Source organism: Nicotiana tomentosiformis, chromosome 6 (assembly GCF_000390325.3).
Source record: "Nicotiana tomentosiformis chromosome 6, ASM39032v3, whole genome shotgun sequence".
Taxonomy (NCBI): Eukaryota; Viridiplantae; Streptophyta; class Magnoliopsida; order Solanales; family Solanaceae; genus Nicotiana; species Nicotiana tomentosiformis.
Genome location: NC_090817.1, coordinates 132,073,069 through 132,145,157, shown reverse-complemented (window position 1 = coordinate 132,145,157; position 72,089 = coordinate 132,073,069). Strand labels below are relative to the sequence as shown.

The 72,089-nt window shown below is 39.3% G+C and overlaps 4 protein-coding genes and 1 long non-coding RNA gene across 6 annotated transcripts; 3 read left to right on the top strand and 2 right to left on the bottom strand.

The window, feature by feature from the left end:
- Window positions 1-1,999: 1,999 nt before the first annotated feature.
- Window positions 2,000-7,952, bottom strand: LOC104119252 (uncharacterized). Of its 2 annotated transcripts, XM_009630700.4 has the most exons (9): window positions 7,689-7,952; window positions 6,834-7,010; window positions 6,051-6,145; window positions 3,841-3,900; window positions 3,456-3,689; window positions 3,265-3,327; window positions 2,533-2,601; window positions 2,343-2,388; window positions 2,000-2,251 (listed from the first exon to the last, which is right to left on the bottom strand). In XM_009630700.4, exons 1-9 carry the CDS (start codon window positions 7,696-7,698, stop codon window positions 2,181-2,183), a joined length of 825 nt encoding a protein of 274 aa, XP_009628995.1. In that variant the 5' UTR covers window positions 7,699-7,952; the 3' UTR covers window positions 2,000-2,180. The 2 variants fall into 2 exon arrangements, with proteins under 2 accessions (XP_009628995.1, XP_009628996.1); XM_009630701.4 differs by lacking the exon at window positions 3,841-3,900 and having other exon boundaries at window positions 7,689-7,827.
- A 15,831-nt stretch (window positions 7,953-23,783) lies between these two features.
- Window positions 23,784-33,184, top strand: LOC104119253 (uncharacterized). Its single transcript, XM_070177826.1, has 10 exons — window positions 23,784-24,059; window positions 25,712-25,838; window positions 26,605-26,691; window positions 28,203-28,288; window positions 28,417-28,629; window positions 29,505-29,671; window positions 31,152-31,310; window positions 31,407-31,487; window positions 31,586-31,640; window positions 32,756-33,184. The coding sequence occupies exons 1-10, from the start codon at window positions 23,949-23,951 to the stop codon at window positions 32,933-32,935; spliced, it is 1,266 nt and encodes a 421-aa protein (XP_070033927.1). The 5' UTR covers window positions 23,784-23,948; the 3' UTR covers window positions 32,936-33,184.
- Window positions 33,185-33,999: 815 nt separating this feature from the next.
- On the bottom strand, window positions 34,000-35,942 carry LOC104119254 (uncharacterized). The gene is made up of 3 exons (XM_009630703.4): window positions 35,782-35,942; window positions 35,645-35,704; window positions 34,000-34,469 (listed from the first exon to the last, which is right to left on the bottom strand). Exons 1-3 carry the CDS (start codon window positions 35,842-35,844, stop codon window positions 34,224-34,226), a joined length of 369 nt encoding a protein of 122 aa, XP_009628998.1. The 5' UTR covers window positions 35,845-35,942; the 3' UTR covers window positions 34,000-34,223.
- A 4,552-nt stretch (window positions 35,943-40,494) lies between these two features.
- On the top strand, window positions 40,495-42,474 carry LOC138894786 (uncharacterized). The gene is made up of 2 exons (XM_070179516.1): window positions 40,495-40,960; window positions 42,269-42,474. Exons 1-2 carry the CDS (start codon window positions 40,495-40,497, stop codon window positions 42,472-42,474), a joined length of 672 nt encoding a protein of 223 aa, XP_070035617.1.
- A 19,545-nt stretch (window positions 42,475-62,019) lies between these two features.
- LOC138895010 (uncharacterized) lies at window positions 62,020-63,727 on the top strand. The gene is made up of 3 exons (XR_011409201.1): window positions 62,020-62,130; window positions 62,726-63,263; window positions 63,413-63,727. It is a non-coding gene; the product is annotated as an uncharacterized lncRNA (long non-coding RNA).
- The last annotated feature ends 8,362 nt before the right edge of the window (window positions 63,728-72,089 follow it).

Here is a 72,089-nt window from a genome sequence, read left to right as displayed (position 1 = left end):
CGAGATGAAGAAGCGCTCTCTTTTTGTGGAACGATTTTAGATGTTTTTGCCATTTAAAATTTTGTAAACAAAGAACGGAAGTTTTTGGTGTTCTAAGGGAAGAGTTTGCAGTAAAACTCACAGGCTTACAGGCAGAAAACTCAGAAAAGACGAAAAGGAACTTGAAAAATTTGGAAGATTGAAGACGTAAAAATGATGAATAGTGGAAGGAAAGGCTATTTATAGATTGAAGCAGTGACGGTTCAATATCAAAGGTGGTCGACCACCGTCTGACACATCAAATGCCTCGGTAAAACCGAACCGATGAGACAGCTATCATATACGTCATGGTCGGGATCGATAAAAACGTCAGTATATATCTGATCGAGCTGTTGGGAAATCATATCGTTTCTCGCCACATCCTTTTCCGAGAAACGAGGGGACTATCTATGTACGGCCAAAACCGATTTGAGTCAGTCATACGGACTGGTCGAGACGATAATGTTTCGATCAAAATATATTCGCATGACAAGCTCGGTCAAGGTCCGAAGTAGGGGCGGCGAGCTTCGAGCTCTAAGACCGACCAATGACAAGCTCGATATCATTATCGAGCTCATATCCAAATCGAACTACGAGGCCAAGCGGAGATTATCGAAGAAGCATGGACCGACCAACACTCACCCCGAATACCGAGACCCCAAGTCAGAATCGAGCTCGGACCAAGACCGATGGCTCGATCCAATACCGAGCTCGAGCCAGTATCGAGCTCGCAGACTAGGGTCGTTGCAACCGCACTATGGGAGAGAATCTTGGCGGAAATCGAGGAAAAGACAATACATCATTGGCTCTCCACTGCGTATTTTTTATTGTATATAAAGTAGGGTCCCTCTACTATAAGAGGGACATGGATTGTAAGCAAGCGGAGGACACTGGGACAAAAGATCACTTCTCACATTGAAAGATATCCCCTTGTGCTTGTTTTACTTTATCTTATTCATTCATTTTACTCACTATTCTCATTCTCATAGTCAAGAATATACATATTCTATTTCTCTACATGATTTATATCAAATTGTATCGCATATCCTTAGAACCATACACAAATCTAACGTTATCCGATTTTTCGGGTAAACAAATACGTATACTCACAATTATTTGCAGTTCAAGTTCCTTAGTACGTAGCATGCGTTGGAATACCAGAAAGGTATTCTATATGTTTTGCATCTTATTCTGATGGTAACCATCGGGCAGTGAGGATTATGAATTGTGTGGGTTTTATTTTAACACATTCTGATTTTTATGGGAGGGAACATGAAAAGTTGAAATAATAATTGTTGAGACGTTTTTTACAGTTAGGAATAGGAAAGATGTTGAGACGTTTTTTTACAATAGGGAATAGGAAAGAGAGGGAAGTAGTAATAATTGAGACAATTATTTTATAAATAAAAAGTAAGGAAAAAGTCAAAAAAAAAGGGGAAAAAAGATAAATAGAATTCTTGGCCAAAGAGACTACCTCACTTTTCTATTGCTTTATTTTATATATATATATATATATATATATATATATATATATATATACACACACACGATAACCTTATGGTCCTTTTGGTTAGATAAAAATAACCTGTACAGCAGACTATAGGATTTGGGATGTTCAGAATATCGTCACTAATTATTCCTCTGGCATGCCAATAAGCCAATTAGCCAACTCACAAAGCATCCTCATGCACATTTTAAAGCGTACACAGCATACTACTACATAAATATTCTACGCATTAGAATACAATGAACCAGAACAGAGTATAGCATATACTATAAATTATTTTTTTGGGGTACAATATGGAGTATAAAATATACATATAACTAACCCCAACTAGTTTGAAATTGAAAGTTATGTGATCGGTCAGCTGACTAATAGTCTAATACCAAATGATGGCCTCAAAACATCAAGAGACTAATAACCCTCGGACTCATATTGTAAAAGAAAGCACGTGTAGTTGGGAAGAACAAGGATGAGAAATGCAAAAACATAAACATCTCATTTCTTCATAATTGTTGGTGCAAATTCCAGATAAATATTTAAAACAAATAAACAAGGTTAATAAAAATCCGCAGATTCGACATGCCAATCAACAATTTTCAACTAGAATTTTCTCGAAAAAAATGAACTCGGGCCAGAAGGCATATGCTACAAGAACCATCTATTGAAGCTTCTTTATACCAGGGAAAGAAGGAAGGATTGAGATTAGAGGGTCACCATATCCAACAGGTTCTGTTCCATAAACAGGTAAAGTGAGATATTGAAGTAGTCACAGTTAGGATGTTCAAAATTATTTTTAACACATAAGAATTAAGAAGCATACCTCCGTCTTTTTGGAGTATCTTGATAACCTCTCCAGATACATCAGACTAAAAGAGAATAGAAAAGAAAACACAAAAGGAGAATCAGCAAACATGCATGAGAATTTACTGAAATAAGTAAGAACAAACAGAAGCAGCTTGTATAATCAACAAGAAATTTATGCAAGTATGCATCTATATCAGGGCCCGAACCTCAACAGGGAGCTCGCCACCAAGCTGCTCAATGAAGCAAACTACTTGTCCCTCCTTCACTTGCTGCTTCTACAGAGTAGAATTAACAAAAAACTGGTCACATGCTAAGCATAGCTAGAGTGTATTACTGAAACACAGATGACACTGCCACTCGTGCACTGAGAGAGACATGACAAAGAAAAAAGAAGAGACGAGGAGACTAGGAGAGGAAGGTTGGAGGAGGAGGGTTTCAGGAATAGAGTAACATTGGACTCGGTTCATCAAGTTACATGACAGTTCCAAAAGGATCTAGCAGACAGTTTAGATAGGGCTTTTCTCTAGATAAAAGAATTACAGGGGGCCAGGGGGGCCCTTAAATTTAGTACGCTACTGAAAACAAATTCTAAGCAAATTAAAATGAAGGCCCAGCTTAAAAGGTAAAAATTGACGCAGAAAGAACTGTATTTACAAAACTACGTGTGGACTCGCAAACAAAGCAACAGATATTCTTTTTTTGAGAACAAAGAAACAGATATTTAGACATGTTCTTGAATTTTGCTTAGACATCCACTTTAAACAGAGAACTCCTTTTGAAGGGGAAGGAGCTAATATCAAAATGAGATTAATAGTAAACTTTCCTGAAGTTGAATAACAATCAGTTATCACAAAGATTAAAGAGTCGAAAATCTTTTTGTTTGACAAACAGAAACATCTCATCTTGATTTAAAGGACAAAAGATAATAAAACACCTACTTCTTTACAAGATGGAGGTGCACGCTTTCCCTTTATGGTTCGAGATCTTCTGAAATAGCCAACCTGCATGACGTAGAGAATGTCATTTTCAGGGAGAGTATATGTATGTGTGTGTATATTATACATACACACACACATAAAGAGAGAGAGAGAGAGAGAGAGAGAGAGAGAGAGAGAGAGGCGAATCTCACCCTAGGAGATTGAATTATCACCAAGCCCTCATCTGCAGCTTTATCAATCATTGTCTGAATTCCATCTGAGGGAGGTGAAGACTTGGTGATGGCTAATGATGATGACGAGGCTGAGCCATTTGAATCAGCCACTTCAACAGATGAGTGAATATTGACAGGATTCGATATCGCAGGCAATGAAGTTGTACTTGGCCCCGTCAAGTCTCTCTTCACATATAAATGAAACCCACCAAGCTAACAATAAAATGAAAAGGCATCGGAGAAGCAGAAGGATTAAGAAAGAGATTTGAAGAAGATGAAAGAATGCATGAGTGGCAGATCATAAATAGCTTCTGTGAAGGACTTAAGAAATAAAATAAGCACAAATATTACAAAACCAGCTTACTTTTAGTTCAACTTCTGCAATGGAGGTTGTATCACATATTTCTGTAAGGAGAGATTCCACCTGTTAAATGAAGTAGCTATGTTTCACGTATTAATACAAATTGTCATCGCATGTTGTCATCGCATGTAGGCACTAACATTTTTGTTAATAGGAAGATAATATTTATTCCACTCTTCAACATTAACCGGCCTCTTATTAAGCCAATAATTTTAGCAGATCCAACAGATCTTCCACATGAATGCAATGAAGCTACAAAGGTAGCATGAATAATATGAATAAGACCTTTTTAACTGAAGAAAAACAAATTCTTATCAAAAAGTTGGAAATAACAACTGGTTATTTAATTTCCTTTGCAGAATCAGATTTCTGTTAAAACGAGGTGATGTAGCATTGGAGGTATTAAGTCATATGCACATTATTCTGTACTTGCTTGCACTTGCACTTTCAAAAATAGATGAACTACGGTGATAGTAATACTATACAGGGTTGGGCAGAAACACAGCCAAAACCCCAGTTTTATGCAATTCTCAGCTGGCTGAAAAGCTTGAAAAAGACAATGCAAGTATAGGGATGATGCTCTATGCATCACCACCAAAGGAAACTAAGCAATATAGAGTTATTAAAATAGATACAAGCCCGTTTTGTGAACGTGACATTGGCCACCCTTCAATCACTGCACCATGTAGAACTTAGAGTAGCCCTTCCCAAATTATATTTCTTTTCCCCCAACTATAAGAGAAGATACCACTAGGAGCTTCTGAGTTAACACATTAGGAAGAAGGTGACGAAGCTAAATGCAACTAAAGTATTGCATCAGCCAACTTAAATGTTTAATCCTAGAAGGTTACAAAATTGGAGTTGGAAAAAAGGGAGGGGCATGAATTTTTATTTATTTTTTATAAGGAGGAAGGGACATGAAATCTTCAAGTACCAATCTTGCAACCTGCCTATGGAAACACGTGGTTCAATACTGCATCACGGTTAAATTGTTAATTATGAGGCCACTCCATCTATTGCCATATAACACCCACTTGTTCAACCAAATATAAGGTTTCATAACGTCACCTGCTTTACAAGTTTCTCCCACCTGCCACTAAATCTTTCCATAAAAGAACACTACCAAGATATAAATCTTTTTGTCAAATGGTAGCTGGAAGCTTCAAGTCAAATTTGCATTGCAGCCTTCACTGCGACCTCATTATTTTCCTTACAGAATCTACAAAACTACTGTACAATAATACGATGTTTACTACTAGCAGCCTCCCAATATTCAGAGAGGAAGTAAGCGAGGAGGTGAAGGTTAATGAGGCCGTATGGACTATACAAAAGTCAATTAGGAACACATAAAAGAAAAATGTGTGTTAGCGCGGAGTCATGTCAACTGCATCCGTAAATGAGGCAGTAACGAACAGATACTTAAACTATGTACAGCACAGGTGAAACAGTCAGACCTGACAGAAATCGGAGGAAAGAAAGGAATCTGGCTGACATTCTCCTCAACTCCATAGATATTTTTATTGTAATTTGAAGTTAGCTTTCCTCCCTTGGTAGACAATTCTTATCCATCTTGCAGATTTTTTTGATATACAAGGTAATTTTATTAATGAACAGTATCAAGGAGGTAATGCACTAATCATCCATCTTACGTCTCATCTAAAATTTAGACTACGAGAATCTAAATATTCATAATTTTCTAGGAAGATCCAGCAAGAAAGGAAGGCTAAATACTTGTAGCGTAGCAGCTTGTAGGCTAAATACTTGAGCTGCTTCTTGCTGGATCTTCCTTTCCTTATTAAAAAAGGAAGATCCAGCAAGAAGCAGCTCAAGTATTTAGCCTACAAGCTGCTACGCTACAACTAACCAGACCTCAGAGGAAGTTGATTCGAGCAACTTCACACAAGGGATAAGCTCGTTTTCAACATTCACCTTTAACCCCAACACGGCTGGAAACCGAAAGAAAGATGAGTACGTACCACTTCAAGTTTTATCTTGGTACAACTCTAGTTATGCTGTGTTATTTAATGGTCCCTAGTCGTTCCCCAAGTTCCTGAAAGTTCTATATGTTTTGGAACTACATAGTGGATGAAAACATACTCCATAAAGCAATGATATTTTGCTACTCTATATCACCAATTAGGCGAATACCAGCAATATAATCATCACATTACAGTCTTTTGACAGAGTACATAATGCAAACAGGAAGTGCTAACCTCATATGAGTTTGGAATCAATGGACTTGCTGCTTCTGAAGAAATAATCTTTCTCAAACTATCATCTGAATTATCACTAACTACAGCTGCTGCAGCTACAAGATGAAAGACAAAATAAAAATGCACAATTATTTAAACATAACACAAATCATGTTCAAGCTGTAGGATGGAGTCATAGAGCGAGAAGTTATGCTAATTGGAAAAAGGGAACATTGACGTCAGAAACGAAGAGCTCATTATTTATCAACCTAGTAGAATGGAAAAAACAGTAACCTCTCAGAAAATGTAATTCAATTAGCAACTGAAAAACTTCCTGAATAAGAATGTAATAGGTATTCCCTCAAAAGGTGAGCAAGAGAAAATATCTGATCATCTTTGATCTAGTCTAAAGTTGAAAGTCAAACAGGAGAACCAACAAAATACAACGGAAACTCCAAAAGCAGGAGAGGTACAAGAACAATCTTCGAAATGACTAATAGATTTTCCAACTCTTGGAAAGTAAAAAAGATAATCAAGGAAAACAAGCCATTCTTCATATCACATAAAAACATGGCAACTTAGCATTTCAAATGATATAAACTAAGTATAAAACACTAGCATTGTCGCCATGATAGGCAAATTAATAAGCAAGTGAATTGCAGACACTGAGTGGGCAAATTGCACTTGTTTACGGATGAAAACACAAAATTCCAGAAAGGAAAAAAAAAGGTGCATTAGACAAGCATTTGATTGCTCATTAGTTGGATGGAGGAAAACACAGAGTCAGTGAGGAAAATCACTCACATTCAGCTTCAACAGTCGAACACCGGCAACCAAACAACGTCTTCCTTGATTTCTTGGTTAATAGCAACCCATCATTCTGAATCAATTTCTTAGTTCTCAGATTGTGCAATAAAAATTTGGGCTTAGTGGAGCCCAAATTCAAATTTGTTAACTTAAAGCCAGCAGCCCCAAAACTACCTGGATCAAACAAACACATTCCAATCAAACAAATATAAAAAATAATGGTAACTCACTTTGGATATATTTTTATTAAGTAATTCCAATCCCAACCGAAATAGAGAGCAATTAACAATACCAACAATGTAAAAGAGTCCAGAAGTAAGAAAAGCTCGCATTTTTATTAAATTAACAGGGTCAATCAGTAAGAAAAAACTCGATTTTAACTAAATTAGAAACCATTGATTAGTTTCCAATTGATATGAATACCAGTGATGCAAAAATAGTCGAGCCGTAAGAAAAACTCGTATTTTAATTAAATAAACATTTTGAATAAGCAAGAAAAACGCCCATTCTATTAAACTAGCCGACTCCAATTAGTTTGGGATTGAGGCATATTAAATATTTAATTCAATCAACCATTGCCAACAACGGAAAAAAGAGTCAATGAAGTAAGAAAAGTTCGCATTTGTTTCAAATTAACGTAGGCAATAAGAAAGAAAAAAAACAGTTCATTTTATTAAATTAGCCACCCTAACTAGTCTAGGACTGATATAATTGCAGCTCCAACCCTGTTTAATTGAATTTAAGTAAATTAAGAAATTAAAGAATAAGCAATCTAATAGTTGAACAAAAAGTGCGTGCATGTATCCACTAACACAATAGATATGAGAGAGAAGGGGAAATTCGGTACTTAACATGCAGCCATAAGAAGGGATAAAACCCTACGGGAAGAACAGAGCAGAGCAGAGAGTTTTGCTGGTAAAAGCTTGAAGTTTTGCTCCTTGGCGATGCGAACGAAGAAGTTAGAAAGCAAAAAAGAGAACGACACTCTGATTTAGTTATAATTTATTATTAGTTTTATTTAATTTAACATGGCCCATTAATCAAAGGCCCGTTTTCTATATAGGCCCGTAATTGTGGATAAGCTCCGCCATATATCTTGGCAACTGCCTGGTGTGCAAGTACACTGGTTCTCTGTAAATCAATTTTATTGCCTACTTCCTCCATCCCTCTTAATTTACGACACTTTTTGCTTTTTAAGCAGTTAAAAAATTATTACTTTTTTATTTTAAAATAATTTATTTTTATAAATTTTACTTTATTTTTAATAAATTGATTTGTAACCATATAAATATTTATAATTTATTTTAAACTACTGCTTACCCTATAAACGTATAACAATTGAATTTATATGTGGTTTTAAAGACACGTGATTTTACTTGGCACAAATCGAGAAAATATGCAAATTGATATTGAAATTGACTGTAAAGAAAAATAAAAGCAAACCAAATGAGTTGTGCAGCTTTGGCCCTCGAACCAAATGGAATAGCAAATGAAATATGAGCAGAGTAACAGATAATTGAGAACCTAAAGAAAAGAGTAGTCTATTGCTTTTTATTGCCTCAGTCCCCTTTTACAAATGATCAGACCCCCTTTATATAGTAGGGTAATCCTACTCTTGATACAATTCTAAGTACAGTAAAGACTCTCATGATAGGCTAATTAATCGGCCTCTTCTTGATACGTGCCGTGATTTTCGTCGAGATTCTCCCCCTAATTGCGGCTATAACGGCTTTTTGTTTCTTGACTCGGTCTTGATTCTGGCCGATCTCGATCTTGATTGGTCTCTGGGTCTTCGAGCTCGATCTTGGCCTACCTCAATCTTGATCCTGGTAGATCTCGATCTTGATCCTAGCCGATCTCGATCTTGATCGGTCTTTGGGTATCGAGCTCGACAACATGTACTTCGCACCACGGCTCGATATTACAATGATGAACCTTGAACTATCATGTTCCAATCTCGATTAATCATACGAAGGGCAAAACTCGTTTTTGACTGTATATAGATAGTCCCCTCGTTTCTCAGAAAGAAGATGATGAGAAACGATATGAATTTCCGGACTCCGACTTGGTGGATGATGATGATGTCAGCGATGAGCCCGCTTATGACGTATGTAACAAACGTCATGTCAGTCCAGTTACCAAGCCATTAAATGCCTGTCAGTCGTTGGTTGGCCACTACTGGTTCTGAACCGTCATCACCAGGCTATAAATATTCACACTTTCATCCTCATCCAAACTTTTCACTCAAAAGCTTTGTCTCTACTCTTGCATCTTCTTCAAAAGATCCCTTTGCTTCATACATTTTACATCGCATACAACCCTAATTCTCACTCCCTTTGTTCATCAATGGCAAAAACCTCCAAAACGGTACCGCAAAAAGAGGCCGCTTCTTCATCATGACTAGTCGGCGGTGAGGATGCGGCGGAGCCTCACCCTGAGGAATTCGTTCCGGTAGGGTGCTCAACTATCATCGATTTTAAGGTTGAAAAACCTTCTTCGATACCGGGTCGATGTGAGTTGATCTCGAGGTACCAATGTTCAATCACCGAGAAAATTCTCGATAAAGTAAAACAGGAATGCAACTGGGGCGACAAGCACGTGGTAGTCCCATCACCTGAAGAATCAATTACTACCCACATAGAAGGGTTCTTAAGTGTTTATACTTATCCCCATTTTTCCCTTTGTAGGACTTGGGAAGGATGTTGCCATGAGGCCCCCATCTAGTGATGAAGAAATCCCTGCCTCGAAGCAGGTTAAAGAGAAGAAGAGAAAAGATGCACCGATTTCCCCGGTCTCAAAAAAGAAATAACCGGCGAAAAAAATCTCGCAAGCCCAAGGGGGGCTCCGGTATCATGCCTCCGGACTCGATCCGCCGATTAAGGGATGAGCCCGAAGAAGGAGAAGAGGAATTAGCCTGTGTACGGGCTAATGTTGTGATACAATAATCCTCCGAATTGGCGGAGGTAGATAAGGGAACCCTGGCCATAATTTATGAAGAAGGAAAAGTCGAGATTATCTCATCTCGAGTTGAGATGGTTGAAGGGGAGACCGAGGGCAAGACTTCTCGGGAACAGAAGATATCTCGAGAGACGAGCTTGGGGTAATAGACATTAGCGGATCCCCTCAGATTTCGGATGCAATTATTCGTGAGGCCAACATGTTGGAAGGTCAATCTTATGAGGGTATTCAGTAGTCGACTGACATCCACGGCTTTCTGGATGGTCTCGATTCAGCTGCCTCGGGGGAGATTATCGGGTTCGGTGGATTACCGGTGCCGAAGAAAGCATCATGGTCGGGCTCTACCGGGTCTTCATCAGTTCCAAAACTGGTGGACCGATTCCTGGCCCCGAGTGTTAATCCCGATCGTAAGCGGAAGATAGTGCTCTCCTTTCCGGAGGATGCCTGAATTTTCTCTCCCCTTGTGTAGATTTCTAGCTACCTTCGGTCCTTAATGACCGAAGAGGATCCAACCGTGATGAATGCGGTAGGACCCGCTTGCCTTTTCAACGAGGCTCAACATGCTCTGAATCGGGTAACTTCGATGGTATCTCTGCTGTTTCTTTTACACTTTGAGTTATAGATAATTCTAACATCTTTTTCCATGTTTGTATGCTTCGATATTACATCATGAGGCTTTCCTCCGAATCCGGGAGGAGCATGGGGACTAAGTTCGGAACCTCACTAAGAAGAGTGACTCCTACAAACTTCTTAGTGAGAAACTTCGGGCAGATTTGGCAACAGCTCGAGATGAGCACGAGGAAATGGCTGAGCAGGTATTCCGAATTCTTCACGATAGTGAAGATGCATTGGAGATAACCACTAATGATCTGATTCTGCAGGTTCGGTAGAGGTTCGAACAGATTGGACGGCTCAATTCGCAGGTAGATGAGCTACTGGCCGAGGCGGAAAAATTCAAAGAAAATATAGACGTCCTTGCCTCGAAAAAGGAGGTCGTCCAAGCACAATTGGAGTTGGCTGAGACCCAGCTTCTGGCTGCATAAGAAAATGCCTTGGTGCAGATCGAGAAGCTTAAGGATCTTCAGCATCGATTGGTTTTGGCCACTTCTATTAAGGCAGGCTTGGCCGATGAACTCGAAGTGGCCAGATCTGAGGTGGCCGAGTCCAATAAAAGAGCTGATGCTAAAGTGGCCCAGTTCAAGATCGATGTTGAGGTCAACCAGGCCAAGGCTAAGAGCATGGTCGAACATGCTAAATGGCAGGCTCAGAGGGAAGCTCTCGAGGAGGTCAGTGCTCAGGGCTTCGATGTTGCGGTCGAAATTGAAAATTCCAAGGTGGAGGAAACCAGAGCCCGAAGGCTGGCCTTCCCTGAGGAAGACTCCGAGAGCTCGAGCAAATTTGAGGACGGAGAAAATCCAAAGGACGCAGCCTCCGATGAAGACCAAGCCACTAAGGATATTAGGTTTCTTGTATTTTCTTTTGTATCTTTTCTAGGGCCGATTCGGCCTTTTGTAAAAACTTTTGAATATATATATATATATATATATATATATATATATATGGCTTTTATTGCTTTTTTGATTCTTGTGTTTTTTCTTTGTTTTTCTGTATTTTACGAAGGTCAAAAATGCCTTAGCATAAAATTGTGTCCGAGGTTTAGACAATTTGATTGGAACTGAACTAGTATAGTCCTTAGGTTTTTCGATCGAGTGAGTGCTTGCTCGAACTCGAAGTAATGTAGCCCTTAGGCTTTGGTAAGAAAGGCTGTCTATGGCTTTCTGTCCTTTTCGGCTTGAAAAAGTTTTTTATCATTTGTAGTTACAAAAAAATCGTAATGCCTTGGCTCGAAATAAGGAATCGTTCAAGAGTTCGAACAATTTTGTACTTATTAGAGTTTTCGAGGCTTAATATTGTCGAAGCCTTTTATGAATTTGTTGGGGGTAGCCTTTTTTAATCGGTTTATGAAAGAATTCGAAGGCCTGTTTTGTCACGGAATTCGGACGTCTCTGAACCGTGTTAATTCGGTCGTAGCCTCTTTAGTTTAGGATTTGCCCCTTGGGCTTATTTTACCGTTTTACTTCGAGCTTGCCCGAAGAGTCAGTCCCCGAGTGGATTGGCCGTAGCTTATAAAAATCGAGGGTTGCCTAAAAGGTCTTATGATCTCGGAGTTTTAATAATTCGATCTCGTTTATTTTTCGGACGGCAGTCCCCAAGCGTGGGGGTAATTATCCGAACTTTGGTTATAGTCGGCCCTTAAGCCTATTTACATAATAGGTCGAGAGTATGGAATTGTAAAGAAAAATACTTCTCTTTATAAATGATTGTACATGTGTACATGTTCTGTGCCAAGGGTCGAGCAAACTATGCAGGCACGGTTCGTTTGACAGTTTGGCCCTTACAAATTTTTCCTATCAAGACCCTGCTGCCATGAAGTAACTTCCTCGCATCAAAGTTAACATTCGAGGGCAATGCCCCCCCAGTGTTTCGAGGTTGATTGTAAAGAAACCTCATATACTGTTGAATTGTTCTAAGTTAGCACGATCAATGGTTGCCTTATTAAAAACCTCACCGGAAAACCTATTTGGGACAAAACCGGTCTAAGAAAAAAAGAATGCAACGCGTGCTTTCAGACCTAAAGACTTCGTGTCGAAGAATCCCTCGTTGTTTATGGTCGAACACCTGCAAGGATTAGTTTAAAATATAAATGAAAACGAAAAGGGTCGTACCTTAGCAGTAGTATTGTTTTAGGTGCGATACGTTCCAATTGATCGGCAGTCAGTTGTTCGCCATTTATCGTGCCAAGCTTGTAGGATCCTTTTCCGATGATTTCGAGAACCTGGTATGGTCCGTCCCAGTTCGGACCTAGTTTCCCTTCATTCAGATTTTGGGTGTTAAGGGTGACTTTTCTTAGCACCAAGTCTCCGATGTTAAAATGTTGAAGATTGGCTCTTCGATTGTAGTATCTTTCGATCCGCTATTTTTGGGCAGCCAATCGTACGAGAGTGGCTTCGAGTCTTTCATCCAACAATTCTAGGCTCGTATTCATGGCCTCGTTATCTGACTCCTCCGTTGCATATCGAAACCTGATGCTAGGTTCTCCGACCTCGACCGGGATCAGAGTTTCGGCGCCATAAACTAACGAGAATGGTGTTGCTACGGTGCTGGATTTTCGATGTTGTGTGGTATGCCCATAGAACCTCGGGTAGTATTTCTCTCCATTTTCCTTTGGCATCGGTCAATCTCTTCTTAAGATTTTGGATGATGGTTTTGTTGGTCGATTCGGCTTGTCCGTTCCCGCTGGGATGATAAGGTGTTGATAGGATCCTTTTGATTTTGTGATCCTCGAGAAATTTAGTTACTTTGCTGCTGATGAATTGTTTTCCATTATCACATACAATCTAGGAGTGCATCCTGAATCGACATATGATGTGGTTTCAAATGAAGTCTATGACTTCTTTTTCTCTGACTTTCTCAAAAGCATGTGCTTCAACCCATTTAGAGAAATAATCAGTCATAAAAAAAATAAACTAAACTTTACCTGAGGCCTACGGGAGAGGGCCAACGATGTCCATTCCCCATTTCATGAAGGGCCATGGGGAGAGGGCCGAGTGAAGCAGTTCCCCGGGTTGATGAATCACGGGCGCATGCCTTTGGCATTTGTCGCATTTTCGAATGAACTACATCGCATCTTTCCCTATAGCGGTCTAATAGTACCCTGCTCTGATTACTTTGTGGACCAGGGATTCGGCACCAGAATGATTTCCACAAGTGCCCTCGTGAACTTCTCATAGGATGTAGTTGGTATCTCCCGGTCCCAAACATATTGCCAACGGTCCATCTAACGTCCTTCTAAACAGCGTTTTATCTTCGGACAAAGTGAATTGTGCTGCCTTTGTGCACAGAGTTCTCGACTCCTTTGGATCCGATGGAAGCTTCCCGTTCTTTAAGTACTTTATGTACTTGTTTCTCCAATCCCAGGTTAAACTTGTGGAGTTTATCTCGGCGTGACCTTTTTCGATTACCGATCTCATGAGTTGTACGACAGTCCCCGAGTTGAGTTCGTCGTCCTCAACCGACGAACCTAAGTTTGTTAGAGCGTCGGCCTCGCTGTTTTGTTCCCGAGGTACATGTTGCAAGGTCCATTCCTTAAATCGATGTAGAGTCACCTGTAGTTTATCCAAGTACCTCTGCATTCTGTTTTCTCGAACTTCAAAAGTCCCGTTAACTTGGTTTACCACGAGGAGGGAATCACACGTAGCCTCTATGACCTCCGCTCCCAATCTTTTATCTAGTTCGAGACCTGCAATCATGGCCTCATACTTGGCCTCATTGTTAGTCAATTTTGTAGTTCTGATAGACTGTCTTACTACATTACCTGTGGGTGCTTTTAGTACGATGCCTAGTCCGGACTTCTTCTCGTTCGAAGCACCATCCGTAAAGAGGGTCCAGACCCTCGAAGATGTACCCGATCTTATCAGTAGTTCTTTTTCAACCTCGGGTACGAGGGCCGGCGTAAAATCAGCCACGAAGTCTGCCAAGATTTGAGACTTGATGGCTGTTCGGGGTCGATACTCAATATCGTACCCATTGATTTCTACGGCCCATTTGGCCAATCGACCCGAAAGCTCGGGTTTATGCAAAATATTTCGAAGAGGATAAGTTGTTATAACACATATTAGATGACATTGGAAATACGGTTTTAGTTTTCTAGAGGTGCTTATTAAAGCAAGCGCTAATTTTTCTAAGTGTGGATATCTAGTTTCGGCCTCACCTAAGGTTCGTCTAACATAATAGACAGGGAATTACATACCTTGTTCTTCTCGGATCAAGACTCCACTTACCGCTATCTCCGAGACTGCCAAGTACAGGTAAAGTTGTTCGACTACTTTCAGGGTGTGAAGAAGTGGCGGGCTCGATACATACCGCTTTAGTTCCTCTAAGGCATGCTGGCATTCCGGAGTCCATGCAAAATTGCTCTTCTTCTTAAGTATCGAGAAGAATCGATGGCTCCTATCTGAGGAACTCGAAATGAATCGTCCTAGGGCGGCTATCTACCCCGTTAGCCTCTGCACGACCTTTATATTATCCACTACCGTGATATCATCGATATCTTTGATTTTATCGGGGTTGATCTCGATTCCCCGATTGGACACCATGAAACCAAGAAACTTGCCCGAGCCAACTATAAATGCACACTTTTCGGGGGTGAGCTTCATATTGTACTTCCTTAATATATTGAAAGTCTCCTGTAAATGCTTTAAATGGTCCTATGCTCGCAGGGAATTAATTAACATGTCATCAATATAAACTTCCATTGATTTTCCTATTTGTTCTTCGAACATTTGGTTTACTAGGCGTTGATAAGTTGCACCAGAATTTTTTAGACCGAATGTCCTTATATTATAATAGTAGGTGCCGTACTTAGTGATAAACGAGGTCTTTTCCTGATCCTCCGGGTTCATCTGTATCTGGTTGTACTGGTAGTAGGCATCGAGAAAACTGAGAGTCTCCTGGCCGGACGTGGCATCGATCATACGATCGATATTAGGCAAAGGAAAAAAATCCTTGGGGCATGCTTTATTCAGGTCTTTATAATCTATACACATTCTAGGTTGTTTCCCTTCTTAGGGACTACCACTACATTTGTTAACCATTCGGGGTACTTTACTTCCCGAATGAATCCTATTTTGAGAAGTTTGGTTACCTCGTCCTTGATGAAAGCATGTTTGACCTAGGACTGGGGCCTTCTTTTTTGCTTTGCCGGGCGGAATTTAGGGTCCACACTTAGTTTCTGAGTGGTAATTTCTGGTGGAATCCCTGTCATACCGAGATGGGACCAAGCAAATCAATCCGTGCTAGCTTTAAGGAAATGAATAAGTTTTTTCCTGAGCTCGGGGGGTTAGCCCCGTGCCCAGGTATACCTTTCGTTCGGGCTGATGCTTGGCCAGTGTGACTTGTTCCAGCTCTTCGACCGTTGAGTTGGTGGTGTCGGAGTCATCAGGATCTATGAAGGATCGAGGGATCCAGTAGTCGTCATCCTCACCAATCCCTTGCTTTTGCAATCGGGTTGAGGCCGGTATCTGTGGTTGCTATTTGGCTTCATGTTTTCCCTTCGATCCCTTCGTTGATGAGAGTGCCGATATTGGTATCACTTCATCGACTGAAAATATTTCCTTGGCGGCGGGTTGCACCCCGTACTGTTTTGATTCCCTCCGACGTCGGGAACTTTAGAACTTGGTGAAGGGTCGAGGGTACTGCCCTCATGTTATGGATCCAAGGCCTTCCGAGCAGGGCGTTGTACCTCATGTCACAATCGATCACATGGAACTTTATTTCTTGGATGGTCCCAGCCATGTTCATTGGCAAAGTAATTTCACATTTGGTGGTTTCGCTTGCCATGTTGAAGCCGTTAAGTACTCGGGTTGCAGGCACAATTTGATCTTGTAGGCCGAGTTGTTCTACAACCCTCAATCGAATAATGTTGGCCGAGCTACCTGGATCAATCAAAACACATTTAACTTGAATTTTATTCATAAGGACAGATATTACCAGTGCGTAGTTGTGGGGTTGTAAGATTCCCTATGCATCCTCGTCATTGAAAGACAAGGTTCCCTCCGGTGCGTAGTCTAGAGTCCGCTTTTCCCTCATGATCGACACCTTGTGCATTTGAATACAGGCCCCTGAAGAATATCGACCTCTCCAACAATCATGTGGATCACGTGCTGCAGCTCTTCTTGCTCATTCTGTCTGTTTGAATCTCTGTTCTTGAAATGGTTTTTATCCCGATCACTTAAGAATTCTCGAAGATGCCCTTCGTCGAACAAACGGGCTACCTCCTCCCTCAACTGTCTGCAATCTTCTGTTCTATGACCATGGGTGTCATGATATTTGCACATTTGATTAGGATTTCTCTGGGTTGGATCACTCTATAGAGATCGAGGCCACCTGGTGTCTTTGATGCGCCCAATGGCCGATACAATAGCTGATGCATCAATGTTGAAGTTGTATTCCGATAGTCGTGGTGCTTCTTTGGGTTCAACATTTCTCTTAAAACCACTCTTACTCATGAGCCCTCGAGAGCTCTGTCCTCTATCATTTCTTCGATCAGTTCGAACGGGGTTGCGTCCAGGCCCGTTGTTTCTCCGATCTCCAACGTATGGCTGATATCAATCTCTATTTGACCGTGGTTCCTGGTCAATATCCCTTTTAACTATGTCGATGGTCCCGTTTGGATAAACGGATCCGGAAGGAGTCCCCAACTAGTCATCCTCGACCCTAATCTTTGATTGGTACCGATTATGCATGTCGGCCCAGGTTACAACTAGATATTCGATGAAGTTATGCTTCAACTGTTGTGAGGCTACCGAACTTCGTATGTTTAGGCCCTGAGTGAAAGCCTGAACGGCCCAATCGTCGGTGACCGGGGGCAGATCTGTAACGACCCGACCGGTCGTTTCGAGTATTACGGCCCCGTTCCCTAATTTACTGCTCAATTTATATCTTACAATTTATTTATGACTTATCGGGTTAGTTGGTTCGAGTCCAAAAAGAATTCGGAATGAAATGAGACACTTAGTCTCATTATTGAAAATTTAAGTTAGAAAAGTGGACCGGATGTCAAATTATGTGTAAACGACCTCGGAATGGAGTTTTGATAATTCCAATAGCTCTGTATGGTGATTTTGGACTTATGAGCGTGTCCGTAAAACTATTTGGAGGTACGTAGTGGAATTTGACTTGAAATGCCGAAAGTTAAATTTTTGGGAAGTTTGACCGGAGGTTGACTTTTTGATATCGGGGTCGGAATCCGATTCTGGAAATTGGGATAGGTCCGTAATGTGAAATGTGACTTGTGTGCAAAATTTGAAGTCATTCCGGATTGATTTGTTGTGTTTCGGCACAAGATATAGAATTTAAAAGTTCAAAGTTCATAGATTTGATTTGAGGTGCGATTCTACGTTTTGATGTTATTTGATGTGATTTGAGGCCTCGAGTAGGTCCATGTTATGTTATGAAATGTGTTGGTATATTTGGTTGAGGTCCCGAGGGGCTTGAGGTATATTTTTGGATCATTGGTTGAGAGATTAATAAAGTTAAGAAATTTGGGAGTTTGGCCATGGTTAATATCGGGTCAAGACGACCTCTTTTCAGTGTAGTGAGTGCGCGAGCATGTCCGTAGCGTGTTTTATGATTGAAATTCATATATGGTTTGTGTCCGGGAGGTTCTGGATGAGTTTCAGGGTGAGTTTTGAGCGAGCCCGAGCATTTTGGCACTCTTATATTGTTCTGGCATTTTTGGGGGCGCGGACTGCACATAAGAACGCGGACAGCAGCGGAATTTCGCGGCCGCGCTCAAAATTTCGTGGACCGCTCAATTCTGTCCGCGGCCGTGCTCCAGGGAGTTCTGCAGATTCGCCGGTCCGACTTCAGAAGCCTATATCTTTTGATCTACAAGGAATTTTGAGATGATTCAAAAACGAAAGTTGTAGCCCTTCGTGTCTAGTCTCCAGAAAGATAAAGAAGTAATCATTTAGACATCTGTAGAGAAAGTTATAGCTAAAATACTAAAGTCTGGTAGTGCAGCCACCAAACTTTCGTGGACCGCAGCAGAACTTCGCGGCCGCGCTCAAAATTTCGCTGACCGCGAAGTGGGAGATTAGAGGTGCACTATATAAAAGAGGTGCACTATATAAATGGGGTTTAGGGTATTATTTCGTATTTTAGACCTAGAGAGCTCGGTTTGTGGCGATATTTCGTGGATTTTTCAAGAAATTTATCGGGATAAGTGATTCTAACTCGAATTTGGTTAATATACATGAATATATCAATGATTTCATCACTTGATTAGTACTTTGAGGTGAAAATTTGGGGAAGATTGTAGAAACTTCATAAAATAAATTTTTGAGATTTGAACAGTGATTCAGAGTCGGATTTGAATGAAATTAGTATGGTTGAACTCGTAATTGGATGGGTTGTCGGATTTTGTGAGTTTCGTTGGATTCCGAGATGTGCCCCCCGGGTGATTTTTGGGGCGTAATATCAGATTTTTTTTGGAAAATATTAGTATTTTGATATGGAATTGATTTCTATAATTTTGTGAGCTGAATCAAATTAATTGTGAATAGATTCGAGCCGTTTGGAAGTTGATACGTGCGGAATGGAAATTTCTGGAGCATTGCTTAGCTTGCTCGACATTGAATTTGGCTTGTTTGAGGTAAGTAACTCTTTTAATCTTGGAGCTGAGGGAAGGGTACAATGACAAACACCTCAGATTTTGTATACTCAAAATTCAGATTCAGATCAGATCAAGGCAATTGTCCCTTCTTCCTATAGTTCAACATATGTCTACTCACAGTTGAACAGCTGAACTTCCCCCACTGGCTTGAAAGGCGGTTATGAACCTTGAATATATGTATTATGTGGAATTTTTGGGAGGTGACGCACATGCTAGGTGACGGACGTGTGGGCGTGCACTATAGAAACTGTGACGTAATTGTTTCCATGAAATTTTGTAGTCAATTAATCTTGAAATTTTCTATGTAGTTTTATGTGTTAAAGAAATTAAGCTGAAAATCATATTAAAAATCATGTTGAGGCTATGTGCTAGTATTGTTGGGACCCACAGAGATCGTATTGTTATAAATTAATTATTTTAAATTAAAAATTTACACTCAATCATATTCATGTAATTACATATCATATCTCAGTCTCTGTTGTTATTTGTCGATACATCATATCATCATTTTTGGGCTATTTTATATTTTCATGACATTGTGAGCCCATGAGAGAGAGACCGATGGCCTGATTGTGAGATATGATGGATCGGGTTGTGCGCCGCAGTAAATGTTGGATCGGGTTGCACGCCGCAACAAGCCTTCGGGCCACGATATTGGATCGGGTTGCACGCCGCAGTAATATATGGATCGGGATGCACTCCACAAACAGTGTTGGGTCGGGCTGCACACCGCATCAATATATCGCTTGGGCTGTAGGAGCCCCTCATGAGTCTGTACACACCCCCAGTGAGCGCAGCCGACTATAAATAGGGATCGGGCTGCACGACACAGCAGGTATTGTATAGCACTGAGTGATTGAGTGTGCTGAGCATAGTGAGAGAGAATGCGAGATAATGAGATTGAGTACTCTGAGAGTGTGGGTACATGAGTACAATCTCTGAGATACATTGCATTGATATGCACACATGACATACATGCATCGAGATGTATTTCCCTCATGTTGTACGGGTTTACATCACTCGTGATTTATCACACATGTTGACAGATGGGCATAGTTATGCATTTGTTTTACACTGGTTATCTGGAAAGAAAATGAAACATCTTATTTATTATTATTGAAAGGATTTTTAAGAAAAATTATTATTTTCAAACTTATTCATATTTTTGATAACTTCGGTAAACGATTTGGTTTTCACTGATGTACTTAAAAAGGCAGAACTATTTTCGAAAATCATGATTTTACTGAGCATCTTATCTCTGAGTTACTTCTTGTATTATTTGCTTTACGTTGTTATGAATTGTTGTTGGTATTTGGTGGTGGACCCGACCTTGGTAGAAGCTCGTCACAACTTTCAACCCAAGGCTAGGTTTGTTACTTACTCAGTACATGGAGTCTGTTGTACTGATACTACACTTCTGCACATTGCGTGCAAATGTTGGCTGTTGTTGTTGCTGTGCTCGATGGTTGCGGGATTTGAAGATGTACCTGCATTCCTATTGTAGCTGCCTCTTGTTCATGGTAGCCTTAGATTTATAAAAGCTCTGTTTATATATTATTCAAACAGACTATGTATTTATTTTATTTCCGCTTTGTATACTCTATTTTTAGAAGCTCATGATTTATACTACTAGTTCTTGGGGGATGTATAAGATTAAGATCTTTATTCGCTTAAATTGCTTTAATAAATATTATTGGAATTTGATAATTGAAAGTTGACTTACCTAGCAGGTTGGGTTAGGTGTCATCACGACTAGTTAGATTTTGGGTCGTGACAAGATCCATGCGCTCCATTTGGAATCGAGATACGAACTATCTGAGCATCTCATTGTCTTTCTGTTTTACTTTGAAGAGGTTCGATTTTCTAGTCTCGACCTTTATCTCTCCGGCGTGTGCTTTGACGAAGAAATCTGCGAGCATGGCAAAAGAATCAATGTAGTTAGGTGGTAAATTGTGGTACCATATCATCGCCCCCTTTGATAAAGTCTCTCCGAATTTATTCAGTAGTACATACTCAATCTCACCGTCCTCTAGATCGTTCCCATTTATTGCGCATGTGTAAGAAGTGACATGCTCGTTGGGGTCGGTAGTTCCATTATACTTGGGAATTTTCTGACATACGAAATTTCTTTGGAATGGTGCTTAGGAGCCGCGCTAGAGGGGAAAGGCTTTTGTACGAACCTTTTTGAATCCAAACCCTTCAAAATCGGTGGTGCTCCCGGAATTTGATCAACTCGGGAGTTATATGTTTCTACTTTTTTGTCATTCGCTTCAATCTTCTTCTCCCCCGATTCAATTCACTTTGTCAGTTCCTCGAACATTTCCAAGATAGCGGGGTCAGTTCTTGACTCATTCACATTTGACCTCCCTAGCACTGGTTTGGCCCTGTGAACAATTTCCTGTGATGGCTCGGGTTCGATCCTACTCGGTGCGTGGTTCTGATTTTGAAGTTGTGCTATTGCAGCTTGTTGAACCTGCAATATTTCGAATATTATTCGAAGGCTGATCCCGCCCTCTTCGCCGCCCTGTGAGTTCTGACCGGCTGATCGAACGTCTCTGCAGACGCTATTTTCGGGGTCGATGCCCAACTTTGCATTCAAGGCAACATGGGAACTGACATCGATGGGGTCTGCAACTAGTACTCCCTCGAGGTCAATTGGAAGCAATTCGTTTCCTGGGGCGGCTACGTTGTCGTTTTCGCCATGAAAACCAAGGCCGTTGTCGATGTGTGTGGGTACTGCTTGAGAGTTCGACATGCTGATCGTGGAATAAAAAACGCTTACAAGAGCAATTGGTTATGAAAATTAGCATCGAGCAATCACTATTATCCTTAGCCCCATGGTGGGCACCAAATTATTTACCCTAAAAACGGATAACAATTGAATTTATATGTGATTTTAAGGACACATAATTTTACTTGGCACAAACTGAGAAAATATGCAAATTGATATTGAAATTGACTGTAAAGAAAAATAAAAGCAAACCAAATGAGATGTGCAACTTTGGCCCTCGAACCAAATGGAATAGCAAATGAAATATGAGCAGAGTAACAAAGTATCGAGAACCTAAAGAAAAGATTAGTCTATTGCTTTTTACTGCCTCAGTCCCCTTTTACAAATGATCAGACCTCATTTATATAGTAGGGGAGTTATACTCTTGATACAATTCTAAATACAGTAAGGACTCTCATGATAGGCTAATTAATCGGCCTCTTCTTGATACGTGCCGTGATTTTCGCCGAGATTCTCCCCTAATTACGGCTATAGCGGTTTTTTTTCTTGGCTCGGTCTTGATCCTGGTTGATCTCGATCTTGATCGGTTTCTGGGTCTTTGAGCTCGATCTTGATCCTGGCCGATCTCGATCTTGGCCGATCTCGATCTTGATCGGTCTCTGGGTCTCGAGCTTGACAACATATACTTCGCACCACGTCTCGATATTACAATGATGAACATTGGACTATCATGTTCCAATCTCGATTAATTATATAAAGGGCAAAACTCGATTTTGACCGTCTACAACTACATATTTCAAAAGTTCTTTTTCTTTCTTAAACTTCGTAAAGTACTTGTTAACTCATTGCGTCAATCAATCAATTTCATTTGTTTTTTTGAGCTCCTCTAGGCCCTTGTAGCATTAGATAATCATACAATCAATCTTTATTTGTCTTTTGAAATGTAAAGAAAAATAATAACCATTTATTGTAAAGGTCTTCATATTCATTTTTAAATATCTTCCTATCCAATTATGTCTACATTAAATGTCAAGATAGAATTGTGCAAACCAAATAAGAGCGATTACCTTTTCCTCAATTTAAAAAATGTGAAATATTTTTTTTGGATTCGTTTATACTTTTAACTTTCAAATATTATAAATAAAATTAACAGTTTACTGATTATGACTCACAACAATATTTAGTAGCCTACTAGTCAAGATCCACGCCTCACAAACCTCTAAGTCCTAAAATCCATTCCTTCAGCAAAGTTTTGATTGCCTGTGATACGATTAATTATGGTGGATTTTTTGTTGTTAGGAACTTGCTGCTGTGCTTTGTTAGGACATGAACTAACAGACTCCAATACAAAAATTAATCGTAACAGATCTTCATAAAATCTAGAGACACTTTAAATATATAATTACAGTTAAAGGCAATCCTTCTACTTGACATGTAATAAAAGTTATTTTTTTTAAGTTGTGTCAATATGCAAAAAAGTATATAGTAATTGAAAACTTTATCATTTAATTATAAAAAATATTATGGCTTAAGGTATATATTAGTCAAACATGAGTAGATTAAGATTCCTCATAGTCTCGTATTTGATCATTTTTTTAATTTATCCTTTATTATTTTTACTTCAAAGTTTATTCTAATCCGTTTTGCTCTATATTTTATCCTACTAACTTTTTTGTTTGTTGTCATTCTAAGTATCATGTCAAAGTTATTTTTAACACAAATGACATAACTACTCGATAGTTAGTAATTAATTGCTTTAGCTGCACATGTGATAAAAATAAGTACTCCATATGTTTAAAAATTAATCACATGAAAGCCATGTAAATCGAAAATAGAGAAAATTTAACCTAATTATACGGATATATATAAAAACCACTTTAAAAGATCGAGGACCGTTCTTAAACACATAAAAACAACATGGACAAATCTGAACATAAACAAAACTCCAAGGACGAAAAACACAATTTACTCTCCACACAGTGACACTCCGATCTGTACTTTCATCTGTCTCTTTTTCTTCCGATGTTCAGTTTCTTATTTCACACACGTAGCAGACTTGGAAGCCACTCCCCTCTTTGTCCAAAACAAAAAGGAAAAATATAAAAAAGTTCAAAACGTGACAATTCATTTGCATATACAAATTACAATACACTGATACAGATTTAGAAAGAGAGAGAAAAGAAGAATAATGTCGCTAACGAGTGTGAAGATGACAGAGGAAGTGTGGTTAACATGCCTTAGTCATGCATTGTCTACTGAAACTGAAGAAATTATGGGCCTTCTCCTCGGTGACACTCAGGTTTTTATTTATTTTTATTTTTTAATTGATCTATTTGAAGGAAAGTTGTTTTTTTAGGGTTTTGGATTGTAAAAACCCCCATCTTTCTTCCAACTAAACAACTATTGTTGCATAAAGTCAGTAACTTTATGTCAAATATTGGATATTAAAGTTTGTTACATTCCTATGTTTGTTGGTATTATTTTGTGTTTATTTTTGCTGAAAGTTATCGAATTTTTGTATAATTGGATGCAATTTTTGCAAATGGTGGTCAAACACCTCTATTTCTACCTGAGAAATTAATGTTATTGCTAAAGTCAGTAACTTTATGTCAATATTGGATATTAAAGGTTGCTAATATTGGATGCTGCTTTTGCAAATGTTGGTCAAAAATCTCTGTTTTCGCCTGAGAAATTGATGTTATTGCATAAAGTCAGCAACTTTAGTCAATGTTGGATGGAAAGTTAGTATTACTTTTTTTATTTGATGTTTGCTAAATGGGTTTTGTATATTTTGTTGAATTTTTCTCCAAAATTCTTGATTTATTGGATGCCGTGTTTGCAAATGGTAAAAGAGCTCCTCAAGAAAGTATCTTTTTCCAGAGAAATTGGTATTATTGCTTAAAGACAGTAACTTTATTGTCATTGTTGGATTTAAAGCTCGTTAATTTTCTGCTATTATTTATGTTTGCTAAATGAGTTTTGTATTTTTCTTACTGAAATTTTCTCAAAAGTTCTTGAATTATTGGATGCCGTGTTTCAATGGTAAAAGAGTTCCTCAAAAGCTCTTTTCCCGGGGGAAATTGATATTATAGCTTAAAGGCAGTAACTTTATGCCATTGTTGGATTAGAGTTCGTTAATTTCTTCTTTTAATGTTTGCATGGTTCTTTTTTATGTTTTGTTAAAATTTTGTCTAAAATTCTTGAATTATTGGATTCCGTGTTTGCAAATTGTAAAAGAGTTACTCAAAAAACTCTCTTTTACCGGAGAAATTTAATAAGTATTATTATTGCTTAAAGGCATTAACTTTATGTCGTTGTTGGATTTAAAGTAAGTCAATTTCCAGCTATTATTGATAATGGGTTTTGGATTTTTTGTTATATTTTATGGAATTCTTGAATTATTGGATGCTGTGTCTGCAAATGGTAAAAGAATTTTTGAAAATTTCCTGTCTTTCTCCTGGAGAAATTAATATTGTTGCATTCAGGTAGCAACTTTGTCTTTCCGCGACCTTCCCCAGTAGCGTGTAGACTCTGAATTTAGTTTGTCATGTTTAGACATGTACTTGCAAAACATTCAGTATGTATTTTGCTTTTCCTTACTAATCAGGAGAGATAAAAATCTTAGTAAGTCAAAGTCATATTTAAATTTAATATCTATTTTTGTAGATAGCTGGTCCATCTTCGATGGTCCATGTTTAACCTCGTCCTTGCATGACCTTTCCCAGTAGTTAATAGACTCTGATTTTGGTTTGTCATGAACTCATGTTGTAGTTTAGACATTTGCTCGCTAAACGTTCGCTATGCAGTTATCTTATGATTTCGTTCCTTGATTTACATGCTATTTGATACTCCATTGATTATGATTTTCCTACTAAGCCATATTTTCCACATGCAAAAGTAATGTTTGTTAATTACCAAAAAAAGTAATATTTGTTCTGTCGCAATTTGCAGCACTCAAAAGATGGTAGTGTTACTGCACTTATATGGGCAGCGCTGCCGCAGCCACGTTGCGACAGGCGGAAGGACCGCGTTGAGACCAATCCTGAGCAGCTGACTGCTGCATCAGCCAAGGCTGAGATATCCTTCCTGCTCTGTGCACAATTAATGAATATTTTTCAATGCCCTTGCCCTTCTGAAAGTTGTAACACAGTAACATAGATCAATATCATTTAGTACCTGGTAGAATAATTTCTTTGTATAGCTTTACTTGTAATTACTTGAAAGATCGCTTTTGGTTAAATTTGAATCCAAATGTGAAACAATTTGAATGTTCATAAACATAGATTTATTTTCTTCATAATGTGAAACAATTTGAATCCCATGCAATGGGCTGTTCCATTGTTTTTGCAAACGTTTTCCATTTGATATTAACATGTCTAATCTATTAGTAAATCATGATTTCTTTTCCTTGTAATGAACTTGGGGAACAACAACAACAACCCAGTGGAATCCCACAAGTGGGGTCTGGGGAGGGTAATGTTCCCCAAGTTCATTTCATTATATTGAACTTGGGGAACATGTCAAATAATAATCTGGCATTATGTCTTCTTAGGATTGTCTGTGCAAACTTTTCTTTATGCAGAGTGCATGACATGTTTCTACTATATGAGAGCTTGACTTCGTAACCATATTTTCCTATGACATGCAAACTGCTTTTTGGGCCTGGATAACAGTTGTCTAAAAGAAGATCTCTGTTCTCGTTTGGTCGCTGGTTTCATACAGCTTAAATTTATTGGGTTTGTTGCTTGATATATCAAATGTATATGATTGGGTTGTGGTTGTGATAATGCAGTTTCATCCGGAAAATTCTAGTCTGGATTTGTTGCTTTAACTTTCTTAGCACAGAATGACCCTGGCAACTGGAAGAACAACAAGAGTGATTGGCTGGTACCACTCACATCCCCACATTACAGTGCTGCCTTCCCATGTTGGTAGGTAGTTAGTGCCTCTATGAGCACCTTCTAGTTGTATGGGACTAAGGCGTAGTTGTTGTATGAGCACCTTCTAGTTTATACTTTGGTCCCATTACATTTAGGAAACTAAAGATGGTCTTTCTGCATGAATCCTAGAATTTTCTTTTAGACAGAACTCTTAATAGAAGTTTTTTGCTGTATTTGGATATTAGGTATTGGCTCTCTCCTTTCTGCTAGAGCTATTGTTTAACTCCATTTGGAGAACTAGTGAATTACCTACTAGAGTATGAGGGTGTCAAAATCAAGTGGTCCTCGATATCCAACATTAGTCTAAATTTGCAATCATCTTTATTTTGGTGATTGTTCGACAAGGTTGTGTTTCTCAAACATGCTTTAGTACAATCCCTTGTTGGTTTCTATGCGGTGCTCTTTGGAACATTGAAAGTTTATCTCGACTCTCTTGACCTTTGTTGTTGTGCTGCTGCTGCTGTTATTGGCTGTAGTCCAGATCTGTAGTTTTATGAATTTGTTTGAGTTTGTGATAAGGCTTGGATAGCACATAATTCGTTCTTATCTATGTTTATTATCCTCTGCATTTTCCATTTGTCAAAGAAGGTCAAAAGATGAATCACTTTCACCATCCGTAGATGTCCGTAGAAATAGTTCCAAAAACTGATTACTCTATGTTTTGGAGTAAGATATGTGCTCAGATTCCCAAATCTATTGCATTCTAAACTTAATTCCATTTCTAAAATCTCTCGAAACTCATTGTTGGTACCTTTTAGGACTTTAAACATCTTAAGAATAAAACAAGATCCTTGGTTTGAATACAACATAATAAGAATAACCTTGGTGGAGAAAAATGTGACATAGCAAAGCTAGCCTAGCACTTAAAAAGCTAGATCAATGAAGAATATGAAGTAAAAAAATAGACTAGAAACGTGAGTTAGCCACCGGCCACAACTCAAAGGTCGACTGAGCTATCGGATGTTGACATAATAAGACTGTAACGAGTGATACATTTTCAATACTATGTCTATAGTTCTTTTCTTAAGAAGGGATTGGGCAATTGACTGCTGTGGGAAAAGTTGCTTTTCAGCGTCATTAAGAGTTTTTTTTTCTTTTATAAAAAAAAGATATTGAGTAAGACCCAAATTAGACAAAACATTGACTAAGACCTATATTAGACAGAAAAAATTAACTGTCTTGTTAGAAAAAAAGGACAGAAAAAATTAATTTCCCTGGAATTGGCAATTATACATAAAACTTAAATGCAGGATAGGACTGGCCTGTCTTTTTTAATCCTTTTGCATTCTCCTAAGATTGATCTGTTTGTAGTTGTTGTTCCTTGGATGGTTTGGACTCCAGCAACTTATAGAGACAAGAGCTAAATGTTATCTGGAGGTTATTTGTGGTTTAAGTCTGCTCATTGGTTATTCTCTTCTCAGCTTGATACTTGTGTTGTCAAAAGCTAGTTGTCTTTATTTCAGTCCATGAAAATCATAACATGCTTATGTAAAACCATGCAGATGTCCGCACTCAAGCCATGTATCAACTTCTGGATGCTGGGTTTATTGGGTTGATATTTTCATGTTTTAGTGAAGATGCACAGAAGGTAGTGTAAGATTGTTTGCTATCAGTAGATCAGCACCAGTATAATGTCTTGGCCACTGCAAATGTAGAACAGTAGCAGTGTAATGTCTTGGCCAGTGCATGTCTACAAACTATTTGCTTATGTTTCAGGTCGGAAGAATTCAAGTTATTGCATTTCAGTCCATGGATGGAAAGCAACAGAATCACATGTTGAGGCCTATTTCTCTTTCCCCCGTACATAAAAGTTCTGTTATAGACCTTGAATCATCATTAAGTTCCGCAGACACATCTAGAGCTGGTTCAAAGATTGAGAGTCTTGAACAAGACACTGGTGATTCAAGAGCTGCTGCTTTGGCTTCTAAGGTACGTTTAGTCATTTCATAATTTAAACAAAGCATGTTAGTAGTTGCAATTTTCTGGACCTTGAGAGGCTGCTGCATTGTGGTGTACATTGTACAAGGCTTAAAAGATATACAAATATACAATGATTTTCTTTTATGGATTACCACCCTTCATTTCCAGCTGTCATAGAATTATGCATGGCCTGAGCTGGTAATTCTTCAAGTTCACGGTTCTGTAGTGAGTATATCGAATTTGTTGAAATTGCCTATATTTGGCGTGCCAAGCTATCTGTGGATCTGCAAATGAACATACCTGTCTCCCTAGAAAAAAGCAAAATTTGGGCTTTATGCCTATCCTTTCTTTCTCTTCTGCTTGTTTTCTGTTCCTTTTCTTTTAAAGTTTTTGGGCACAAGGTGTGAGGTTAGATTCAGTATATTTTTTTTATTAAAATTTGGTTGATGGGTTGGTCTGATCTCAAGATTTCCAACCCTATACTAGATCCTAATCGTTTCAACAAACCCATTTATGGATCTTTTTGTTTGTACCCTGTTACTTTCGCCATTTAAGTATTAGGAAAAAAGAATGCTCCATTTGGTTGTTGATTTTTTTTATGATTGAGGATTAGAACTTCTTTCACTCGTATCTCTTTTTAGCCTTTGAATGTTTTCTTTATCTGAGTGCTTCTTTAGTGTGTGCTCAACTGCTAATTATAGGCGATTGATTAGGATGGGGGAAAATCTATGTACGTGGTGGATCTCTTTGCTAATATTGGCAGTAGACTTGGAGAAAACTATCATGCTAGCTGTTTTTCAGATGATCAGAAATATTTTCACCCATCTCTATTTTTAGCCTTGGACTGCTTCGGTAGTGCATGCTAATTTTAACTGATTGGTTAGGGTGGGGCAAGATCTACGGACTTGGGCAATTTCTTTGCGAATGTTGATAACAGAGTTGGAGAAAACCTTCAAGCCAACAGTCTTAGTAATGCAATCATTGATGTAGATCCAATGGACATGTCAGAAAGTATGCAAGAAGCAATGCATCGATCAAATCTGGAGATGAGGTACATTTGAGTACGTACTTGATTACTTAATATGATCTGAATCTATACAAAGAAGTCAGAAGTTTATGGTTCCACTATGCCTTTTTTTCCCGTGTTATTTGGAAGGAAAGGAATTTAAGGTGTTTTGAAGGAAAGACAGAACCATCGTACAAGATCAAATGCAAATACTCCTTTTTTTCTTTTTTTAGCTTTTTGGTGTAAATTACTAAATTATATGACTAATAGGTTGATGGATTCCCTCAACAGTCTGCACTTATAGTATAATAGGACTGAGTTTTTTATTGTGCATATTGGCGTCTTCTTAGTGCAGTTTATAGCAATAAATTGTTTACTTACCAAAAAGATAAAAAAAAATTGTGATGTGAGTATCCAGACCCTCAAAAAGAAGTACATCATTGTGAAATTCTTTGAACTTTTTACCAGCTCATCATTAGTTATTTGCACCATTGACTAGTGTTAAGTCACTGTTAACATAGTGGCCTCACTCAACCCCAAAAGTTAGCTCAAGTGGTAAGGATTACAGCCCGTACACACCTAGAGCTGGACATCTAGACTCTGGATAACTTGTCATGGGGACCAACATTGGAAACCCAAAATCAGTGACGGACATTGAGTTTGACTCATTCAAAAGCTTGCTCATGGGATGGGAATTGTTCAAGACCATATAAAGAAACTACATCCTATACCCTCAACCACTGTGGGTCTTTAACAACTAGAATCTCTGAGTATTTTATGTGTTCCTTTTAAGCACGTTATATATTACGTTGCTGGAGGAGTGTCAAATGGAAAATTAGCTTAAGCTTGCAATTGAAGAAGAAATGACGCCCTGCTGGGCAACTACTTAAATATAGATGTACAAAATCTCTATTTGACATGTTTGGCAAAGATTGTCAGGCTTAGTTAAACGAATGTGTGCCGATACATGACATAACAAATGCGCTTACTGCTTTTCTGAACTATGTTTTTCTGAATGATGATACACTCCATTATAATGTCATAACCTGGAATTCTACAAGTCCGAAAGTTGGAGGACAACTGATTCTATAGGTTCTTTGTTCAGGCGCTTACTTTGGGGTTTTACACTGGAAATTTAATATAGTATATGTTGATGAGGTCCTTGGATACTAAGCTTCACATTTTGACCATTTGGGCTTAATGACTTGTATAATTTATTTGAAGAAGTTGCATAATCACTTTGGCATTTTTTATTCTATCTAATAATGTTCATAGTTAAAGCACATGTAAAGAAACAAAGAGCACTAGTTGCTTGTTTACTGAAGTCGTTTTATCCCAAAATCTATTGTTCTTTTACAAGTCTCTCTTGTTGAGATAATGTTGTATGTCTGAGAAGCTACAATAGAGCTTGTATCGCGTCAAGTTGATAAGGCATGCTGTTTAATTCAGTGAATTTCTATGTTTTGCTATTTCCTTGTTAATCAAATGCTTGGTTTAATCTCTAAATGTTTTTGGTTGGTGACAGTGGTGCAGAATATGTTAGAAAGGAAATCCCTCTTCTGGTTCTGCCATCCTCGTCTCTTCTCAATCTTGATGCACCTTTGAACTCATTCACAGATCTGCAGCGTGTATTATTTGAAGAAGAACGAACTGCATATAATCAGGCTGTTGTAACAAATATGAGGTGGTTAACTTAACACTTCCTGATTGACTGCTTTGTGTAACTGAAGTTATAAGGTGCTCTTCAACTGTTACAATAATTTGGGATGTCTTCTTGCAGGGAAGGAAAAGCGCACCCACTCACTTTCATTCATCATACATCCACATATCAGGCTTCTATGTGCAAATTAATGGAGTATTGGTAAATGAACTCACTCTTTGACTTCCGTTTTAGAACTCAGTTCCGGCCCTCTTTGTGGAGGTGTTATTGTTGGTCACTGCTTTTGTTCTGTATCACAGCTTAAGTCCTGCCATCAGTGCCCTTCAGGACTACTTGAGAGAGAATGAAATTCGGGTATGAATACTTTTATATTGTCATCCGTTGTGCTTCTTTCTTCAGTTTTACCTAATACTGAATCAAGAGACTTTGAAGTTGATATTTAGACTCTGCTTGTCATGGACAAATTTTTTTCGATTTCCTGAGAAGTTTCCACTTCTTTTGTCCAGCTTTTGTTTTATTGAATTGGACTATCTTTCTATTCCGTCAGATCTTCTCAACCACCCTTACTGGCGCCCCTAGCCCCCCTATATAAAGATATGAAAAATATTTCCTTTCTGGCTTTCTATGGAATCACCAACTCTGTGATCCATTGTTTTGGTTTGTATCCATTGGTTTCGAGCAAGTACTTATACTCATCCAAAAAAAATGTGAAAGTTTGTTTGCCTGTGCTGGGTAAGAGAGGAGAGAGATCTGTTGTAGTGGAGGATTTACCATCATGAATAGCGAGTGGTCTCCTGTGTGTTTGATTTTGAGAAGATGGTAAGATGCTAGAGGGAAGAGGACGACTGAGAAAGTGGGATTATTATTAACTACTTTTGGTTTAGAAAATTCCAGATTGTGAGTTATTGTGTGTATTGTATCCGTGTATTCAGTTTATGTGAATAACCAGAAAGTTCCCTAAGTATGTGCTAGAGGACAAATTTAATAATTTTATGACAGAGGAATCTAGACTGCGAGTTCTCATGTGTATTGTGTACATGTACTCAGTTAACGTGAATAAATGGAAAACTCTGTAAGTTTTGACTTAGTCATCCGAGAATTCATTATATCTCTACCAGGTAGCAACGTATTCACTATTTCTCCAACAGATTGAAAACTGAGAAAGCTCTTGAACTGAACATAACCCTGTTCAATGCTTGTTAAGGAAGTCTAAAATTACACAGAAGGTAGTAGTATCCAGTAGACATGTGGCGGAGTAATCCTCAGAAGATTTTTTTTATTTAAAAACTTTTTATTCATAGGAAGTCTTTTGAAAAGGAAAAGATTGCTTTTAAAATCTGTATTAAAGGCCGTTCCTGCTGTACTTCCCATTATTATCCACTGCATCTTGAGCTTGCTTTCACACATTGCTGCTTTGACACACATTGTGCATCTTTTATACCGGTGGCTAAACTATTTTGCTGACACAGCTAAAGATGCTAAGTGAAGAAGCCAAGGTTTTGGAGACGGAGATCACAAAAGGGGAACCAAATACGAGTTCTCCTCGTAGAGCTAGTGCTTCATTGGGTCAAAGAGACTTGTATAGTCCAACTGAGTTAAGTATGAAAAGCGTCTCTGGTTCAGGTAGCCGGAGCAGAAAAGCATCTTAGTAGTAGCAAGACGAATCTTGCCTACATGAAGTGTATAATAGGGGTTTTGTTTTGTTATTCCACCATCTTGTTACCAACTCTGGTCTCTTTTCGTGCTCCTTAATATGATGCCAATTTTTGGTTATTTTTGAGTTTGCACAAGGCAAATTTATTGCAATGGTTCTGGTTTAGAGCCAAATTTCAATGAGATCTTGTACTGGAATCAAGAAAATTCAATTATGCATATTTTAACTAGAATTCACAAAATTATTTCCTGGTCTACTGAACTCTGGGCTCTGGGAACCATAAAGCAAATTTAGGAATTTGTTGGTAATATATAGTTTCAATTTTTATCACATAGGTGAACCGGGGAAGAGAAAAAGAGAGAGAGAGAATTAAGTATACACCTTTTGTAACTATAAAGTCTTAGTATTATTATTTAGTGCGTAGATGTCTGCTAAATGCAGGAGAAGGGATAACTTAATACTAGTTCGAGCTCAAAGGTAAGGAGTATTCACCTCTACACTTGCCATTCTTCTTCTTTTCGATCTCTTTTTAATATTCAGTCCGTCCTAAGGCTGACGACTGTTCGTTTTCCCTAGAGCTTATTGTTCTTCTCATTACGTATTTGAAGAAAAAAGGTGAAAACTTTAATATGGATAAATACATCTTGAGAAACAGTTAAATTCCTCTGAATACATTATGATATCAAAATGAAATAGATAAAACCTTTTGGCGAGCCTTTTATTTCAATATATCTTTACTTACACTTTATTTAGAAAGTTATACTCCATATGATAGATATACTCTCAAATTCTCATTTAGAAAACAGAATACTAGTATATCTCACAAATAAAATCCTTTGTGTACGCCCCCAAGTAAACTTTTCAGAAATTGTGCATCTTATGTTTAGATAATACTACTTGTAACTGGATACAAGTCTGTCATTTTGAAAACTATATAATGTATGTGCATTTTCACAATTATTTTCCTTTTTCAAACTCATTTTTAAATGATTATTTTGAGCAAAGGGTCTATCAAAATAACTTCTCCACGGTCACAAGTTAATGAAAATTATAAATGAATTTCGTGAAAAACAGTACGGATGCTGCTGCTGTCAATTTTTAATATTTAAATACAAGAATAACAATTCTCAATAGAATTCTGTGAAGAACAAAGAAGTGACAGAACTATGGTGTGTGCTAAACGACAAACCACACCTCGTAATAGGCTACAAGCCTACATTATAAAAGAAAGACAAAAAATATGAAGCATTTTTCAGTAAAATGACAGCATTTCCTAAGAGCAATTAAATCTTGGGGTTGGTGGGGTTGGTTTTTGGGAATTCATCTAGGTAATTAGGGATGTTGGTGCTGCCGGTGGAGTCATGGGGTGGATTATTGGTTCCAACAGTATTCTTAACTGCATCAGCCGCACCCTGAGCCATGTTAGCTGCACCTAAAGCAGCTCCACGTGCCATGCTAACTGCACCTTGCGCTGCTCCTTTTCCAATGTCTGCTGCTCCTTGTGCCATGTTCTTCACTTGTGTCCCCGTCTTAACCCAAAAAACAAAAAGGAACATTAGAGAGATGAATATGACACTACTAGAAATTCGGCAAAGGAACATTAGAGAGATGAATATGACACTACTAGAAATTCGGCAAAAACCGATCACGATCGACTGGCCGATTTTGGTCGGTCAAAAAATCGATCGAAGTCGGTTGATTTTCCAAAATACTATATATATTTTTTAAGAAACCAATAAACTTTGATCGATTTTCTTTGGCGTAAAAATGCGGGAAACTATTTTTGAATTCCGCAAAATTTATTTTTCAAGAAACCGACCGAATTCGATCGGTAATTTTATTTTTTAATAAAACAAAACCGATCGACATCGGTCGGTTATTTTCGTGTGAAAATACAATTAAATTAAAGAGTATAAATGAAATAAAAGACGGTCTTAATACAAAATGCACCAATGATCTAGTGGTAGAATAATATCCTGCCATAGTACACACCCCGGTTCGATTTCCAGATGGTGCATTTTTTAATTACATAATTAAAATACTGACCGACTTTGGTCGAAAAAACCAACCAACTTCGATCGGTTTTTTCGACATTTTTTTTATAAATTTAATTGACCGACCAAAATCGGTTGGAAAATACCGATCAAAGTCGGTCGGTTAGCTCTACCGACGATACGATTACCGACCGCCACGAATCGGTTAATTTTCGGTCGACCAACATCGGTCGATTTTGGCGATCGATTTCCCCCTTTTTTTAGTAGTGTGAAGACATGCAAATTTAGAATTTAAGTTTTATGAATTTAAAATTATGAATTTACACTTACTATTTATTGTAATTTTAGTAAATTTTTAGAAATAAATGTAAGCTCTATATTGAAAGTTCAGAAGAATCGAGAAGAGGAGCTTTGGCGCAACTATTAAAACCGACACGGTAAAAATTGTCTGACGTGTGACAAGAAAACCGCCTCAACCGGCTCTTGCAAAAACATGGCCAAAATATATGTGATCGGACCAGCTCGCTAGCGCACCAAATTGCTCTTTATTAAATAGAGAATGGTTCTGCAACTTCTTACTGGGACTATATATTTACTTACAAATATTAAATTTCTCTATAAATACCAAAATGATAGAATTCGAACATATATAATCTAAATCCTAATAACTTATCGCACCTACAATTTAATTAGGAGGGGCTAAAAATTACCTCTTGAAGAAAGTTATGGCCTTGGCCCTCAGAAGGTGCGTTTGAGCCATCCCTTCTCATCTGCAATTGGAAAAAGTACATAGTTTTAAATGGATCAAACTGTAGGTTAAAAGTACTAACATTGAGTAATGATATACCTGAGCTTGGCCGGGGGCTTGGGCGCCACTGCTGTAAAGGTTGTCGTTACCGTGGCTTGCCATATTGTTATCTATTTATGCTTTGTTTGTGTTGTGAAGTAACGCAGTAATAACAAAAGAAGATGAAAAAGCAAAGATGGAGTGGATTTGATTATGTCTGAATGTGTGAATTTATAAGCTTCAAGTTCCTCAAATGGCGACCTCAGTTACATGCATTTTCTAACACATGGCAGAATACAAGGCTACATCTGCTCAGCGCATGACTCATGGCATAGGGTAATTAATTAAAGAACGCTTCTACAGGATACTGAACTATCAAGTTTTCTCTTTTTCATGAACCTCATTTGTTTAGGATCAAGTAAAATAAACAGATCACTCGATCATTGTCCATATTGTCACTAACTTAAGGATTTAGATTGATGTTAGTATGTTACGATTATATATATATATATATATATATATATATATATATTAAAAAGACTAGCTCATAAGAATTTCTTTAAATGTTTGGTTCATTCTTCCTTTTTTTTTTTTAAAAAAATAGAGAGTAAACTGAGTGAGCTAGGGATCCTTAACTCTTTTTTCATTTGATATAAAAAAGGGAAAAAGGGCCAAAATACCCTATACAACAACAATATATTCAATATTATCCCACACCGTAGAGTCTGAGGAGGGTAGTGTGTATGCAGACCTTACCCATACATACCTAGTGAGGATAGAGAGACTGTTTCCAATAGACCCTTGGCAGGATAGAGAGATTGTTTCCAATAGACCCTTGGCTCAGGAAAGCATAAGCACTACATTAATAAAAATATAAACAAGAAGGGACAATACCAAAAAGCCATATAAAAGCAGAATAGAAACAACAAGATAGTAAGGTGATCAACAATGAAAGAAAACAACGGTTAGTTATAAAAACCTACTACCAACAAAAAGCGAGATTGCGTGCCAATACTACCGTTATGAACACTCTAGACTACCTACTCTACTACCCTAATACTCGACCTCCATACCTTCCTATCAAAGGTCATGTCCTCGGTCAACCGAAGTTGCGCCATGTCTTGCCTAATCACCTCTTCCTACCTCTTCTTTGGCCTACCTCTACCTCTCCGTAGGCCCTCCAATGTCAACCTTTCACACCTCCTCATCGGGACGTCTGTGCTCCTCCTTCTCACATGACCAAACCACCTAAGCCGCGCTTCCCGCATCTTGTCCTAAATAGGGGCCACACACACCTTGTCGCGAATAGCCTCATTTTTGATCTTATCTAACCTGGTGTGCCCGCACATCTATCTCAACATTCTCATTTCTGCTACCTTCATCTTCTGGACATGAGCGATCTTGACTGGCCAACACTCAACCTCATACAACATCGTTGGTCTGACCACCACTCTGTAGAACTTACCCTTAAGTTTTGGTGGCACCTTCTTGTCACACAAAACACCGGAAGCGAGTCTCCATTTCATCCATCTCGCCTCAATACGATGTGTGACATCTTCAACAATTTCCCAATCCCCCTGAATAATAGACCCAAGGTACTTAAAGCTCCCTCTCCTAGGATGACCTGCGAGTCCAGCCTCAACTCCCCTTCCCCTCCTTGAGTCTCGCCACTGAACTTACACTCCAAGTACTCTGTCTTGGTCCTGCTCAACTTGAAACCTTTAGATTCCAGGGTCTGCCTCCATACCTCTAATTGCGCATTCACACCGTCTCGCGTCTCGTCAAATCAATACAATATCATCTGCAAATAGCATGCACCGCGACACCTACTTTATACTTCGGTATAATTTTCACATCTATCCGTTGTTATATTATTGAGTCACATTTAACTTTACTGTCAACCAAACTTTTTAAGAATACCCTCCGCCTAACGGAAAACTACCAAATTTAAAAAATAACTTGTTTTCTTTTTTAAAGAACCCATTAACTTGAATGACTTGAATCAATATCATTTTTGTGAAACTTCGACTTAGAGATGGAAAATACTACATTTACAAGAACAAAGTCGTAAGAATCAGGCTCATAATTGATAGACCAACACATTAGAAATCAATCATTATTATAGATGGTTTCTTCTAATTCAACTTTGTATATTATATTAAAACCTTTAGTAACAATGAAAAAATGGTACGAGCACCTAAACTTCCTTCATCAGTTGAGGTGGCAGCCAGAGCCAGAGCCAGAGCCAGAGCCAGAGCCAGAGAGGAACTTATTTCTACATTTGAATATTGAATCAGAAGAACCACTAGTCCTCATGGATAAGATAACAACCAGTCCATATACAATTAATTTAGTCTTGATTCAGCACCATTTACAAAATAAAAATAATTTCTAATCTCCTTGCATGATAATGCCCTCAATTTACTAATATATATAGAAATCCAGTACCATCATGTATTGAGCTTTAATTTTTAACATTATGATTTTGGAGTGCCTATCTTAACATCGAGCCCAATGTCTATTCTGTTGTATGCAGTGGGAGCATACATCCGTAGATCATCCGAGCTCAAGAACTATGGCTTATGAGTTAATGAGATTTTTAAAAAAAGGAAACGGGTCACTTTTTTAATCTAATAGCTTTTTGTTAGGTGAAGGGTATTTTTTAAAAAGTCTGGTTAACATTAAGGGTAAACGTGACTCAATAATATAACAGATAATAGATGTGAACAATATACTAAAATAAAGGGGTAATTATTTTTTGCCCTTTCCCGAAAAAAAAAATCCTTAACTCTTTGACGGGTGAAGCAAAATCTGAGTGACGGATCCTTAACATTGAAGTGAAATTTTGAATTCTTTTTCATGGGAAAGGTACTCCATCCGTACCCACTTACTTGTCATGTTTTCATTTTTAAGAGTAAATTTGAATAATATTTGAAGCTAAAATAAATTGAATTATTTGAATATTTAAAGTTAAATATTAAATATTTGAAAACTATACAAAAGTACTATAATTTGCTATTCTTCTCATAATAATATAATAAAATACTTGTTAAAATGTTGACCAAAATTTATATTATTTAACTCTCGAAAAGCGAAACAACAACTAAGTGGGCGTTTGGAAATAAGAATTATAAAATTTCAAAATAGGGGGAATTTTTTTTTCAAGTGAAAATAATATTTGAAATTTAGAGTTGTGTTTGGACATGAATATAATTTTGGTTTTTTTTGAAGTTTTGTAGTGATTTGAGTGAAAATTTTGAGAAATAACTTTTTGGAGTTTTTTTAAATTTTTGAAAATTTTTAAAATACATATTCAAATAAAAATTAAAAATTTTATGAATAAACGCTAATTTCGAAAAAAAACGAACATCTTTTGAAAAAAAAAAAAAAATTTCTTATGTCCAAACGAGCTCTAAATAAAACAAAAAGGTAGTTTTCTAGTGCTTGCGCAACCCCTCCACAAAAGAAAGCGTAGTCATTGTGATAGATGTCATGATCTATGTATGTACAAATTACACCCCCTCAATCCTATATAAAAATAACTCGGTTTTTTATATTGTTACAAAAATGACATAATTTTATATTTAAAATATTTTAATTTTAAATTAATTTTATATTGTATCCTAATAATATATTCTTATGACATCTGTAAGTTTAATATTCTTATTGTATACTCCAATCAAACATCTTTCTTCCTCTTAAATTTCGTGCCGACCAGAATAAGTAAAATCCAAGTTTTTCAAAACAAGCTAACCGTAAACCGTTGCGTGGCCTTTTCCTCCACACGCGTCATATAGCAGGACACTTGTCAACCGTGGCTGCACATACTACAATTGTATCGAAACGTTACTTTCTATTCAGGCAACCACGTCTTCTTAGATCTATACAGTTAATTGCCAGCTGCATCCATACGTCAGATATCTGGAACATATAACCGAAAATTTTACATGTATATTTTAATTTTTTACTGTCAGTTTGATTTAATAATACATGTATATTAGCCCGTTTGGATTGACTTATTTTAAGTGTTTTTAAACCAAAATAACTTTTAAGTTATTTTATAGTGTTTGGATAGAGTAAAAAAGTGCTTTTAAGCACTTGTTTTTAAGTTAAAATGACAAAAACAAGCCAAAAGCCAAAAGCTAAAATTCCTAACTTATGACTTAAAAGCTGTTTCGACTTAAAAGTCACTTAAAATAAGCCCATCCAAACGAACTCTATGTTATATTTTTTTTCTAGATGGGAACATTAGCCAAAACTTTAAATGAATGCATTCAAAGTGAGTCTGTTTTAATTATATGAGTATGTATGAGTCAAAAATCTGTCTTTAGAATATCTAAGTCAAGATAATATTAAGGGAAGAGTTCCCAAGTCGTCGTTTGTCGAGATGGTCCAAGAAACAGCAAAGTCTGTGGTCGAAGAGTCAACAAGAGCCCTAGTCAACAAGGGCCGTAGTCGAGGTGTCAACAAGGGACGAGGTCGAGTACGTTTGACAGAGCTGTAACGACTAGTTTTCAAGATAGAATATTAAAGAGAATATTTTAGTGGATATTCTCTGCACTTGTACTATTAGGGTTTCTTAGGAACTAATAGTACAAGTGCAGAAAAGCTGCACAAAATTGATTTTGCCGGGTAGAGTCGAGGGCGAGGGACGTGGACGGGTATAAACTTTGGTACTCAGGAGTCTAGAAAGGTAAGAATGGAGTGGGCATCTTGGTGGATAGGGAACTTAGAGAGTCGGTGGTTGAGGTTAGACGAGTGAATGATAAATTGATGACTATTAAGTTGGTGGTTGGAGAGTGCACCCTAAACATCGTTAGCGCCTATGCGCCGCATGTGGGCCTAGATGGGGAGGTTAAACGGTGCTTCTGGGAAGGTTTAGATGAGATTGTGCGTCAGGTTCCGCCTGCTGAGAAGCTATTCATAGGAGGGGATTTCAATGGGTATATTGGGTCGACCGCAAGTGGTTATGGCGAGGTGCATGAAGACTTTGGTTTTTGGGAGAGGAACGGAGGAGGTACATCGTTGTTAGACTTCGCTAAGGCTTTTGGGCTGGTGATAGCGAACTCTAACTTTCAGAAGAGGGAGGGGCATTTGGTTACTTTTCAAAATGCGGTGGCGAAGACCCAGATTGACTATCTCCTCCTCAGGAGGTGTGACAGAGGGTTGTACAAGGATTGTAAGGTGATTCCGGGTGAGATACTCGCGACGCAGCATAGGATCTTGGTGATGGACGTTGGTATTATGTTAAAGAGGAGGAAAATGTCTACTCGAGGAAGACCGAGAATCAGGTGGGGAGCCTTAACTAAGGATAAAGCCCAAGCGTTGGAGGGGCGGTTGTCGGCTATGGGAGCTTGGAGGAGCAGTGGTGACGCGAGCACTATGTGGTCAACGACAGCAGACTGTATTAGGGAGGCTGCGAGAGAGGTGTTAGGGGTCTCGACGGGCATCTCTGGTGGCACAAAGGAGACTGGTGGTGGAATGAAGTGGTCCAAGGTAAAGTGGAAGCAAAGAAGGCGGCGTACCTGAAGTTAGTAGGGAGCATAGGTGAGGAGGAGATGCGGGTGTGCATGGATAGGTATAAGGCATCTAGGAAGGAGGCTAAGCTGGCGGTCACAGAGGCTAAGACTGCGACTTATGGTCGTATGTACGAGGAATTGGGGGAAAAGGTGGGGAGAAGAAGTTATTCCGGTTGGCCAAGTTGAGAGAGAGGAAGACTCGGGATTTGGACCAAGTGAGATGCATCAAGGACGAAGATAGTAGAGTATTGATGGAAGATTCCCTGATTAAGAGGAGATGGCAGACTTACTTTCATAAACTTCTGAATGAAAAAGGGGATCGGGATATTGTGCTAGGCAAATTGGAGCATTCCGAGAGTCACCGTGATTTTGGGTACTGCAGGCGTATCGAGGTTGAGGAGGTCGTGGGAGCTATGCGTAAGATGAGTAGGGGCAGAGCGACCGAGCCAGATGAGATTCCGGTGGAATTTTGGAAGTGTGTGGGGAGAACAGGTTTGGAGTGGTTGACTAGGTTGTTTAATATTATTTTTAAGGGGAAAAGGATGCCGGATGAGTGGAGGTGGAGTACGGTGGTTCCATTGTATAAGAACAAAGGTGATATCCAGAGTTGTAACAATTATAGGGGTATCAAATTACTGAGTCATACCATGAAAGTGTGGGAGAGGGTGGTTGAAGCGAGGGTGAGGATGACAGTGTCTGTATCCGACAACCAGTTCGGGTTCATGCCGGGTCGTTCGACTACAAAAGCTATACACTTAGAAGGTTGGTGGAACTATACAGAGAGAGGAAGAAGGATCTGCACATGGTGTTTATTGACCTAGAGAAAGCGTATGACAAGGTTCCTAGAAAAATTCTCTAGAGATGCCTGGAGGCCAAAGGTGTGTCGGTTCCCTACATTATGGCGATTAAGGACATGTATAATGGGGCTAAGACTCGGGTTAGGACATAAGGAGGCGACTCTGAGCATTTTCCTGTTATAATGGGGTTACACCAAGGTTCTGCGCTCAGTCCATTCTTATTCGCCCTAGTGATGGACGCGTTAACACACCATATTCAAGGGGATGTGCCATGGTGCATGCTATTCGCCGATGACATAGTTCTGATTGATGAGTCACGAGCCGGTGTTAATGAGAGGCTGGAGGTTTGGAGACAGGCTCTTGAGTTTAAGTGTTTCAAGCTGAGCAGGATGAAGACGGAATACCTGGAGTGTAAGTTCAGCGCTAAGCCAGGGTAAGTGGGCGTGGATGTGAGGCTTGATTCACAGGTCATCCCGAGTAGAGGCAGCTTCAAGTACCTTGGTTCGGTTATCCAGGGGGGAGGGGAGATCGACGAGGATGTCACACACCGTATTGGGGTAGGATGGATGAAGTGGAAATTAGTATTTGGAGTCCTGTGTGATAAGAGAGTGCCACTGATACTCAAAGGTAAGTTTTATAAAGCGGTGGTTAGACCGGCCATGATATATGGGGCTGAGTGTTGGCCCGTTAAGAACTCACATATCTAGAAAATGAAAGTAGCAGAAATGAGGATGTTGCGGTGGATGTGCGGGCACACTAAGATAGATAAGATTAGGAGTGATGATATTCAGGAGAAGGTGCATGTGGCTCCCATTGATGACAAGATGCGGGAAGCGAGGATTAGATGGTTCAGACATGTTCAGAGGAGAATCCCAGATGCTCCGGTACGGAGGTGTGAGCAGCTGGTTACGGAGGACACGAGAAGAGGTTGAGGGCAACCTAAGAAGTATTGGGGAGAGGTGATCAGGAAGGATATGGCGAGGCTCCATATTTCCGAGGACATGACACTTGACAGGATGATGTGGAGGTCGAGTATTAGGGTTGTAGGTTAGGAGGTAGTTGAGTCGTGCCTTACTTCGTAACATGGTGGGACTAGCCATGTAGAGTTTTTGTATAAGATAACTAGTGAAAATGTTGTGGCTTACTATTTCGCTTTTCAGTGCAGGTCCTATTTACTAGCTATCGCTTTTGCTTTACATCTTTCTTCTAGATTTCATGATGTTCCTATTTTTCTTATGACTGTTGTGGTGATACTAATATTTACTAATATTGTCTCCCTTTACTTTGCATCTTTCTTCTGGATTTCATGGTGTTCCTATTTATCCTATGATTGTTGTTGTGATACTAATATTGTCTCCCTTTTTGCCCCTTTTGTCTTTTTATTTTTTTGAGCCGAGGGTCTTTTGGAAACAACCTCTCTACTCCTTCGGGGTAGGGGTAAGGTCTGCGTACACACTACCCTCCCCAGACCCCATTAGTGAGATTTTACTGGGTTGTTGTTGTTGTTATTATTGAACGTTATATCATTGCTCCTGATTTCTAGAATATTTATTACATATTATTGCCACTGTCTGACCGGATCCACGTGACATTTACTATTTTTCTAACAACCCTATCTAAGGACATTATTGTTAGCTAAGATCAACCCTTGTTCACATAAATTTAATTATTTGAACCAAGATCCATATTTTTTGGTCAAACAATTTGGCGCCGTCTATGGGGATTTCTTAGTTAAACTTTTAGTTTCCTCTAGATCTACAACTAGCACAAGTCGCTAACGTCAAAAAACAAAACCAAGACCTCCTTTCTTTGTTGTATACAAAACCCTACATAGCAGGTAACCGAGAAGAAATGATGAGGATAACAAGTGACCTCCCAACCAACCTCATGAATGTCATCAAGGAAAGCTGTGAAACGGCAGGTGAGGACACGACGCCTAGCGTGTCCCTAAGACGAGATGGGTCACCATCTCCACGCTGCAGCATAACAAAATCATGTGGTAAATGAGCCTCCACGTCTGCAGAGGAAGGGACACGTCGAGCTGTGAAAAAACTCCTTGAGGTGTGGCTAACTGACACGCTGACAATCGTCCTCAACAAACCCACTCCAGACACAACTACAGAAACCGCAAGGACTTGCATGATACAACAAACGGACGAGCAGCGCAACCAACCCCTCCCTCCAACGACATGTATAACTCACAATGCCATTGATAGTGCAGGTGAAAACGCCCTAGCCGCCATTCTACAAAGGATGGAAGAAATAGAAAATGAAAATAAGGCGCTCTGAGACCAGATGAAAGAACACCAAGAACGAGTTGATAAGATACCGGGTGCTCCTAAGCTGCTGCCAAAAAGGGACGCCAGCCGGTTCGTCGAGCAGTTGTGCAGTGACGTTGCAACCCTGCATGCCATACCAAAGATTTCAAAATGCTGCCCTACCTCAAGATATACGACGGCATGACCGATCCTGAAGATCATGTGACTCATTATGTCACCGCCGTGAAAGACAACGACCTCGCCGAAGAACAAATGTCCACTATTTTGCTAGAAAATTTTGGCGAATCCCTCACGGGAGGAGCATTGACGTAGTATTCACAGCTACCAGCCCGCTCCATTGAAACCTTTGAAGAAATGGGCGACAAATTTGTAACTGCCCATGCCGGAGCCAAGAAGGCCGATGCGAGAGTAAACGACATATTTTCCGTCAGGCTGCCAGGACCCAAAATCCCACCACAGGCGTTGTGATGTCACTTAGTCTCTAGGACTAGGCAAGCCGGTTACAATTACAATTCAAGCCATTTTTTTAGTAAATAATTTAATACAAGTATCCAAACCAAAAGCGGAAAACAAATATAACAACCTCCCAAGACTGGTAATATTGAGTCACAAACTCTAACTGAATACATGAAATGATCTCCAGGATCGAATATACAATATTGTTTGAATAAAAAGTGACAGTACAATAAAATGAAAAGACTCCAAGGGATTGCGACGACCAAGTCGCTCTACCTTGAATCCTTGCAATCACACTCTAACTCTGTCCGAGTCCGATATCTCTAATACCTGGCTCTGCACAAAAATGTGCAGGAGTGTAGTATGAGTACATCACAGTCGGTACTCGAAAGTATCAAGACTAGCCTCAGTGGAGTAGTGACGAGGTATAGTCAAGACACTCACTAGTGAATTAATCTGTGAAATATAGTAATATACAAAAATAATAGAAGATAAAGAGTTGTGACGACAACAAGGATCAATCAGGGATATGAACAATAAGTCAACAAGAACACCATAAATATTGCTCAAGCGAATAAGGAACACAAGTACAACCAATTACTCAAGTCCTTCAAATACACGTCTTTCAAATATAAGTTTTTCAAATAAAAATCTTTCGAATATAAATCTTTCAATTAAAAATCTTTCGAATATAAATCTTTCAAATAAAAGTCACTCTGTGACATCTCATTTCGTAATCATAAAATACGGGTCTCAATCCACTTTCATATTTTCGTAACACGGGTCTCAGCCCACTTTCATATTTTTACGGCACCTCGTGCCCATATTTCTATCGTAACCGCACGGACAACTCACGTGCCAATAATAAATTAATCATCTAATCATGACACCTCATGCCCACTTCTCATATCACAACTGCACGAACAGTTCATGTGCCAATATCAAAATCATTATATTTCTGCGGCACCTCATGCCTATATTACTATCGTAACCGCATGGACAACTCACGTGCCAATAATAAAATCCGCCCGGCAATAGCCACATGCTCACAATTTCAACATGGATCAGATTATTATCAAGTTTACCGAAACAACAACACAAGTTGCACAAGATATAAAAATAAACACAAAAAAAATCACAACATCACATGAAAATCACCAGCACAATAACCCCACATCATCATATAAAAATCACCAACACAATAACCCAACATCATCAAATATCATCCCTGACATTAGCCACCCTTATATCTCCTATAGCTACCCGTATCACTCCATATAATAGCCACCCTTATCCCTCCACCCTGACAATATCAATAGCCACCCGTATCGCTCCTATAGCCACCCTTATCTCTCCTTATAATAGCCTCCCTTATCGCTCTGTATAATAGCCACCCTTATCTCTCCTCCTAGACAATACTCCAACACACATAATAATAGTGAAATACCACCCTTATGTCCGCATAATAATAACTCAAATCACACAATAATTTACACAAAATATTATCACAACAACACAACACAAACAATTCATATCACAAGTTGCCCATAAGCCACAACCAATTCCAAAGGTGCGACGAAATCAATTAACTTCACAGCAAATAGCCCAAGACCAAACAACATTTATGAAATTCCTAATAATAACAATAAAATTGAAAAGTAATTCAGCAAGGAAAACAACATCCTTTAATCACAACTTCAGGTAAATAGTTTATGCTTCTTATTAACTAAATTTCCCTTTAATTATTTGCATATAAGAAAAATCAATAATGAAATAAATTCCACAAACACGACAGCTTAACAATAAAAGTGCTCACAAATAGACAATATAGTAATAATTCCAAATAAATATTTAGGAGCAACTCGGCATGTAAAAAATGCGACATGACGAATAAAAGATTTAATAAGTGCCAACAATTTCTAATTTAATACATAAGGGTGTATAAGAATTTTAACCGATATAATTTATACATATAAGCCAAGTACGTACTCGTCACCTCGTGTACACAGTTTTCAATCACATAATTTTCACATAAGACTCAATGCCTAAGGGGTATTTTCCCCGCTCAAGGTTAGGCAAGATTCTTATCTTTTCTGAATTTAGGTTGATATTCCAAAATAGCATTTTTGCGTGAAATCACCACCGGACATCTCAAATCTATCCAAATAAATTATATAACTTCATTAAAATTTATCGGAAATAATTTCGGATAATAAAACGTTGACTTAAAATTTCACATTAAAAGTCAAACTAAAGGTCAACCCGGGGACCGCATCTCGGAACACAATAAAAATTTATGAAATTCGAACACCCATTTCGATGCGAACTCAACCATACCAATTTTATCAAATTCCAATAACAAATCGTTCTCCAAATCTACATTTTTTGTTTTTGAAAGATTTTGCTAAAATCCCTTTTTCTTCCAATTGATTCACTAATAATTGATGGATATAACCATGGATTCATAAAATATAATCATTTTCGGATATAGGACACTTATCCAATTCAAATTCATGAAGAACTCCTCAAAATATCGCCCACAACCGAGCTTCAAACTCCAAAACTAAATGAAGAAATGACCATTTTTGGTCCTTAAGTTTCTGTCCAGTTTTGCACCTGCGGACAGATTTGTTGCTTCTGCGAGAAAAATCACACTTCTGCGCTGCCTCCGCTTCTGCGAGCACTATCGCCACACCTGCGATGTCGCATGTGCGAAAGAAATTTTACTTTTGTAAGAAACCACTAAGCTGCTAGCTTCCGCTTCTGCGTGGTGGAATGCGCTTCTGCGTACAAGTTTCTGCTTATGCGGCCTTCTCCATCAGCCTCTACCCAGCTTCCCTTCCAGTCGCTTCTGCGATCAAGCTTTCGCAGAAGCGATTGCACCAGCAACTAAATTCCAGCAACTCCATCTAAGGTTCAAACGATTTGAACCCCATCCGAAACTCATCCGAGCTACCCGGGACCTCGTCTGAATATACCAATAAGTCCCGTAACACAACACGGACCTGCTCGAGGTTTCAAATTATATCAAACAATACTGAAATTATGAATCGTGCCTCGAATCGAATTATGAGTTTTCAAATCTTCCAACTTCTATAATTTACGCCGAAACGTATCAAATCAATCTGAAATGATTTCAAATTTTGTACACAAGTCATAAATGACGTAATGGAGCTATTCCAATTTTCGGAATTGAAATACAAATCCGTTATCAATAAAGTCAACATTCGGTCAAACTTATAAATATTTCAAAACTCCAACTTTTCCAATTTTAGCCAAAATGCGTCGAATTGTCCTACGGACCTCCAACTCCAAATTCGGACATACGCCTAAGTCCAATATCACCATACGAAGTTGTTCAAATCATAAAAATTTCATTCTGGAGTCGTTTGCTCAAAAGTCAAACTCTGGTAAACACTTTTCACTTAAGCTTCAAAAATGAGAATTGTTCTTTCAATTTAATCCCTTATCATCCGAAAACCAAACTCGACCACACACGCAAGTCATAATACATATTACGAATCTACTCGAGACATTCGGTCGCTGAACGGGACATAAATTCTCAAAATGACAAGTCAGGTAGTTACATTTTCCCCCTCTTAAATATACGTTCGTCCTCTCGAACATGCTAAGAATCTTTTTGAGAACCTTAAATTACTGATTGTATTTTTCATACATTTACTCGCCGGTGATTCTACGTCACCGCAAATTAACATGGGTCCGACAACACCATCTTAGTTGAGATTATTTCTCTTGTTTACACTTACAAGCCTTAAGACCAAATTTTCGTACACTCCAAATATTTTTAAAAGGACTGATTTTTACATCAACACATGGTATTAGTCTCAACCGGCTATAGCACTCGTGCCTACACTCGCACGATGCATTCATACAACGTAACATATCATACATAGGCCCATAATAATTACTCTGGCCCCAATAGCTGCCCATAATCAATTATAACACCGACAATTAACCTCATCTCAATTCAAGAATTGTTTCAAACCTTCGCAATACTGACAACGATTTGAGGAACATGAAAACCTTGTAATATTCACCCGAATCATCAAGCCACATTTAACACCACCTGGGCACATACTTCGTAGGCTAAAACACAATAAACACAACACAATTATGGCTAAATATACACAAAGAAATATATAAAAGAAATATTAAGCCTAACAAGCATGACTCCCTATTAGTACTATAATGCCAATAAATTTCACAAAGGAGAATTTAAAACATATGAATTTAACCACAAGGATCTCATCCTGATATAACTTCCACCGCGGCACGTAGCCCAGTTCAAATGTATCAATTCACATTAACAAGCAAGGATTCCATCCTTAGCTCTGATCACAAGTATTATGCACATAGTGCTAACTGAAACTTTCCATTTCTCTTTCTTCTTTTAATAAATTCCGATAACTAATTTTCACAACACATAATGAACCCCCATACCAGTAGGACAATCAAATTCACCAATTTTAATCAAACTATCCCGAATTTACATCAAAACTCACTGTAGTGAGTAATAGAAATTCACTTTTGGACTCATAGCCCTCAATAGTGTACAAAATAAAAATGATAGATATGGGCTAACACCATCAAATCTCCCAACAGGGATAAACACATAAGCAGAGTACATGATTACGAAGCTTACCCAAAAGTGAAGTATGGACTCGTTTCGATACACAGAACCGAATCGAGTTAAGAAAATATTCCTTTATAACAAATAAAGATCATACATGTAACGACACCATCTAGTGTAGCGGCCTCAACTATACCATGGAAAATATATCAACGGGCCACGTCTGTCCTCCACCCCTAATTAGATATGCATGTGGAGTAGTAACTGAAATGGGGCCCGCAGCCTGAGTGCCCTGATGAAATCTGCCTCTCCCAAGCCTGGGATAATCTCTCATGATGTGCCTAGTATCACCACTCATAACAACTCCTCTGCGGTCGCAGCTGCTCGTACTAAGTATGTGCCGAATAATTGGAATAACCACTGTAAGAATCTCGTATCAGTGGTGCACTATAAGAACTTATTGGAGAACCCCGAGTAATCTGATGTGCGTATTGAGGTGGCCGACTGCTCGAACCTCTACCATAATGGGTCATAGCTGAAGAGTAAAATCCACTAAACCCTCCAGAGCTTCGAGACGTTTTGGCCTCCTTAGACTTCCTTTCCTCACCTCGAAAATGCTCAATCCTCCTTGCAATCTCCACTACTTGATAAAATGGAGTATCAATCTGCAACTCTCGAGCCATGCATATTTTAAGATCATAATTGAGCCCCTCAATGAATCTGCGGACTCACTCTCTAATGGTATGAACCAAAGTAGGTGCATGAAGGGCTAACTCACTGAACCTGATGGCATATTCTGACACCATCATGGTGCCCTGACGCAACCGTTCAAACTCTGTGCGCCACACATCTCAGAGAGTCTGGGGAACAAACTCTTTAAAACAAATCTCTGAAAACTGAGGCTAAGTAGGTGGTGCAGCATCGGGTTGTTTGCCCAACTCATAGACCTGCCATCACTGACACACTGCTCCTGACAGCTGAAATATAGTAAAGGCAACTTCGTTCACTTCCACAATACCCATGGTACGGGGAATACGGTAACACTTTTCTAGAAATCCCTGGGCATCCTCGGTAGCTGTGCCACTAAAAGTAGGTGGACTATACCTCTTAAACCTCCCAAGTCTCTTCTGTTCCTCTTCTGATGCCCCTGGCCTAACCTCAGGCTGAACAAGAATAACAGGCCGTGCCGGCACCACACCCGGAATCTGACCAATATGAACTCGCTGCTCTGAAGCACGGGCGGTGGGAGTTTGAGTTCCTCTCCTAATCTGCGAAGTAGCTGGTGCAACAAAGATCAATACCGCCTGAGCCAATGTACCAAACATGCTCAAGAACTACGCTAAAGTCTGGGGGGTAACAACAGGCGCCTCCGGTACCTGTCCCCTAACTGGAGATACTGGTGGCTCCTCAACTACTGCTCTGACAGGTGCTTTAGATGCGATACGTGCCTTTCCTCAGCCTCTACCTCGGCCCCGACCTCTCATGGCTCTAGCAGGGGGCGCAAGTGTCTATCCAGCTGATCTGGTAGGGCGTGTCCACACCATCTGTGAGAGAATAGAGGTACAAAGGCTCAAACTCTGAAATCAATAAATTTCGCACAACTGGAATGAAAGAAGTGAAATTTTCCTAATAATTTCGTAGCCTCTCAAAGATAAGTACAGACGTCTCCGTACCGATCCGCAAGACTCTACTAAACTCGTTCGCGACTCGTACAACCTATGAAACTAGGGCTGTGATACCAACTTGTCATGACCCAAAATCTCATCACAGGCGTCGTGATGACACTTAGTCTCTAGGACTAGGTGAGCCGGTTATAATTACAATTCAAGCTTTTTTTATAGTAAATAATTTAATACAAGTGTCGAAACCAAAAGCGAAAAACAAATATAACAACCTCCCAAGACTGGTAATACTGAGTCACGAACTCTAACTGAATATATGAAATGATCTCCAGGATCAAATATACAATACTGTTTAAATAAGAAGTGACAGTACAATAAAATGGAAGGACTCCAAGGGACTGCGACGACCAAGTAGGTCTACCTTGAATCCTTACGATCACACTCTAATTCTATCCGATTCGGATATCTCTAATACCTGGCTCTGCAAAAAAATATGTAGGAGTATAATATGAGTACACCACAATCGGTGCCCGGTAAGTATCAAGCCTAACCTCGGTTGAGTAGTGACGAGGTACAGTCAAGACACTCACTAGTCAATTAACATGTGCAATATAGTAATGTACAAAAGTAATAGAAGACAAATAGCTGTGACGACAACAAGGATATGAAAATCAAGGCAACAAGAACACCATAAATATTGCTCAAACGAATAAGGAACACAAGTACAACCAATTAATCAAGTCCTTCAAATATACGTCTTTCAAATATAAGTTTTTTAAATAAAAATCTTTCGAATATAAATCTTTCGAATTAGAAATCTTTAGAATATAAATCATTCAAATAAAAGTCACATTGTGACACCTTATTTCATAATCATAAAATACGGGTCTCGACCCACTTTCATCTTTTTGTAACACGGGTCTCAGCCCACTTTCATATTTTCACGATATCTCGTGCACATATTTTTATCGTAACCGCACGGATAACTCACGTGCTAATAATAAAATCATCATCTACTCACGGTACCCGTGACCACATCTCATATCACAACTGCAGGACAGCTCACGTGCCAATATAAAAATCATTATATTTCTATAATAACCGCATGGAAACCCCACGTGCCAATAATAAAATCCTCCCGGCAGTAGCCACAGGCTCACAGTTTCAACATGGATCAGACTATTATCAAGTTTACCGAAACAACAAGATAAGTTGTGCAAGATATAAAAATAAACATAAGGAAAGTCATAACATCGCATGAAAATCACTAGTACAATACCCCATATCATCATATAAAAATTACCAACACAATATCACCACATCATCAAATATCATCCCTGCCATTAGCCACCCCTATCTAACTTATAGCCACCCGTATCACTCCATATAATAGCTACTGTTATCCCTCCACCCTGACAATATCAATAGCCACCCTTATCGCTCCGTATAATAGCCACCCTTATCTCTCCTCCTAGACAATACTCCAACATACATAACAACAGTGAAATGCAACCCTTATGTCTGCATAATAATAACTCAAATCACAAAATAATTTACGCAGAATATTATCACAACAACACAACACAACACAAGCAATTCATATCACAAGTTGTCCGTAGGCCACAACAAATTCCAAAGGTGAGACAAAATCAATTAACTTCATAGCAAATAGCCCAAGTCCACACACAATATTTATAAAATTCCTAATAATAACAATAAACTTGAAAAGTAATTCAGCAAGGAAAACAACATCCTTTAATCACAACTTTAGGTAAATAATTTATGCTTCTTATTAACTAAATTTCCCTTTAATTAATTGCAGATGAAAAAAATCAATAATGAAATAAATTCCACAAACACGGCATCTTAACAATAAAAATGCTCACGAATGGACAATATAGTAATAATTCCAAATAAGCATTTAGGAGCAACTCGACAAAGAATGCGACATAGCAAATAAAAGATTTAACAAGTGCCAACAATTTCTAATTTAATACATAAGGGTGTATAAGAATTTTAACCGATATAATTTACACATATAATCCAAGTACATACTCGTCACCTCGCGTACACGGCTTTTAATCACACAATTTTCATATAAGACTCAATGCCTAAGGAGTATTTTTCCCACTCAAGGTTAGGCAAGATACTTACCTTTTTGAATTTAGGCTGATATTCCAAAATAGCCTTCTTGCATGAAATGACCTCCGGGCAGCTCAAATCTAGCCAAATAAAATATATAACTTCATTAAGATTTATCGGAAACAATTTCGGATAATAAAATATTGACTTAAAATTTCACATTAAAAGTCAACCCGGGGCCCGCATCTCGGAACCCAACGAAAATTTACGAAATCTGAACACCCATTCCGATACGAGCTCAACCATACCAATTTTATCAAATTCCAATAACATTGTTCTCCAAATCTACAATTTTCATTTTTGAAAGATATTGCTGAAATCCCTTTTTCTTCCAATTGTTTCACTAATAATTGATGGATATAACCATAGATTTATAAAATATAATCATTTTCGTATATAGGACACTTACCCAAGTCAAATTCGTGAAGAACTCCTCCAAAAATCGCCCACAACCGAGCTTCAAACTCCAAAACGAAATGAAGAAAATGACCATTTTTGCTCCTTAAGTTTCTGTCCAGTTTCGCACCTGCGGACAGATTTGTCGTACCTGTGAGCTTACTTTTGCGAGAAAAATCACGCTTCTACGCTGAATCTGCTTCTGCGAGCATTGTCGCTGCACCTGCGATATCGCAAATGCGAAAGAAATTTCGCTTATGTGAGAAACCACCAAGCTGCCAACTTCTGCTTCTGCGTGCTGGAATGCGCTTCTGCGCACAAGTTGTCGCTTCTGTGGCCTTCTCTATCAGCCTCTGCCTAGATTCCCTTCTAGTCGCTTATGCGAGGAGCTGCCTCGCTTCTGCGATCAAGCTTCCGCAGAAGCGATTTCACCAGCAACCAAATTCTAGTAACTCCAACCAACTTTCAAACGATCTGAACCCCGTCTGAAACTCATCCGAGCCACTCGGGGCTTCGTCCGAATATACCAATAAGTCTCGTAACACAACACGGACCTGCTCGAAGTTTCAAATTACATCAAATAACGCTGAAATTATGAATTGCGCCTCGAATCAAATTATGATTTTTCAAATCTTCCAATTTCTATAATTTGCGCCGAAACGTATCAAATCAATTCAGAATGACTTCAAATTTTGCACAGGTCATAAATGACGTAATGGAGCTGTTACAATTTTCGGAATCGAAATCTGAACCCGTTATCAATGAAGTCAACCTTCGATCAAACTTATAAATATTTCCAAACTCTAACTTTTCCAATTTTCGCCGAAATGTGTCAAATTGTCCTATGGATCTCCAAATCCAAATCCGGACATATGCCTAAGTCCGAAATCACCATACGAAGCTGTTGAAATCATAAAAATTCTATTTTGGAGTCGTTTTCTCAAAAGTCAAACTCCGATCAACTCTTTTCACTTAAGCTTCAAAAATAAGAATTGTTCTTTCAATTTAATCTCGTATCATCCAAAAACCAAACTCGACCACACACAAGTCATAATACACATTACGAAGCTTCTCAGGACCTTCAGTCGCTGAACGGGACATAAATTCTCAAAATAACAAGTTGAGTCATTACACAGGCTGTCCTTGGGAGATGGGCTATGGGACTTCCTCGCTCGGTTCAACCGAGTAAGGATGACTCTACCAAACGTATCCGAAGGGATGGCGGTCGCAGCCTTTCAGAACGGGCTGAGTAGAGATAGTTCGAGAGCAACCAGAAAATTGTTGAGTCGGTTGATGAAATATCCCCCAACCACTTTGGACGAAATCCACAATGTTTATTGTGCCAAGGTCCGTGCAGATGAGGACGATCTCAATAGGCCAACTCATCGACTAACCTCAGTACAAGCTGAATCTAGAAAATATCCAAGAGACGGCACCATAAGAGATTATCCATTTCCGCGACCTAACAGGGAATAACATCAACCGTATATCAGGATGGCCGATGCGCCTCCTCCCGCCACGAAGAAGGCCCATCCAGGCCAAGGACAGAAACTCATCGGAATGAAATAGGTATGCCTCCCTTATTATCTACTCACAATTTTTGTATGTCACCTACAAAGATAGTCTACGCCCTGGAGAAGCTCGGACCAAAAGTGAAATGGCTGCCGAAGATAAGATCGAACCCGAACACCAGGAAGTCCGACGCCCTCTGTGAGTTCCACCAGAAATGAGGGAACACAACTGAAGATTGCATCGCCCTCAGGCAAGAAATTATAAACATGTTGCGATAAGGGCACCTGAAAGAGTTGCTAAGCGACAGGGGAAGAACCAATTTTGCCAGAGGACGTGAACACTAAGGGCCGCCAAAGGTGACCTTACCAGCTCGCACCATTAACATGATTATCGGCGGTGGTGATGATGCCTCTATCAACAACGTGAAGTTCACCAATACCGACAAACTCAATCGATCTATCACTCACGAACGGTACACCGAACTTGAAGAAAGTATCATCTTCGACAAGTTGATGCTGACGGTTTGATTTTTCCTCATAATGACGCCCTCGTCATTACGTTACGAATTTTAGATATTGATGTTAAATGCATTATGGTAGATGATGATAGCGGCGCGTGCACTATCCATCCCCGAGTACTTGCCCAAATAAGACTCAAAGACAAGATAGTGTCGTGCTGCATCATGCTAACTGGTTTTAATAATGCAGTTGAACGGATATCCGGGGAAATTACACTTCCCATTTTGGACGACGACGTAACTCTAGAGATAACGTTCCACATCATGGACCAGGACACTACGTACAATGCCATAATAGGATGACCATGGATACATCCCATGAAAGTCGTCCCCTCCAGCTTATACCAAGTTATTAAATTCTCAACTCCATGGAGGATTTTCAGCATACGCGGAGAAAAACGCACATCACGGGAATGCTATAGCATTACCTTAGACAGCATGGCCACCCAACAGAGAAAAGAATAAGAAATAGAGGCATAGAAATCAACAGGGTCTAGGTCAGATCAAGAGGAGATATAGGACGTCATCAAGGACCCTAACATGGTCGAAGCCGCTGGGTTGACCATAGAAGACCTCGACCCCATTCAATTGGATCTCAACGACTACATCAAGAAGGCCTATATCGGTTGCAAGCTTCACGAACCAGGTAAATTCAGTCAATTCTTAACAGCTAACGCAGATTTGTTTGCTTTCAGCCATGTAGATATGCTGGGCATCCCAAAGGAAATCGCAACACACAAATTAAATGTCGACCCATTCCACTCCCCAGTGAGATAGGTCAGACGTAAATTCAACTCCACAATTAATGACGCAGTGCGCGAGGAGGTCAGGGAATCGAAGTACCCTAAGTGGGTCGCCAACGGAGTGATGATCAAAAAGAAGAATGGGAAATGGTGGATGTGCGTGAATTTCACAGATTTGAACAAAGCATGCCTGAAGCGTTCGTTCCCGCTGCCACATATCGACCAACTTATCGATGCAACGGTCGGGCATAAGCTACTGAGTTTCTTGGACACTTACTCAGGCTATAATCAAATCCTCATGGAAGAATAAGATCAAGAAAAAACCACGTTCTTCACCCACCAAGGAAAATCTTGCTACAGGTTCATGCCTTTTAGACTAAAGAATGCAGGAGCTACTTATCAAAGGTTGGTGACAAAGATGTTCAAAGACCAGCTCGGCAAAGCAATGAAGGTTTATATCGACGACATGCTATTCAAGTCCAAAAGGGGAGAAGATCACATCGATCATTTGAATGAAACTTCTGATAACATACTCAAACGGTACGGAATGATGCTGAACCCGGACAAATGCATGTTCGGTGTAGCCTCGGGAAAATTCTTGGGTTTTTTGGTATCACAGTGAGGGATCAAGGTCAACCCTGACCAAATCAAAGCCATTGAGGGGATACCGGAACTCTTGACGACAAAAAAAAAACCAAGTCCAAAGGTTGACCGGTCGCATCGCCACTCTATCAAGGTTCATCTCGCACTCGTCGGACAGGTGCCATAAATTCTTTGGCGTACTAAAGAAATCCAACAGCCTCGAATGGACTTCCGAGTGCGTCCAAGATCTGCGAGAACTAAAGGCATACCTTTCATCTCCGCCCTTACTTTCAAAATCCTAGCCGGGGGAGCGTCTCCTCGTCTATCTGGCCATATCTGAGGTAGTTGTAAGCTCAGTCTTAATTCGAGAAAACAAAGGTACGCAATCTCCAATATATTACATTAGTAAAGTACTCATCGACGTATAGACGAGGTACCCAAACCTCAAATAATTGGCTCTGGCCTTAGTCATAGCTTCACGGAAGCTTAGACCATATTTCCAATGTCACCCCATCTCGGTCGTCACGACCTTCCCCCCAGAAGCATTTTACATAAACCCAAACTTTCGGGAAGCCTGGCCAAATGTGCCATCGAGCTAAGTGAGCACGATATCACGTATCAGCCGTGAATGGTGATAAAGTCATAAGTGCTCGTCGACTTCGCCAATGACTTTAGCACAAAAATAATGCCTAAAGTCGAAAGGGAAGTTGTCCAAACCTCCCTCCAAACAGAAGACCCCTAGGTCCTATACATCGGTGGCGCTCCATCGCATCAGAGTCCGGATTGGGACTCGTACTTGAAGTCCCAATAGGTGAAGTGATTCGCCAGTCCATAAGGTTCCCCTATATGACTAACAATGAGGCCGAGCGTGAGGCTGTAATTGAAGGTTTAAGACTAGCCCTCAAATATGGAGCAAAACGGTTGAAATTGCGATGTGATTCCCAGCTCATAGTCTACCAAGTCACAGGGACTTTCCAAATCAAGGAACAAACATTGCAAAAATACCAGACCGTAATCTGCAAGCTACTGCCTAAGTTCGATAAATGTTAGCTCGACCATATCCCAAAGCGCAGAATTCTGAGGTTGATGGCCTCGCCAAACTAGCAAAACCACTAAAAGTATAACAACCGGAGATAAAAATGTGGTCCATCTCCTCAATTCATCACTAGACCAAGTCGAGGTAAGAACCATAAACTTAACTTGGGACTAGCGCAATCGTATTATCACATACTTGCAGGACGACACACACTCTGGTGACAAAAAAAGAGGCCAAGAAACTAAGAATGCAAGCGGCCAGGTACAGTATTCTATGCAGTGATCCATACAAGAGAACCTTTGGTGGCCCTCTGGAGAAGTGCTTGGTCCCGAACCAAACTCAGTACGTCCTTGAAAAGTCTATAAAGGCCTTTGCGGAGCTCACTCTAGCAACCGGGCACTGGTCAGATGCCTCATACGGGCAGGATATTACTGGTCCGCCATGAAAAATGATGTTGCAGACTTCATAAGGATATGTGAGCAGTGCCAAAAGTACGCCCCAATGATTCACCAAGCAGGCGAACATCTCCACGTAGTCACGTCCCCTTGGCTGTTCATCAAATGGGGAATGGACATCATGGGGCCCCTACCAGTAGGGCGAGTTGATTTTAACTGACTATTTCTCTAAGTGGGTAGAAGCAGGAGAATTCTCTCAAATACAGGAACGTGAAGTAATCACATTTATATCGAGAAACATCATCTGTCGATTCGGCCTTCCCAAAGAATTCAACTGTGACAATGGACCCTAGCTCATAGGAAAGAAAACCGCTGAATTCTTCAAGAAATGACATATCAAGAGGATACTCTCGACCCCGTATCACCCCGATGGTAACGAATAAGTAGAGTCCTCCAACAAGTCAATACTAAACATCATGAAGAAGAAGCTCGAAGATGCCAAGGGACTGTGGCCAGTAATACTACCAGAAGTATTGTGGGCCTATCGAACAACTCCGAAAGCAAGCATAAGAGAGACGCCCTACTCTTTGGTCTACAAGACCGAGGCAGTAATACTAGTCGAGGTCGGAGAACCTAACCTAAGGTACTCCCATGAGAGCGGCACGAGTAATGAGTAGAGTAGAAGGCAGGAACTCAATGAAGTCGATGAATGAAGAGATATGGCCTACATAAGAATGGTCGCCCAAAAACAACAAGCAGAACACTATTACAACAAGAAATCAAAGGTCAAACTGCTCAAAGTCGGGGACTAAGTACTGAAAGCTAAGACTCAAGCGATCAAAGATCCCATGGAAGGCAAGCTGAGAACAGATTGGGTTGGTCCATATAAAATCACAGCCGAAGCAATCAAGGGTTCATTCTAATTAGAGACAATGGAAGGAAAGCTACTACCAAACAATTGGAATATCATCCACCTCAAGTGTCTCCCTTGAGTTTTGTTCTATTTGGAGAAATAACGTCTCCCAAGCCGTACTCTTTTTTTCCTAATTTTAATTTTATTCCATTTTGGTTTTCTCAAGGATGTTTTTAATTAGGAGGTGATGGGAACGTTTCGAATCGAAGTACGCAAAGGTAGGGACGTGGTTACTATTTCATTGCTCGACCTCTAAATATTCTCCAGATTGACCAATGAAGGGACTAGATAGACCGGGACTGGGACTGGAACGCCAACCAACACCCAAAAAATCTATAAATTTCCCCAAGTATGTAACCAAAACAATAATGTCAAGGCAATAAACTTTACGCTTGTCGGCGCATCTTTCTTGCATTTAGGTTATGTCAGACCCTGCTCGAATAAACACCTACCGGCCTTCGGCCGTAACTTAATGAAAGGTTATGTTCAACCCTGCTCGAACAAATACCTATCGGCCCTCAGCTGCAACTTAATGAAAGGTTATGTCCGACCATGCTCGAGCAAATACCTACCGGCCCTCGACCGCAACTTAATGAAAAGTTATGTTCGAATATGCTCGAACAAACACCTACCGTCCCTCGGCCGCAAATTAATGAAAGGTTATATTCAACCATGCTCGAACAAACACCTACCAACCCTCGACCGCAACTTAATGAAAGGTTATTTTCGACCCTGCTCAAACAAACACCTACCGGCCCTCGACCACAATTTAATGAAAGGTTTTGTTTGACCCTGCTCGAACAAATACCTACCGGCCCTCGGCCGCGATTTAAGGAAAGGTTTTGTTCGACCCTGCTCGAAAAAATATCTACCGGCCCTCAGTCGCAATTTAATGAAAGGTTTTGTTCTACCCTGCTCGAACAAACACCTACCGGCCTTCGGTTGCAATTTAAGGAAAGGTTTTGTTCGACCCTACTCGGACAAAATATCTACCTGCCCTCGGCTGCGATGTGATGAAAGGTTATGTTCGAACCTGCCTGAACAAACATTTACCGGCCCTCGGCCGCTGTTTAATGAAAGGTTATATTCGACCCTGCTCGAACAAACACCTACCAGCCCTCAGCCGCAATTTAATAAAAGATTATATTCGACCTCGCTCGAACAACTCCTATCGGCCCTCGGTCATACTTCAACAAAGAAACAAAAATATACACAAGTATAGAAAATAAATCGCAGGAAGAGAAGAAGATGCAAGGAAACACTCTAACATTTTTATATACTTAAAAAATTAATTATCATAGGCTTATGAAGACGCCAGCAGAAACATACACAAAAAAAATCAAAAAAGAACTACTGGCCACCACCATCATGACCTTCAACATACCCGCCAACTTGGTCCTCAACGGCATCGCCTCCTTGTCAATCACCACCTTCGCCCTCAGGATATGCAACACCATACCAGGCATTCTCCTCAAGTCGGTCCACACCCTTGTCCCCCTCATCATCACCAGCCTCAGGCGTGGCGGGAACATACCCATAAGAGACTCGGGCCTTACGAGCCTTAACATGAACATCTTCGAGGGCGACCGCAGAAATGAATCCCATCTTATGCAAATCTCGAAACACATCCAACTGTGCCTCGGGGTGAATCTATTCCTCATATAAGTCCCGAGGAACGTTAGGAAAATCTTAAGTACGAGAAGAAGATGGTTGTGCAAGTAGTTGTGCCTTCTCAGCTTCCAAAGAGGCCACTCGATCATAGAGGATGAAGTTATCCTTCTCCAGCTCTCCTCTCCTCTCCTATAGTCGATCTTCTTTAGCTTTCGCCGTGGACTGTTCCTTCGAACCTCCAAACGGGAAGATTTTGCTTTCTCAAGATCACTCTGCTTCTCGGCTACTTCACCATTAGGGACCTCCAGCTGAATTCGACATTCTTCCAAATGCCCACGCAGCTCGACCACTTGTGCTTGAAGGTCACTGCATTGGGCCTCCATGCCCCTATGGACCTCAAGCTCTTCTTCCTTACTCCTCAACGTCCCCTCAAAGGCGCTACACTTATTTATGACTTTAAACAGTTAATCGTCCTTCTCCTTCAATTCATCATGAAAGTCCTGCATATTTTCGCCCTCACAAAATCGCCTGCGAAACTCTCGGGACTTACCGTGATACTCGAAGTACTTATTTTTCAACCTTACAAATATTTCTCTATGCTTCTCCTCCCTTCGGGCCCTCTCAATCTCCAAAATAACCGTCTGCAATCACAAAAAGAAAAAGAAGTAAGTCAAAAATGAAAACGCCCCAAAAAACAAAGACAAAAAAGAGGAGAAGGACGAAACACCAAACACTCTCCCTATGAGCAAGACCAACAATGTTGTTACACCCTGTGCGTTCTAAGGTGACATAATGAATATGAGACTTGTTAATCATGATTTAAATGATTTTAAAGTTATAATATGGCTATATATGATGTTTGGATAGAAAATATGAAGTTTGGAAAAAATCGGATTAAAGTTGCGGAAAAATTGACTAAGGATTTCCCTTGTAACAGAGCTTTTTGAGAAATATATTTCGTGTGCTATATGAGGTCTTTGTGGGACATATTATATACCAAATTTAAGGTCTTGAAATATAATTTCCAACGCTCTTAACCGTTCATTCATACGACTCTCGGATAAAAAGTTATAAGTGTTGTAAGAAGGACCAATGCTAGGGTGCCAAGTAGCACCTTTTGACTTTTCAAACAAAATGGATATTTATATCCTTATCTCGTTTCTTTCTTCAATTTTCCAGAACACACAACCAAATAAGACCCCTAACTTTACTCTTAAGCTCTCTACAAGTTCTTCAAACAAGATTATCATCCCGGGCATGAAATCAAGAAGCGATAACATTAAAACGATCCCTACGACGTAAGTATCGCTATATCGCCTCTCTTTTTCTTTGTAGTTTGAGTTTGGAAGGTACTTCATAGTTAATAAAACATGTACTTTCTGTATTTAAGTGTTAAATATCAAGGAAGGTTGATAAATTCATTTCCTAATAGTTAGAACTCACGGGACGGTGATCGGAAGCCGTGAGTTCGAGTTATTCACTTGTAGCGGACTGTTTTGTGGATTGTTTTGTGTTGCTGTTGGGCTGCGTGTTTTACTACTGTTTTATGGAGTTTTGGAGGAGTAAGTTTGTGTATAAATACCACATAAATTCAGAGTGGTGGACTGGTCATTTGTCGTAACATTTTCGGGCCGTATGATACTACTACGGTGGTCGTTTTGTGTATGAAGAGATTGGGATGTGTTGGGCTGTTTTGTAGTATTTTGTGGTGTATATAAGGTTGGAAAATAATGTATACACGTTTATATCATTGTGTTTGGTGTTATCTTGAATTTGAAGGAAGTAAGGATTATAGGGGAGATGCTGCCCGTTTTAATACAAAATAAGCTTGTCGTTCGTTGTGCGATAGTTGTACCTTTCGTATTAATGATAGTATTATTATTGTTGTTGTAGATTGTGGTACTAAGAGGCAAGTTCAACTTGGTGATTGGAAAGATTGTGATAAGGTATGTTAAGGCTATCCCTTCTTTCCTTTTGGCATGATCCATATGATGCAACGAAACGAGCAAGCACGCAACTTTCACAAATGATTCTATTCTTAGAAGTACTAGGGGTGCCTATGTTCTTGATTCCCCATGTGTCCTATTATTCTATCGTCTGTTCATGGGTCTCAGAGAATACGTAAGTTGATAAAGTTTATTTCATGATATTAACTGAAGGCATATTGATCTTATGACATTCGGAAAGATCTTACTGACTTACTTCATTATGCATTGCATTTATTTATACATGTACATCGACCCATGACCAAATGGTGTTATATACGCGTATATTACATGTACATGGGATATGGAAAAGGTTAGGGCGTTATATATGCACCACCACCTGATCAGCTGATATACGTTGATGATTTCACCCATAATGGCTGAGATGATATGATGGGATGCTCTCAGAGGCTTGATGATGTTATGTACGCATATACCTATGCATGGTATGATATTTATATGAACATGCATTACAATATAAATTTTTCATGATTCACAGAGCTATTGAGACTTACAGGTTGAGTTCCTTACTCCATATTTCTTTCATGCCTTACATGCTCGGTACTTTATTTATATTGACGTCCCTTTTGCCTAGGGACACTACGTTTCATGCCCGCAGGTCCTGATAGACTGGTTGAGAGTTCTCCTAGTAGGCTATCAGCTCAGCGGAAGGTGTTTGTACACTCCACTTGCTCCGGAGTTTGCTATTTGGTCAGTATATTTTGAATATGTATTGATTGGTATGGCGGGGCTCTGTCCCGACGTTTATGATATTTATGTACTCTTAGAGGATTGTAGACAAATTTTATGTATATGGATACTTGTATGGCCTTAGCGGCCTATGGTTTGAGTATACAAATGATCATGTCGGCCTTATAGGCCCGTATGTCACATGTATAGCTTTTTATATCATGTTGGGTCGTCCTATGTCTTGTATTCCCCTATGTTTTATTCCCGTTATCTCATGATGGCCCTTCTGGGCCACTTACCCATGACGATATGAAAAGAAAGATATGCTACGTTGGTACTCGGTTGTGTAAGGAACGGGGTGCCCGTTGCGGCCCTGTGATACGCTCAAATTACACCTAAATAAATGGTGTAAGGCGGTCGATGTCAAATATAATAACCCAACTAGGTTGGGGTCGAATCCCACAAGGAATAGGTGTGAAACGATTACTTGAATAGTGTGAAACTTGACTTAGGTCGTAATTATATAAATGTTAGCTTGAAAATGGTGTAGTAATTATGTGTAGTAAAGAAGACGGTTGTGTTGTGAGAATGTATTTAATTCGATTAAGGAGACCAAGGTTGTGTCCCCATCGATGGAATATAATGCTATCGGTGTTAATATGATATATTTCTAATGGAAAGTCCTTTGATATGCAAATGGTTTCTAAGTGACTACCCAATATTTCCCAATAGTTGGGTAATATCTTCTCTTTAAGATTTTCCCAAATATAAAAGAGTTGCAATTGAAAATAACTAATTTATGCCAAATAGAGCCCACTTATTCCTAGGCGATTCTATTAAACGAGGTTTAAAAACCTTGAATTTTTGATATTCAATTCTACCAAACCCTAACCCACTTTTCCAAGTAAAGATAGAGTGAAGTGGAATTAGTTAATGTTTGCAACCACTAACAACACATGAAGCATAAGAATTGAATAAATATCAACCAACCATTATATATATATTCAATGGTGAACATCCATTAATATTACACCCATCTAGGGTCCACAACCTTAGTAGCTAAAACTAGCTACTCATACTAGAATCTAAGAACAAAGAGATAAATAAAGTCATAAAACTTACAACGATATAAGATTCTTTCTTCAAAAGTCTCCAAAACAATGGTGCATTCAATGCTCTAAAAGAAGCCTCTTTTTCTGACTCAATACCCCACAAAACCCCTAGTAAATCTATTTATAGTGGACTAAAAGTCGGGGTAAATATTTGACAAAAATGCTCTAACAGAGCCCTTCTTCCGCATAGTTGACAATTGCATCACAAAATTTCAGATATTCAAGCCCAGATTTCCACCGCATTTCTATTATGTGGTCCGCATATCATTTATGCGACCGCATTTTCCATCGCAGAAGTGCTACGCAGATTCTTCAGTTGCAATTATGCGGTCATTATGCGATTGCAGAAATGTTATGCGACCGCATAATGGACCGCATATTCTTATCTTCAGTTGACCAAAAAACTGCTTCAGTTTGCTGTTAGTATGCGATCGCATATTACTTTTGCGATCGCATACTTGCAGCATTCCTGCCCTTTTGTGGCTTTTTGACTTCTTTTCCATGTTTTTGGGTCTTCAAATCTCATGCACTACAAAACACCAAAACTTTATAAGAATTAACTAAAAATGTATTGAAAGACGTGGTAAAGTCTATGTAATTGGTATCAAAAGTGTCAAAATTATACGGCACATTAACACCCCCAACTTAAACTCTTGCTTGTCCTCGAGCAACTAAAACAAAATTATCCTATCCTATACTACTTCTATTTCCAACATGTCACAAAACAGTAGTGCTTGTAGATGGTTTTGACCATCAGCTAACAAGCATGTAACTTCTTTTATTTACCTTTCATGGAAGATAACTATCATTTAACAATTCGACTAATCACCTTGTGAACTTCGAGCCTCAACCAAAATGACAAAATGCTACTCAAAGCTAAGTGTGCACTTGTATTCTACTTCAAGAATCTCACTTCTGCTAAATCTTGCAATTCATGCGTGCTCACAACAAAGAAAATCCCCAACTCACACATATGTACAAGGGATGCAATCAAAACACTCTTGCACTCGGAACGAAAGCTACATACTACAAGTATCAGTCCATATGCTTGCCCTTATTTTAACTTGCTGCTATCTCATGAATGATTGGTTGTAGATCACCAAGGACTTTTCACGGGTTGTAATGTAGGTTTCAGGACAGGTTGGATGAATATTTGGGAAAGCAGTGGCTATACCCTCCTTGAACTCTACATACACTTTGCTTCTTTAATACATAGCACTTATTGACCTCGAGTTACCGACATAGAACCACCTCAAAGTATTTCTTCAGTTTCTACAAGACTCTACTCTTTTTCTTTTCTCTTATTTTTTTTATAAGCTTTTCTTTTCGGAGCTTGAGTTTCTTCATATATACAACTTTGAGGTTTTTTTTTTTTTTTTTTACACACAGTTTTCAACCTTGCCACTTTCCACTTTGTACCGGCACCCCCAACTTAGGCTTTTAGCCTTATTCTTACTCGTTCAAGGAGGGATGGGTTCAAAAGAAGGAATTATTTCACAACGGGGTAAATATTTTTAATGTGGTAGCCAAATAAAAGGTTAAAGGCTCAACGGGGGTAACTAGGGTAATTTATGTACTGGGGAGGTCAATTTGGTCAAAATTAGCTAGCAGTCACAAAGATAGCCTAAGATCATTTTAGCACCCAATCATTAACCTGAGATTTGCACTAAGAAACCAACCGGGCAAGTTCTAGACATCACAAGCTAAGCATGTGCATTATTTATACAAATCCTCACTCACTCACGACGCATGAACTGTTCGACTCAACATAGTTTCAGCTCTAAAGTGAATGCAAGACAACTCAAAGCTTTTATCACATGATATGTAAGATTCTGAGTAAGCATAAAGTCAAAGAGCGAGCCTCAAGTTCACAAGAATGACTAACCATATATATATATATATATATATATATATATATATATATAAAAGTCTTTTTTATTATTTATTTATAGATATATACAAAAGAAGGGTACAATTTAAAAAACAAAATTCATTACATGCTTGAAACTAGACAATCAACACCAAAAAGTTCAAAACATTCCATGCTACTGCCGTGGTTCTACTATTACACCCTTGGAAAAGAACCCGGCAAAGAAAAACCATGGGAAATTCATTGCTAGCTACCAATCTATACTATTAAAGAAAAGAGTTTATGTACAATTTTTTTCACACAATTGTTTACACAAAATATGACTACCCCTCCCCCAACTTAAAAGCATGCATTGTCCACAATGCATAGAGAATGTAAAAGCAAAGTTTTGGGGCTTCTTGGGGCGCACTAGGTGCTCGGAGGGGCTGGAGCATCATGGGAAGATGTGGGGTAAACTGCTGGCACTGTGGTAGCAACAGGCGGATCCTCGGACTATATGGTGGTTTCTGAGGTTGGAACAGGAAGCTCCTCCTGGTGTGAGGCTGGGTTTGTGTCACGACCCAAACCGATAGACCGCGACGGGTGCCCGAATCCTACATGTCGAACATCCTGAAGCATGCGTTTAAGTTATAAACATGAATAGTGTAGGTGAGGGAAACCTGTCCAAAATACATATATGCATAAAGATGCGGAATACAGTGGGGCGAGCCGGAAAGGTTGTTATAGATAACTATATATCCAAAACTAAAAGCCGACAAGGCCACATACTATCCAACTGTACATAACTGTCTACAGACCTCTAATAGAAATACAACTGTACAAAGACGAGACTGAGCCAAGTCATACCCATATATGTATACAAGCATATCGTACCAAAATCAAAAGCAGCTCCGGATCAAGTGGAGCACGCAAACTCTCGTTGATCAAAGATCCTAAGAAGGGGGACCGTCAGCTTGCCTACCTGCACCTGCGGGCATGAAACACAGGCCCCGGGAACTAGGGTGTCAGTACGAACAATGTACTGAGTATGTAAGGCATGAAAATCAGTACATAAAAGACATAGATAAAACATGGAATAAGGAATTCCACCTGTAAGTCTAAATAACATTGCAAATCCTGAAACAATTATAGCATCATGCACGTGCATGTAAATGTCGTGTCATGCATAGGTATAGGTGCACATAACATCATCAAGACTCTGAGGGTATCCCATCATATCATCTCGGCCACTGTGGGCAAAATCATCAACATATACCAACTGATCAGGTGGTGGTGCGTATATAACGCCGTAAACTTTTTCTACTTTTCATATACATATATATACATATAAATACACGTATATAACGCCATCTGGTCATGGGTCAATGTACATGTATAAATGAATGAAATGCATGAAAATATGTTAATAATCTCAACATTCCCTTCGGATAAACTTTATCAACTGCGTATTATTCTGAGACCCATGAACAGAAGATATAATAATATGTCACATGGGGAATCAAAAACACAGAGACCCCTAGTATTTCTATGAATAGAGCCATTTATAAAAACTGTGCGTTTGCTCATTTCTTCTTGTATCATTTGGATCATTCCAAAAAATAAAAGGGATAGCCTTAACATACCTGGAGTAGGAAAAAATTCGCATGATATTCTTGAGAAGGTTTACACCGTATTCCCTTAAAATTGCAAAATCTCTATTCGATTTATAAAAGACCCGTACTCTTCTATGTTAGTTTCAGATTGCTTTCGATGTTGGCTTTAGGATGCATTTCGTTAGCTTCAGATTGTTTTCATGAAAAACCTTTTCTAATTTCTCAAATGTTGAAGATATGAATCTTCTAATTTTTAAGATAAATATGTAGCCCTTTTGAAATTCAAGGCTTGTCTTTTAGTTAGTTGCCACCTAATCCCAACATGACTAATGAATCATTGTTTTGGGTGGTGGATGCTGCCAAGTTTTTTTTGGGGGGGGGGGGGTAATTCTTATCTTATAATTTATTAATTAATTAGTTAATGTCCCGTTATCCGATAATTAATCAATTACCCACATAATTAAGAATTATTTTAAATTACTTAAAATACTACTCATTTTTAATATACTTTATACATCATACTATCTCGGTCATATGGTACCTTGTATGGTACTAGTCCCTAAATATCAGGTATTATAGCTCGGACCGTATTTTATCCCAAATCGACAACCTTTAACGAAACTCATTTTCTTTAATTCGTGTACCCTTTGCCCTTCATGGCACTTACTTATCGCTTGTTATACATAGCATAAATACGTTAACCTCAAGATAATCTCATCTCCGAGTCTACGTCGATTAACTGAAGACGAATCTTTAACGTACGAAAATGCGAGATGTAACATCCTTCCCCCCTTAGAACCATTCGTCCTCGAATGTTTAACTCCTCGAGATCGATATATAACTTTGGTAGAGTCGCCTTTGTAACAATACTACTACCAACTCTTCCTGTAGAAACTCAATAATTCAACGTCACATAGGACCACAATCATCAACAACAACAACGGCCTCACACGACCAATGACAATAACTAACACAAGAAGCCATACACGTACCTTAAGGTTGTGATGTCTCAGTCGGACCCCTCTCTGGAGGAGGAAATAAGTAGGGATACATAGACTTCATGTCTTCCTCGGCCTCCCAAGTCATTTCTTCCACATTGTTATTTCTCCAAAGTACTTTCACCGAAGCTACATCTTTAGTTCTCAATCTCCGAACATGTCTGTCTAATATAGCAATGGGAGTTTCTTCATATGATAGCTGCTCTATGACCTGAACATCCAACCACCCTTTAGGCGACCTACACTTCCGTCCGTAAAGAGCTTCGTATGGAGCCATCTGAATACTAGAATGGTAGCTATTTTTCTATGCGAACTCAATAAGCGGTAGATGATCATCCCAGCTACCCTTGAAGTCTATCACACAAGCTCGTAACATATACTCAAGTGTCTGAATAGTACGCTCAGCTTGTCCGTCTGTCTGGGGATGAAATATTGTACTAAGACTTACCTGAGTCCCTAATCCTTTTTGGAAGGACCTCCAGAAGTTAGCTATAAATTGAGCTCCTCGATCCGAGATAATAGAGATAGGGACACAATGTAGTCGTACTATCTCCTTAATATAAAGCCTTGCATAATCCTCTGCGGAATATGTAGTCCTAATGGGCAGAAAATGGGCTGATTTTGTAAGCCTATCAACAATCACCCATATAGAATCGAACTTACGCTGGGTACGTGGTAAGCCTACGATGAAATCCATATTGATTACTTCTCACTTCCAAGTCGGAATCTCTATAGCCTGCAATAATCCACCGAGTTTTTGGTGCTCAATCTTGACCTGCTGATTGTTAGGGCACTGAGAAACAAACTCCGCTATATCCCTTTTCATTCCATCCCACCAATATACCTCCCTGATATCATGATACATCTTTGCTTTTCCTGGATGGATAGAATAACGAGAATAGTGAGTTTCTCCCATAACCTGCCGACGCAGCCCTGCAACATTAGGAACACATAATCATCCTCGATATCTAAGGACCCCATCTTCTTTGACTTCAAACGGTGTCCTCTCCTTTTAAGGGGTGGTATCCCTATAATGAACTAACACAGGATCCTCGTACTGGCGTTCCTTTACTTTAGTTACTAAAGAGGATGTTGTCGTATCCTGAATAGTAATTCCAATATCACCTGAGTCGAGTAACCGACCTCCAAGGATAGCTAGTTGATGAATCTCATGGGCTATTCCCCTCTTTTCTGGCTGTAAATATGATAGGCTACCCATAGATCTACGGCTGAGGGCGTCGGCTACTACGTTCTCCTTCCCCGGATGGTATAAAATATCAACGTCATAGTCTTTAAGTAGCTCCAACCATCTCTTTTGACGTAAATTCAATTCCTTTTGCTTGAAGATATACTGGAGGCTCTTATGATCTATATAGATATCAACATAAATGCCATACAAGTAGTGCCTCCATATCTTTAGTGAATGAATCACCGCGGCTAACTCTAAATCGTGGGTTGGGTAGTTCTTCTCGTGTTTTCTTAGTTGTCTAGAAGCATAAGCTACAACCTTACCATGTTGCATCAGCACACAACGAATACAATGCTTGAAGCATCACAATAGAAAACATAACCATCGGTCCCTTCTGGGAGCGTTAGAACCGGTGCTGAAGTTAATCTGTCCTTCAATGCCTGGAAACTCCGTTCGCAAGCATCAGTCCATTGAAACTTTGCTCCCTTCTGAGTCAACTTTGTCAAAGGTGCTGAAAGGGAAGAAAATCCATCTGCAAATCTCCTGTCATAACCTGCCAAACCGAGAAAGCTACGAACCTCCATCGGTATCGTGGGTCTAGGTCAAGTCTTTACTGCCTCAATCGTTTGTATATCAACCCGGATACCTTTACTCGAAATGATATGCCTAAGGAAAGCTACAGAGTTCAACCAGAATTCACATTTTGAGAATTTTGCATACAACTTTCCTTTTTGTAGAACTCTGAGCACAGTACGCAAATGATCTGCATGCTCAGCCTCTGAACGAGAATACACTAATATATCGTCGATAAATACAATTATGAACATATCTAAAAAGGGCCTGAACACACGGTTCATCAAATCCATGAATACTGCTGGGGCATTGGTCAAACCGAATGATATAACACGAAACTCAAAGTGCCCTTATCTGGTCCTGAATGCTCTCTTAGGAATATCTTCCTCCTTAACCCTTACCTGATGGTACCCGGACCTCAAGTCTATCTTTGAAAAACACTTGGCACCTTGCAACTGATCAAATAAATCATCAATCCTCGGGAGCGGGTACTTATTCTTGATCGTCACCTTATTCAACTGTCTATAATCAATACATATCCATAAGGAAGCATCTTTCTTCCTCACAAATAACACAGGTGCTCCCCATAGTGATGTACTAGGTCTAATAAAGCCTTTTTCAAGCAAGTTCTTTAGTTGTTACTTCAACTCCTTCAGCTCTGCGGGGGCCATTCTATAGGGAGGAATAGATATTGGGTTAGTATATGGTAGTAGGTCAATAGCAAACTCAATTTCTCGCTCTGGCGGAAGACCCGGAAGTTTATCAGGAAAAACATCGGGAAACTCATTAACCACATAGATGGACTGAATGGTTGGTGACTCTACTTCCACATCCTGAACCCGAACTAAGTGATAAATACAGCCCTTTCTGATCATCTTCCTTGCCTTGAGATAGAAAATAAATCTACCTCTCGGCCACGCCGTATTACCTTTCCACTCCAAAACGGGCTCCCCTAGAAATTGAAATCGGACTATCTTTGATCTACAATCAACGTTGGCATGACAAGAAGCCAATCAATCCATACCCATTATAACATCAAATTCTACCATATCTAACTCGATTAGGTCCGCTACGGTAGATCGACTATGAACCACTATTATACAACCCCTATATACTCGCTTAGCTATCACTGAGTCCCCAATAGGTATAGATACCTCAAAAGGTTTAACCAATTCAGGTTTTATTCCAAACTTACTAGCAACCAACGGAGTAACATATGATAAGGTGGAACCTGGGTCAATCAATGCA

Excerpts from the sequence above, each read along its gene's own strand:
- LOC104119252 (XM_009630700.4), bottom strand. Across the intron at positions 2,602-3,264 it reads CACCTCCATCTTGTAAAGAA|AAGCAGCAAGTGAAGGAGGG; the intron begins GTAGGTGTTTTA and ends TCTACTCTGTAG. Across the intron at positions 2,389-2,532 it reads GTGGCGAGCTCCCTGTTGAG|TCTGATGTATCTGGAGAGGT; the intron begins GTTCGGGCCCTG and ends ATTCTCTTTTAG.
- LOC104119253 (XM_070177826.1), top strand. The coding sequence starts at position 23,949 with ATGTCGCTAACGAGTGTGAAGATGACAGAGGAAGTGTGGTTAACATGC. Across the intron at positions 25,839-26,604 it reads TGCATCAGCCAAGGCTGAGA|GAATGACCCTGGCAACTGGA; the intron begins TATCCTTCCTGC and ends TTTCTTAGCACA. Across the intron at positions 26,692-28,202 it reads AGTGCTGCCTTCCCATGTTG|ATGTCCGCACTCAAGCCATG; the intron begins GTAGGTAGTTAG and ends AAAACCATGCAG.
- LOC104119254 (XM_009630703.4), bottom strand. The coding sequence starts at position 35,844 with ATGGCAAGCCACGGTAACGACAACCTTTACAGCAGTGGCGCCCAAGCC. Across the intron at positions 35,705-35,781 it reads AAGCCCCCGGCCAAGCTCAG|ATGAGAAGGGATGGCTCAAA; the intron begins GTATATCATTAC and ends TTCCAATTGCAG. Across the intron at positions 34,470-35,644 it reads GCCATAACTTTCTTCAAGAG|ACGGGGACACAAGTGAAGAA; the intron begins GTAATTTTTAGC and ends TTTTGGGTTAAG.
- LOC138894786 (XM_070179516.1), top strand. The coding sequence starts at position 40,495 with ATGACTATTAAGTTGGTGGTTGGAGAGTGCACCCTAAACATCGTTAGC. Across the intron at positions 40,961-42,268 it reads GATCTTGGTGATGGACGTTG|TGATGGACGCGTTAACACAC; the intron begins GTATTATGTTAA and ends TATTCGCCCTAG.